The 67,132-nt window shown below is 39.3% G+C and overlaps 2 protein-coding genes across 3 annotated transcripts; one reads left to right on the top strand and one right to left on the bottom strand.

Annotated features, from left to right (window-relative positions):
- Positions 1-4,633: 4,633 nt before the first annotated feature.
- Positions 4,634-7,175, top strand: LOC147614390 (uncharacterized). 2 transcript variants are annotated; one of them, XM_086780942.1, is made up of 2 exons: positions 4,634-5,368; positions 6,529-7,175. In XM_086780942.1, the coding sequence occupies exon 1, from the start codon at positions 4,854-4,856 to the stop codon at positions 5,355-5,357; it is 504 nt and encodes a 167-aa protein (XP_086637068.1). In that variant the 5' UTR covers positions 4,634-4,853; the 3' UTR covers positions 5,358-5,368; positions 6,529-7,175. The 2 variants fall into 2 exon arrangements, with proteins under 2 accessions (XP_086637068.1, XP_086637067.1); XM_086780941.1 differs by lacking the exon at positions 6,529-7,175 and adding an exon at positions 5,441-5,586.
- Positions 7,176-22,824: 15,649 nt separating this feature from the next.
- On the bottom strand, positions 22,825-28,689 carry LOC147614389 (uncharacterized). The gene is made up of 5 exons (XM_086780940.1): positions 28,424-28,689; positions 28,083-28,203; positions 27,794-27,971; positions 23,642-23,729; positions 22,825-23,333 (listed from the first exon to the last, which is right to left on the bottom strand). Exons 1-5 carry the CDS (start codon positions 28,539-28,541, stop codon positions 23,119-23,121), a joined length of 720 nt encoding a protein of 239 aa, XP_086637066.1. The 5' UTR covers positions 28,542-28,689; the 3' UTR covers positions 22,825-23,118.
- Between the last annotated feature and the right edge of the window lie 38,443 nt (positions 28,690-67,132).

Here is a 67,132-nt window from a genome sequence, read left to right as displayed (position 1 = left end):
GCTTTACATCTTGGACAGATATAAGAGATTGGCATATAATCCTTGTTCAATTACTATCACATGTGCTATGAATGATGTGGACCTTTGGAATGTTCACTTTGGCAGTTTGTTGCACCTTAAAAGGTAAGAGATGGTATCGAAATTGTAAAAGCTTGAGGCCCTTATCAAAACACGTACGTGGGGTGCATTTTGGGAAAGATGTAATAAGCATCATTCTTAAAAGATGGATCAGTTAGGGCTGTCTGAAAATTACAGCTTATACGTAGTGATATACGTGGTCCTATGAGGACACCATCGATTAGGGGATATCTCTACTTTGTGAATGTTATTGATGACTACTCTAGGTACACCTGGTTGTATCTATTGAAAACAAAATGAGAGGTTTTCACATGCTTTAGACACTTTGTTTCTATGATTGAAAATGTTTCTACATGTGTAAAACTGGCACCCTTCATATAGATCAAGGGGTTGAGTATATGTCAAAAGAGTTTCATGTCGATTGGCTGAAAGAGGCATAAACATCAATGCTCACTGCCTTATACACCTCAGCAAAATGGTGTGGCTGAGAGGAAGAAAAGATCTCTCATGGAGATGCACTTTGCATGGATAAAGGGTAGGATTTGCCTCATGTTTTTTGGTTGGAGGCTGTTATGTGTGCCACTTATGTGCTAAACAAGTGCCCCACCAAGGCCATACAGATAATTATCCCTTATGAAGCTTGGAATGGTAGGAAGTTCTCTATGGCTCATTTGCATGTTTTTGGTTGTCATTTTTATGCTCTTGTGCCTCAGCAAACAATGCAATAATCTGGATGATAAGGTGGTAAAATATATTTTTATGGGATATAACTCAGAAAGGGTATATACCTACCATTGACCACAAAGCAAATTTTGGTAAGTAGCAATGTCTGTTGAGAACTCAATTCAACCCATGCTTTTATGCAAAAACCAGCAAAATGCATGCTCACATGACATCTTCGATACACTCCTACCTTTGTATAATGGTGTGAGCAGCCATATGTAGAGCAAATGAGTGCTTAGAAAGGTGCTGCAAATCAGCACATTTATGAAAAATGGTAGTGTAGAGTATGAAAATGTTACTTAGTAAAAATGTAGAAATTAGTGATAATGTTGAGGATGGTATTAAAGCTGTTGATGAGGGGCTTGAAGATGCAATGTTGAAGATGATGATGGCCCTGTCTGCACACCAAATGTTGTTGCCTTGTAGTGTAGAAAATCCAAAATCGAACAAAAGTAGTTTAAAAATTGACACTTCCCTGGGATGCTTGAGGAAACATTATATAGCATGTGAACGAGTCTCAAAAAGTGCTTGAAATGCTTTGAAACGTGAAAACACTCTATTAAAGTATACCTTCTCCACCTAACAGAGTAGCTTAATTTGAGTAATTAAAAGAGTAGCTCAAGGAGAAGATGACTAGGAGGTGAGAGCTAAGAGAATCTGCTCTAGGAAGACCTTGCAACCATGAGAGAAACATACAAAGCACTCCAGGGAAGTCCATTGGCTACAGCTTAAAACCCAACTACAACTTACAACCCAAGCGGCCTTCTTGCAAACAGGAAAGCAACCCACCAATGCTCTCTTTTTCACTATGTTGCTAAGTGGATTTGAATACATGAGAGAAACCTATAAAGCACTCCAAGTAGTTCCATTGGCTATAACTTATAACATAAGTAGTGGGGTAATTCTTTACTGGCCCAAATCAAAGATAAAAAAGTAGCCAATGCTCTCTTTTTTCACTACAGTGCAAGTGACCTACCCAAATTTTCGACAAGATGGAGGCCCTTGACTTTATTGATACAGTTTTAGCATGATCACGATATTATGATGTTGAATGTACATACAGAGGCTACTAACACGGTTTGGTCACTGTAAGCTTGTTGGCTACACCAGTAGAGATAGGTACTAGGCTTAGCCTCCAGGATGCAGGTGAACCATTTGATGCATCACTTTATTAGGTGTTGGGTACCTCATCTATATATGTAATATGAGGCCAACCATTCAATTTGGGGTCTCCTAATTGAGTAGGTTTATGCTTAGTCCCAAAGATAAGCATTGGTAGGTTGCCATGTGAGTATTCAGATACTTACAGGGCATTCAGTCTCTTGGCCTCTTCTATACTAAGGGGGGGTGATATTCAACTGCATGATTTCAGTGATTTTGATTTGACTAGATGTTATAATACGTGAGTGTCCATTGGTGGATTTTTCTTTCACCTTGATGATTCATGTATATATCATGGCTCAGTAAGAAGTATATAGCGGCCACTTCAAGCTCTGAAGCTGAGTAAGGCCTTCCGAGGATCATGGTGTATGACCCTCTTCTTTGAAAATCCATCACCATGAATGTGTGGTGGAAGCTTAGCCCGAAGGCCTTAATGTTTGCATCTTGAAGGGCACTTTAGCGGTATTTCCATCAGCAAGCTTGACCATGAGGCTCATGCTTACTAGTGGTGGGCTTTCCTAGGCCTCCCAATAATTCTTGGTGATTAGGCTGACAATAGCACCACCATCCAAGATTGCGGAGACCTTCATTCCTCTATAAACAATAGGTAACACATCAGTAATTTCATCACTTTTAAAGTAGTTTCCTAGTTTGTTCATAGGAACTTTTGACTGTCCTTTTGTCTTGGGTAAGGAAGGAGAGTGCTCAGTGTGGTGGTTCAATTGTGTGGGCTCTGAAGTTCCCAATTATCCACAGTCAGATAAATCTCTCCAAAGTTGAGAATTTTCTTATAAAAGAGAACTTATCAGGACACGGACTTCCAAGGATAAAATACTTGTTGGGCCTGCTATGTCCCTCGTGCAATGTTCGTGCTCACTTAGCTCGTACTCACTTGGAGGTGAGCTTGGACCTACTAATGTGTAGGGGATGTGCACTGATCCTTCCCTAGGAGGTGGTGCCTTTGATGGGGTCATCACCTATCACATTGGAGAAAATATTGTGGTGCCTTTGATTGGGTCATCACTTATTACATCCACCTAGCAGATTGGAGAAAATATTATGATGACCCATGGAAGGCCAACTTTCACCTTTGCATACTCTTCACTTTTTTCTGTAACTCAGTGCTTTGTATTTATAATTTCACCCACACACCCTTCTTTAGATATAGAAAAGAAACCTTTATTTACTACACTCATACCCCCTTATTTTGTGATATATTTTTATGATATAACTCTTGTGACATCTCTCTTATAGACATAAATTACAAGACATAAGTTACAACGTAGGAAAACCATAGTCGAGATGTCTATGTCCAATTACAATATATAAAATCACACAAAGAGGAAGAGGAAAAATATTTTTGACCAACGAATGCTTTGGGAGGGAGTAGACGTACTGGGAGTGATTAGAGAGAGAGTGGGTAAGCCTCTACTACAATGAGGGAATAATTCGGAAAGTATAGAGAGGGAGAGGAGTCACCTTCTTCATGCTTGCAGAGAATAAGAATAAGAGCTACTAATTCTTGTTCTTTTTCTATATGGAGAAGGTGAGGTGAAAGAGGGAAGGGTGAGGCTAAGGGAGGGAGAGATTAGCTAAAGTAATAGTAATTTAAACTTTAATTTGTACATAATAATTGTTTTCTTCACTAAGTTTTTATCTTTATGGATTTCAACTTTTGATTTCAGGGAAATGTCAATTGATTGTTACTTTAAAGCAATAGTTCAATATGTGATAGCAATAAAAGCTAGTTCTCAAGGAGAACCCTTTTACATTTTTCAACTTGTTAAAGTTTTTCCCAAAAAGGTTATTGTTTAACATCAAAAATCTAACTCTTAAGGAGAAATCTTTTGCATTTGTCAACCTATTTTACATATTGAAGATAATAGTTCTTCAAGGATTACCAAATCATATTAATATTAAATAATCATGAGTGTATATGCTGATCAGCTCCTGTAGTAGGAAAGAGAATGTTTGGCACATGAACTGTAGGGAACCTTTTGTCGCTTTACCTGCATGAAGAAGCATGCATTATTGGAGTGGAGTACAACACACACAGAGATGCAACAATTACTCTTGGAGGCCCAAATGTAAATCTACTTTGTTGTGAGTGGGGAAGGTTTTTCCTTCAACTATTACAAAAAGAGAACAATTTTCCTTGGAGACTTAGACATGTTTCCTTCAATAATTACAAAATCACATGAACATTTAAACCCCGAGGCTTAGACATACGGCTACTTTGGAGAATTGGATTTGGAATAATTATTTCATGTTCACATGGTAGTTAAAGTAAAACTATAGATGGGTGGATCCAAACTGGTGCTCGAAAAAAAAATGATTTTTTAGTATAATGTACCGGCTAAAATTAAGAAAAATCGACTGAGATTTTAAATCAACTTTATTTTAAGGGATGATTTTTCGTATATTTTAGTTATAAAGCCGGTATATTGAAGAGATTTTGAAAATAGATTTAAGAGTTATCCTTATTTTTATTTTTATTTTTGAGAACGTGTATGAAAATGCGACCAAAATCTTGTTGGGATTTGATTAAATAAAAACACAGCACAAGATGCTCTTAATTCTAAGGTTTTTTTTTGTGAAGAAACTTTTAAAAAAAATAGAGAACGTGTAATTAATAATTCACTGATATGAGCGATCATGAATTAAAGCCATGTGAAGAACGAACGAGGAGCTTATCGTCTACAGAAGGAATCGAGGGTGGGAGATGCGCTCTTGGCGTACACGCAGAAAGAATCCAGGGTGGGAGATGCGCTAGCGGCGGCTTCTCCAATGTCAGCCCATTACAGAAACGCGTGGTGCTCAACGCAGACCTTTCCTGCCATTCTTCTCTCCTTCTGACTGCACAAGAAGGAGAGCTTTTTTTTTCAGCAGCTATGGCGGCTGCCGCAGAGGAAGCTGTTTGGAGGTATGGCTTCGAATGGACAATAGCGGCTCCTCTCGCCGACGTATGGGCACTCACCCACGATTTCAACGGTATGGAGAAATGGGGACCTTCGATAGCGTTGAAATGCAGCCTCGTGGAGGGGCGCCCACAGGAGCCTGGCTGTGTGCGCTGTGTGGAAGGACACCCCGATGCAAGCCCAGAAGGGGCGCCCTATGCGTGTGAAAAGCTTCTGGAATTGGACGCCGCCCACCACATGATGAAGTATGTGGTGGTGAAGTCCTCCTTCCCCCCCTTCGTGGGGGTCTCGCCGACCCTCCAATTTGTTGAGGTCCCTGCTGCTTCTGCTGCTTCTGCCCCCTCCACTCGCATCCTCTGGAGCTACGAAAGAAGCCCATTCGAAGGCCTTGATGAAGAAGGCTTCAAGCACATCATGGAGTCTCTTTACAACACAATCATCGCAGATTTGCAGAAAATCCTCGGCCTTTCACCATAGAATTTTGCAAGGTACCCCCCCCCTCCCCCCCTTTTGCTTCAATTACATGTACCTGTGATCTCTATGACATAATTCTCTTGCAGTGGAATTTGCAAGGTCTTGATTCCATTACATGTATCTGTGATCTATGACATAATTGTGCCCCTGCCCAGTTGGTGATGGGATCAAGTGCACTATCAAACATGATAATTATGATTTCGTCTTTTCAATTATAAATCTTAATTTTGGATGTTGCAATTCTGAATAGTAGGGGATGGGGTTGCATCCAATGGTTTGTGAAGGCACCGTGTTGAATTTATCATTTTTGCTTTCATCACCTGAATCCAAAGCAAGTTGAGCAAGAGAAGAGGATTTGGGCATTCAAGTGGTGGCAATAGCTTCAAGCCCTCCACTACCTTTTGCCTTTTCTCTTGATCTTTCCCAGTGGTCCTTTAACCCTTACCATTATATCTAAAGAATCATGGTATTATGCAATTTAATTGCATGACAAGTCTCGTGAGTCACGAGGAGGAGAGGATTTGGGCTTTTAAGTGGTGGAACTAGCTTCAAGCCCTCCACTACCTTTTGCCTTTTCTCTTGACCTTTCCCAGGGAAGAAATCATTTTGTCCTCCCCCTCCCCCCCTTTTAGCCATAGAGTACCAGGCCTCGTAGCAGTCCGTTTTGTTGGCCTTGCCTTATAGGATTATGTGAGGAGTGGGGTTTTCGGTTCAGTCAAAGCACACAGTGGTCAATCATCAACAGCGGAAGAAATTCTAAGTATTTTTTTGTATTTATATTTTTGAAAAATTTCAGATTTGGTACAGATATATTGTGATTGGCATTTATTATTTGTGTAAGTTTATAGTTATAGTTCGTGTAAGTATAATTATTCTTCGCAATAAGAAGTCAATCATCAAGCAAAGCAAGGGGGAAGTTTTGTATTTCTTGTTTTTAAATTTGGATATGTTTTGATTAACATTTATTGTTTTGTTAAGTTTAGGTTAAGAACACTAAGTAGTGGTAGGACATCCTTTTGATACAAATGGGTACTTGTAACTTGTTTATTTGAGCGTGTTTTTAATTGGTCCTTTGACCATACACTTGAGGCCTCCTTGAACCACTAGTCTACTAGCGCCTTAGAAGCACGATCTGACAAAGAGCTTCATGACAAACAACTGGTAATCTTTTCAGGCCTCACATGAAACCGAGATAGAAGCCATGAAAGCACAATCTGACAAAGAGCTTGGAGATTGTATATCACTATCCAGGAAATCAGAAGTTCCTCCAATACCGAAGAAGAAAGAAGAAGAATTCCTCTAACCAACACCTGACAACGACTTAGAGCAGCTGAGAAAGGTCAATGAAGCATCGATGAAGCTCGCCAAGCAGCTAAATCAGAACTCGCTGATTAACAGTCATGCAGTGAGGGCGTGAGGTGGCATGCTTGTTTCGGCCTCACATGCATAGGGTACTCAACGTGGTCAAATGAGACAAGGAGGCCTGTTTCATGCAGATGTGTTTAGCCAGGCCTGACTTTAGGATGTTCTATATTGCAGCATGCTACTTTCCACCTCAGACATCCTCCTATGTACGAGATTTGATTCTAGATGGAGAGTCTCCAGATGCCCCTTCGTTTGAAGACATTGTGAAGTTCTTTCAACAAGGGGAGGGGATATGCTCCCCCAGGCTTCAATGCATGGATAGTTTGAATGCAGGTCTAGATGTATAAATTCCATGCAGACTTGCTTTCTGAGATGGATCCAGGAGAGATGGGACTGCAGTGGACATCCCAAGATGCATGGCATGTTACTATATATGGGAGACATTTTTTGGACATAGGAGCCATGCATGAGCTGATCATATATAACAGGATGTCCCATTGGCCTACATCTAATAGCCTCACATGCTTTCTGTGTGTAGGTGGCTTCACGATTTGATAAGGTCTCTTGCTTTTATGTCACATATCCAAGATTTTACCATCCCAACCCTACACATAGGAGCCTATCATCCTTATCTCATATTCACCATCTCTTTCCCCCCTTTACCACCCACTTCAGACCACGACCCCGCCGCCCCCCCCCCCCCCCCAAAAAAAATAAAATAAAATAAAAATAAAAATAAAAATCCACTTCACTCACATTCATTTCCATACGATCTTGAGTCCATTTATGGAAATTTGGATCTTAAATTGCCCATCTCCTCCATCATGCATGACATTGCTCATGTCAGGTCATGTCATGTTTCCTTATACCACTTGCCCCTCTGCCAAACCCCCCACAAGATCATTGCCACAAAATGGGTGGTATGACAACAAATGCAAGCACATGACTTCAGCTCTTGCAGGAAAGAGAACGTAGAGTCATCTCGGCACATGAACTGTAGAGAATCTTTTGTCGCTTGACTTGCATGAAGAAGCTTGCATTGTTGGAGTGGAGCAGCAACACATACAAAGATGCAGCAAGTAAGCAGAGATAGAGAGAAGCACAACACTCAAAGTAGATTAATGAGAATGAGTGAAGTACAAGTGAAATGACATGATAAGGTCACTTACACACTCACTCATAAGAGTGTGTACACACCTCTGGAGCATTAGCTCTATAAGAACCCGTCACACTAGATAGTTGGGGCCTGACAGTTTGTCTTGTTGTGGAGTGAGATTAGCTCTGAGGTTGGCTCCGGGATTTGCACCAGGAGTAGCAATCCGGACACTCTTTCATCATGGCCTCTTCAAGAAACCCGCCGCTCAAGCTGTTCAAACACGGAGAACTAAGCAAAGACAACATATAGGCTAACCTGCATATAAAGAGAGAGGCTAACTTGCACATAAAGAATTTATGCACAGAGACACAGATAGGCTTAATTTGTATTAGCAGAGTGTGTATCTTTATACAAGAGTAGCCTCAACGGATTAATGTCATGCGGCAGGTTGTTATTGAAACAAGAGTAAAACCTTTGTTTTATTTACACTAAGGTTTATTAACCTTTGATAGCTCCTACATTCAAAAGTTTAGAGCTACATATACAAATCATGTCACATAGACGACTGTTTTCAATTGAAAATAAATTTAAATTTGTATGTTGTGATGGGTCTTCCCCTTAAATTATTGTCGCTGAATTCCACAGTAGTTTTGATTGGATACGCTTTAATTCGAGTCACATTGACAATTATTTTAGTGTAAGAGGGAGTTCTTGCATAACAATAAAAAACGATTCTCTACTTTGATAGAATTCATGATGCTTCTTACCATTTTCGGGATGATGAGGATCTTGCATTAAATGAGCCTAGCTTGGTTATAAATGACTAGTGGCGAGACCCCTCTCCGACGGGTTGAGCTAATCACACCATTAAAAAAGACAACTTTGTAGGGAAATAACCCATCCTCCTGACATGAGAGGTTTGGATACCATAGAGTAGACCTTAACTTTGAAGACAATCATGGACATCTCTCTCTCTCTCTCTCTCTCTCTCTCTCCCTCTCTCTCTCTTTCTCACGTTATACACGCACACAAAATCTCTTTGTATATACATACACACATACATACATACTTTAGGAATTGGCACACATAAACATATATAACATATATACATATACACATACATCTACAATGTCTATCCATATATATTTACGTACACACACATATATGCCTACATACAGATACACATATTTATGTTTCTATAAATATATATGTTCACATATATATATACACATTATGGACATCTCTCTCTCCCTCTCTCTCTCTTTCTCATGTTTATACACGCACACAAAATCTCTTTGCATATACATACACATACATGCATACTTTAGGAACTGGCACACATATAAACATATATAACATATATACATATACACATACATCTACAATGTCTATCCACATATATTTATGTACACACATATATGCTTACATACAGATACACATATTTATGTTTTTGTAAATATATATGTTCACATACATATATACATTATGGATATCTCTCTCTCTCTCTCTCTGTCTTTCTCATGTTTATACACACACACAAAATCTATTTGCATATATATACCATACATGCATACTTTAGGAACTAGCACACATATAAACATATATAACATATATACATATACATATATACATTATATATTCGTATTCATACCTGTACATCCATATGTATCCATGCATAGAAGCAATCAATTATAAATCACAATATCTTAATAGTATCAAAATGTGGGTGGAGAAGCAACTACTTGTAGCTCAAGGCTACTACGAAGGTGCCAATCAAATTTGGGTGCCTCGACAGTCAAAACCTCTTCCTCAACACAGCACTCAAAAGCCAAGAAAGAAGAAAAGTACTCCACAACAACGTCCACAAAAGCCTATGCGAGTTCCTCAAAGAACTCCACCAATGCAACAAGTGTGGGTACCAAAAACACTGCTTTCTGCAAGCACAAGGGTACTAATACCAAAGCTTGGGTCCCCAAGCGGTCAAAGATGGGTGCCTGTGCATGTACATCAACAACAAGGATACTATGATGGTAATTCCTCTTTAGGGTTGATGTGGAAGGTTTGGGGCTTCCTTGACTTTGGCTGATATGCTGGTGCTGAGGCTGTGGGTTTGAGACTCATGGGCATTGTTGATGATGATGAGGTTAGAGTCTCTTGTGGAGTGGCCGTCGATGATGAGGCCTTTGAGCATGTGGTTGCCTCCTTTTTGTTGAGGTTTGTCGATGAAAATGCATAGGCTCTGGGGTCTTTCCTTTGAGTTCTCTATTAGTGATAGATGGTTGGGGCTCTGGGAACTTCTTCAAGAATGCTGATTGCAAGGTTTTGGCATTGAACTTCATAGGTGAGGATGGGGTTTGTCGGTCGTTGATGCTTTATCGGAGTCGGTCGTTGATGCAGATGATGGTAGGTCCTTCTGTAGAGGGACTTTTGTGGAAGAGGTTTGTATCCTTTTGCGTTTAACATCATAGATATCCATTAAAGTTGGATCCTCTTCTTGGTAGTATGGTATTGTCAACTTTTTATCGTTGACCCCCATGATGATGACTCTATCACTCGCAAAAAAGCACAGTGGTGCTTGGGTAGCAACAATCCATTTATGTCCCAAGATTAAATCTGCTTCCAACACATACTCAACCACAAAAACTTGCAAGTGAGGGGGTTAGTTTCAATATACATTGTATGTTCAAAGTACCCTATACATGGCATGTTCAAGTCTTGTGTGAAGGCAATCCTTTCAGGATGTGCCGTGAGTGTTGGTTGACCTAACAAATCCCATAGCTCGAGGGTCATGAGATTGTGTTCTCATGTTAGATAGAGCTGTGCTTGAGCTGTGGTGATTTTATTTGCAATTTTCAATCCAACCAAAATCCTAGGGATCTTTTTAGTAAGATATGTTGGAAGTTCTAACTCCTATAAGGTTTCTTCCTCTTGTAATAGCAATTGTACATTGCTTGCAGGAGTATTCAAGGTAACTGTTTGCATGGATTCATCTAGTGAATACAACAATTCACTTATCCAAAGTCCACCAAAGAACTAAGCTAAGCATGCTCTCTTGCTTGAGAAGCAATTCCATCGTGTCTCCCACGACGAGTGTTGTCACACCGTCGCGTTGCACTACGGGTCCTCGTCCCTCCTCTCACCTCACTTCACTCACACACACTCACTCGCATGTAATAAGGAGAGATTACCAATAGGATTAGCAAGAGCAAGACTTAATTACACAATGGGAGAGTTTGTTGTATTATAAGATAAATTCACTTATATACATGGCTATAAGTATTCACACTCACTTAAACTATGGTCGGCCAAGGCACTTTAGGCTCATAGAGGCCTAATGCTATTACAATGACTACTCTCATAATATATCCATAAAGTACATCACTTAGGACTTCATCCTAGCTTACTACCACACGCTCTTGAAGCGAGAATCGCCATAAATACTCCATCACACCATTACGGGCGCCTGTACAAGTTGTAGCTTTGGACACTATTGCTTTATATCTTGAATGTATGACCCTTTGGTGTATCTACCATGATTCCTTGATGTAAGATAATGGTGGTAGCTCTTGTTAATCCTAGAATTGGATTAACATCCATCTGTCCAAAAAATATATTTAAGATAATAACATTGGCTATTGCCAGATTTAATTTATGTAAAGAAAAAGAAAAAAGATAAAACCTTATAAAACTCATTTGGTGGATCAACATTTGAGAGACAAATGGCATTTCAATAGGCTTGTAGATAGCAAGCATAATATTCTGCAATGTCCAATGCCTATGTACCGAAAATCTAACTTATTAGGCATATTCCATAGTCTACAAACATTACATGTGCATAAATCTGATCTGCAATCTTTTGCAATCTTAGCTAGTAAATTCCAAGGAGCCTAAAACTATTGTTGTAAGTATCTCGACTATACAAACCTAGCAATAATCTAAGTTCCAAAAAATAAAGATATTTCTTGTTGTAAAAAATAATAATAATAATTTTTATTGGCATAAAACATAAAATCTACATAAAAAGCTAGTTTTCATATCGTGATACACATGTGCTCTCTAATAGTTTGATTATTAGAGATGCTGTTGCTTGTCCTTCCCAAAACGGTGAGTCAAAAATGATTGATGAAAATTAAATAGATAATGGTAAACAATGATGACTATATTATAGCGAACATCAAGAAGAATACCTTCAATATCTTGTCCATCACCATAAATAAATATAAATGATTTCATTTTCACATCTATGCTAAGCAATATACCTATGATATCAAATCAAGATTTTGAGGTCACTCTCTCTCTCTCTCTCTCTCTCTCTCTCTCTCTCTCTCTCTCTCTCTCTCTCTCTCTCTCGGACGTTCAATATTTCAAGTAAACCAAGAAAAATAAATAAAGCCACTGTAAATGAAAGCAAGTCAAAAGTAAAACATTTGTTTATCCAAATGTTAAAAAAATAAACATGAACTCACCGAGTCCCTACAATCATATCAACAATTTGAACCATCCCTTGAACAATAGATGGGTCACTCCATATTGTTGTGGATTTATATGGTGGCTTTACCTCAATGTCAACCATTTAATTCACACAATGTAAGTAGATTTATATATATCAATTCAATATTACTGGCAAGGGTAGCACCATTGTGAGATAAATTGAAGAAAATTTACCATCCCACTGTCATTAAACTTCATGTCTTTGCATCACAATAAAATAGTTATCATTCTAAAAGAAACATCAATCAACTTAAAAACATGCACACTTACAGAAAGACAATATAGATAGCACATGCCACATCTTTGTAAGCATTCTCCTTTCAAATGCTTACTTCATTGATACAGAGATATATAGGAATGTAGTCTCTACATTTGTAGGTTGTTGTATCAATAGCTCACTCTATCTTTTGGACATAGATTACATTTACATTTTTCTGCATGCCATTTGCAATACCTCTTTAGACAACATTGGTTGTGTAGACTTCATTTATGAATCTTCTATGTTGCTTTCATGTTCCATAGTATCCTTTACACACACTTTCACTACATTAGATGATCTAACACGTGACATAGCAACATACAACTATCCATGTGTGAATACTTGTATGGCTAAATAAAGTCCCAACACACTTAACGTTTTTCCTTGGGACTTATTTATTGACATACTAAAAGCTAGTCTCACAAGAAACAGTCTCCTTCTCATGTCAAAAGGCAATTTAAGCATAGTTGGTATGAATGTTATCCTGGGAATAAAGACCCTGTCTCCAATGTTTGTACCTGTAATAATTTCTGCACCTTTGAGTGAAATTTCTCATTAGGACATTTTTCTCTAGAACTCTTTCTACAATCTCAAAGGCAGTGAGTGGTCTAATGAAGAAAAACTTTATTGCTTAGAGAACCAAGCATATTAATATTATAAATTGCACTTATGTACACACACTAAAGTATTAGACGTGGCAAAGATCGTAATTACATAAACAAATCATCAATATTAAAACACTCGTAAGATAGAAAGTATTTTAATGTGTAGTCTCTTCTCTCTCTCTCTCTCTCTCTCTCTCTCTCTCTCTCTCTCTCTCTCTCTCTCTCTCTCTGCTAACCAAGCATATCAACATTAAAAAAAACTCTTTATCTATGCATCACATATTAACTCCAAACACACAAATAGATAAAGACAAAAAATCGTGACAATAAAACTAACCTCAAGTTGAAGAGAGAATGGTATTCGAAACCACCAACTTTGATGCTAGCGTCCTTGTGCTTACCTCTACACAATCACACACAAACACCAAAACAATTAACACTTATAGTCTCTCAATTTTTTTCACCCTGTCCTAGCTACGTTCCACACCAAATACACAGAAAAAAGGCAAGAGTAAATGTATACTACATGTGTGGAGTGTGTGTGTGTGTGTGTGTGTGTGTGTGTGTGTGTGTGTGAGAGAGAGAGAGAGAGAGAGAGAGAGAAGAGAAGAGAGAAGAGAGAGAGAGAGAGAGAGAGAGAGAGAGTATAGAGAGAGAAGAGATATCAATTAATAATCTTAAATATTATTACATTATCTTTACTAAATTCCTTAACGGGATGTACTTTAGTATTTTCCTAAAAATGATGCGCTTTTTCCCAAAGCTTCTACATCTGCTACCCACAATGTAAAAGCCATCTACTAATCCCAATGCCTCTTTGATTAAGAGGAGCTTGAGATTATCATCTAGCCTAGGGGTCGCAGACTATATAAATATAGCGTGGATTGGGATCATCCCATCCATCAAATCCAAGAACTTCCCATTTTGGGCTAGGTTGGTATCCAAAAAAACCTAATTGTGGCATCTCCTCAAAGAAGATTGAATCTGACAATTTATTATTGTCATAGGTCAACTTTAAAATATCTAATGCCGTGTTTTGCATAAAAAATAATCAAACAATACATAATAACAATCATGATCTTTTTATAGCTTACGCTTTTGGGATACATTTAATTAATTGATCAAATACTTATCGTACTTGATCTCTATCACCAGGGACATTATAGTCTATTTTATAAAGATCAATCAAGCCTAGGCTTTCTTTAATATTCATTATCACAATATTTTCATTTAAGTTTTATAAATCTAAACATATAATAATTTTAAAAACATCGTTCCATCCAACATCATGAACCGCCCATGGTCCAAACCAGTTTGGACCATCAAAATAGCGATGCTCAAATTCTTTAGCCGAATTCACCCTTTCCTAAAAGGAAAGAGTACTCCTCATGTGCTAAAAAAACATGCAAGTCATCTCCTTCATCTCTGTCAAACACACATACATACATATAAGTAAGTTGATGCGCATGACTACTATGTGCATGCATGACATGGATGTAAGAATCATGATTGTAACTACTATATGCGTGCACATGGGTGTAAAAATCATAATTGTAACTACTATGTGTGTGTACATGTGTGTTTCAATTTCGACATTCGGGTGCTTTCCGTTTTGTGTGTGTACATGTGTTTTTGAATAAATACATGTAAGTCCTTATATTTTTGAATAAATACATGTAAGTCCTTATATTTTTCTCAACAATGGATGCACGTGTGTGTGTGTGTGTGAGAGAGAGAGAGAGAGAGAGAGAGAGAGAGAGAGAGAGAGAGAGAGAGAGAGAGAGAAGAAGAAGAAGAAGAAGAAGAAGAAGCCCTTTTAACGTCGTAGTAGGAACAATCCCAAGAGACCAAATATGATCTATCCGACGGGAGTGAGATTCGAACACAAGACGTGTTGAATAACAACTCCATGAGCTAACCAATCTACCACACATTGGAGAGAGAGAGAGAGAGAGAGAGAGAGAGAGAGAGAGAGAGAGAGAGAGAGAGAGAGAGAGCACTTCTTCATTATTTACAAAATGTGAGTCCTTATCCTTTTCTTGGTGGATGTTGGGGTGTGAGAGAGAGAGAGAGAGAGAGAGAGAGAGAGAGAGAGAGAGAGAGAGAGAGAGAGGCAACACTTGTTCATTATTTACAACATCATAATTCATCGAATAAGATAGTAAAATGTGTCTCACTCCCCCTAGGTGTAAGTGCAACTTGGTTTCTTATAAACCTACTATACAAATGTATACTACAAAGTTAACGCACATACAACATACATGCCAGTCAAATCACAAAAAACATTTCAAATAACCATGTCACTAAGCATCTGCATCCATGTGTCATCTATGTGCTCTACATGTTTCAACATATGTGAATCAAATGTGCCTGTGTGTGGGCAAACATATAAATATGTTTCAACATATGTGAGTCAAATATGCCTATATATTTCTCTCTCTCTCTCTCTCTCTCAAACAAACACAAAGTCAATGCATGACAATAATGGCAAAGTATATTCAATCATTTATCACACTTTAAAGGCAACAAACATGCAGAGGGCACACACAAACATGCAAAGGGCACACACAAACACACACACATATCTCTCTCTCTCTCTCTCTCTCTCTCTCTCTCTCTCTCTCAAGCAAACACGTCAATAATGCCAAAGTATATTACCAATGGTAGCCACCATCGTTGTTATTATAGGTAAGATACCTTCACCTACTATGCATCATTGTCCAAGAGAGAAACAAAATCCACATGTCTACCATATAACTCAACAATCAACAAATCATTACATGCTCTTGGATGATGGCACAATCATTTTTTCTCTAGTGAAAAGTATAGTTAAGTCACCACATGCTCTTTCATCTTCAAAAAGAAGACTTTTGACACCCACTCAAGCAAAATGTTTTCATAATTACAAATTAGGTCGTAAAGACATAAATTGATGGGTAATATGATTATTAGGTCATAAAGATGAAAATTGAATGGATAATATGAACATTAATTATTACAAAAGTTGAAATATCGATGTATTTACAGAAAATGATTTTTTGTATTATATGTGCCTAATCAATCTTACTATAGTCAACATGTTGAAGAGTTAGATAAAATATTTGATATTATTAATTGTGCGAATCGATTGCTCTTTAATATTTTATTAAGGCATAAATGGTTTGTCCACTTACATTTTATACATCACGTATTTTCACATTTGTGCATGCTAAATGAGATTATTTAATTTTTAATCATTAATCTCAATAATATACATAATAAATTTCATAACATAAGGTATTCTCTCTCTCTCTCTCTCTCTCTCTCTCTCTCTCTCTCTCTCTCTCTCTCTCTCTCTCTCTCTCTCTCTCTCTCTCACACACACACACACACACACACACACACATGCACGTGCACGTGCGATGATACTCTAATCACTCATTCACTTCTTGGAATTATGCATGGCTTCTTTTGTGAACTATAATCATATCCCTATCTTCTATTCAAACAAAACCACACAATATATGTGCAGACTACACCTCCGACTCCATCGAAGATCGATACTCAGCTTCAGGTCTGAGGAGGAGAGGCCGAATACGGGTGGTCACCAAACTAATGTGTTAGCATGTACGGGGCCAAACTATAGTATTAGCATACAGGGGTGATCGCCCAAGTTGTGCAGGTGTGGTTACCTTTTGCACAACAATAAAAGAGAAAGAAAGAACACCATGCAACCACCTTGCGCGCGGGAAGAAACAGAACTGACCCCCGTGTGCTCACCACCTTGTGCAAAAAGAAGATGGGCGTCTGGCCATTAATTTCCAAGGTCTTTTTAATTTCTCTTAATCTTTTTTGTTTATAATTAAAAAGAAAAACATTTGTCAAATTTATACAAATGTGCCTAGCGAGTGCGGTTACTTGAGAATCATGCATGTTGTTGTTGATAATGCTCATTAGAATTGGCTTTTGTTTCTCTATTAATTGTAATGCTTTTTTTCCTCAAAGAAAGCAACATAAAAGGGATGGAATTACCTTAGAGAAAGCGACATGGTTGACAGAAAGCGAACAACCTGCAAAAACAAAAAGAGAGAGTGAGTGAGAGAGAGAGAGAGAGAGAGAGAGAGAGAGAGAGAGAGAGAGAGAGAGAGAGAGAGAGAGAGAGAGAGATGGGCTAGAGCAATTAGTACCAAACTATAAGAGGGCCAACTGGAAGCAGACCGAGGAGGGGAGGTGAGGGAAGCCGAAAGCAAATTGAGGAGGGGAGGCCTATAAGGGAGCACGTCTACAAACGTGCTCAAAAAATAAACCAAACAAACCATCATGAGAATAGTCACATGAGAAGAGAGAGAGAGAGAGAGAGAGAGAGAGAGAGAGAGAGAGAGAGAGAGAGAGAGAGAGAGAGAGAGAGAGAGAGATGGATGGCTCACTAGCCGAACACGACACACAATTCTCAAGATGAATAGAAATGAAGTGCAATAGGAATGAAGAAGGAAAGGTCGCTCAAAGAGGAAAGCTTGCTCAAATTCAAATTTAGTTGCCCACATTTAAGGAAGCGGCTCTGTAACCTGTGAGATGAAAGAGGAGAGATTGAAGGGAGGCGGCTCTGCATGGAGTGGTGGTGGCCCTACATCCTGCGAGAGATGATAGAGGAGAGATTGAAGGAGGAGGTGGCTCTCAGCTCAAGTGGCCTGCAAAATGAACAAAGGGAGGCGACGTGGTGCAGTGCAGTGCAGAGGTGGCCACGCAACGTGGAAGGGGGGTCGATGCCAAATAGAAATTAAAAAATGCCGCGTGGAGGGGAGATCGACGCCGCCCGGTTAGATATAGGTAAGACAAGTGTGTGAACCCGCTTCTGCATAAATGATTCTAATAGGTCCTTTAAGTTGGAATAATAAACCAAAACGTTTTGTCCTTAGTGCCAAGTGGTACTCTCACTCCCCGCATAGTTCGAAAAAAAAGTATTTTCCTAAAAAGTGAAAAACCTTTATCTAAAAATTATGAAATTATTTATTAAGGAAAATCTTGAAATCTAAAGGTTTTTGTTTTATAACTTCTTAAAATCTGGAGGTATTTGTACCTTCAAGTTTTAAATTTGAAGGTATTTTTTCAAAATACACTAAACCCGGGGTTTTTTTTTGAACAGTGACTCCACGGCATCACACTACCCGTTTTGTCAAGTCTAAGCCAGAAGAACATTTTTATCAACCAATCAAAATAAAGGAGGCTCTCTAAGACAACCGGTAATTCCAACCGAGACTTAAAGAGAGATTTATTTTTCAGCTAGTCTTTTAAAAGCACCCAGTCTCATTAAACCTTTTATAAAAGGAGAGGATTGATTTTCAATTGACCTTTTAAAGCATACACTCCCATGAAACTTTTTCCAAATCTATTAGAAGACTTGAGTAACATGTAACCCTCCACACTTTAACCTCCACATTACAAAGGCCATTGTCTACTTTTTGGTTGGGAACGAGAAGAAAATCATTTTTGAATTAGCTCCCAAAATTATTTTTTAAACTCATGAAACACTTTCACATGTAAAGTTCCTTTGCTAAACACCCATGTAATCTTCTTCTTTCAAATTCTTGAAACGTTTTGATCTAAGTGAGACTAACCAGTATGATCTAAAAATATTTTAATATTATAATAACCAAGAAAATTACATATCTGTTTTAACATTGCTTAATAATAAGCTATTTTAAGAACTATGCTTGCCAAAAACTAAATCTGCTAAAAAGTACAAGCAACATTGCTATGCCACTTGAACATTATTTTCAAAACATTACAATTGTTATTGCCTTACAGAATAGGTTTTTACCTTTCTCTATTTGGCTCTCTTGAGTGAAGCCACCTTCTTTTACTGCTGCAACCTGCCACCCCTACCTACCTACAAATCTAGTGGCCAGCCCTTTGTGTTTTGCCACTTGGACAACTCAGATGTACCTACCCAGCAATGTAACATTAAGTTAGCTTCTTGCTTTGCCTCTGATTGCTTGCAAATCTAATGCCTAGTCCTTGGATGTAGCTACCTAGAAATGGCACAGCCTTGAGAGTTATGTTTTTTGTCAATGTTGATTTGAGGGGACTCGGTCCATGCATACAAGACAATGCAAACATAAGTTGTGATAGATGAAATTATCAAATTGCTTATAATAATAGTTCTTAAAGATTAGATAAGTTATAAAATAAAATACCCATGTTTTCTTGTTAGGCGCACACTTTAGCTTACCTGCCTGCCCATGGTGTGTACATTTGGCAATGTCCCATGGTATGCCCCTACTATACTACACCAACACAAAAAGCTCATTTCTCATGGGCACCCCAAAGACATTTGGCACACAAATATATAACCTTGAGTTTAAATTTTGTAAGATTATCCTTTGACTCTAGCATATAGCTTATGACCTTGAATTTAAATTTAAGATAAGAGATAGGTCTTGCTTTCAAAGTGTTACGGTAATTAATTTATTAATTGTTGGGTCACCCAACAAGTGAAAAGAATATCTTGGGTTGAGTTGATTGTGAGTGAATCTGATCAACGATAATATCTTGGGTTAAGTTGATTGTGAGTGAATCCGATCAACGATAACATATGAGATGTGTGGTGTGAGTTTGATCGTCATGAGTGAATCCGATCAACTTTGTGAATATGTGCGACGCGTGCAAAGGCATTATGAGTGAATCTAATTAATTATACAAAGGCATTATGAGTGAATCCAATTAATTATGTGAAGACATTGTAAGTGAATCTAATGTGGGAGTGAATCCGATTAGTTATGTGTGATGCATGGTTTAAGTATGAAGCATGGTAGTGAATTTAGATAATGATTTTCACTTGTCAGTATTATTTTTGTGAGTGATTCCAAATTACGATCTAACATTGTGGACTATTTTTGGGTATAGACCATAGGTTTTGCACAACAAAGGTGGACATTGGATGAAATTACTTAGCCGTGGACATTGGATGAAATTACTTAGCCGTGCACTGTGTGCAAAATAATTAATTTTGTATGATTTGGCCCATTGTACATATCTTGGACAAGGTTTATTTTTTATGAGATACTTTAAAAGCATTGGACTATGGTTCAATTTTATAAAAGCTTAATTTTAAAAAACTATGCTATTTATAGCTCAAATGGCCAAATTTATGAAATATTATTTAAATACCGCGTGTGGGAGTGGAGTCACACACGTCGAGAGGAGAGGATTACACCCAATCTTGTTTTTATGCTCTTAAGTTATGCTATGGTGTTTATAGTTTATTTCTTTTATTATTCAATTTATGAAATATTCAAATCTCCATGTACCTTGGTCATGTAAGAGTGGTATCAGAGCACGACAAATTCAAGTATTGAATTTGGGTCATGGAGACTTGAAGAAAAATCAAGAAATTGATTTTAATTTTTGAAAGGTTATTGACTTGGAGTAAATTTGAAGACTTTTTTAGATATTCAAAATACTTGCAGGAGAAAGGGAGAAGTTGTAAAAAGCGTGCTAAGTGGAGAATTTGTAAAAAGTGTGCTGAGACACAAGGGCTTTGGAGAAGAAAGTTTGTCACGATAACAAGCCTTCGGTGTGGTCAGCACCGATCGTGTTTGGGCCACGAAGCTTACACTCATTCACATTGGTTCATCAGGCGAAGCGATCACCTTTCACTAGGTCATGGTCACGTCACTAGGTTACCATTCTATTTACTCAATCCCTTGTGGGAAAGCACTGGGAGAGCACGACAATGAGACAAGGTGGCCAACTTTATCTTTCAAAACCATTCCTAGTTTTCCAACAACCATATAAAAAGCCAAAACGGCTTTCTTCTTCCCTCTTTCTCATCAAAATCAAAAACCACAGATTAGATACCCTAAGCTTGGAGATTATGAAACCAATTTTCATGATAATCTCTATTTCAACTTCATCTCTATCCTTCAAATAGACGGCGGGCGCAATTCTTAACCTCAGCTCACAAACGCGCTGCGCCGACTTCAAGAGAGGGAGAATTTAATTAAAGATTCAAATTTTGGATATTTTTTAACGCTTAAAAATATTTTCCTGCCGGCAGGCGCATATTTATTTTTCTTCTCCTTCGCGGAGCGATCGTGGCCGTCTGCTTTGTTTCCCGCCGTTTTCAGACGTGAAGAAACAAATTGTTTAATATTTTAAAGCTTTAAGCTTTATGCGTTGACATCTTCAAGGGTTCTCTCTCTAAGCTTTTAAAAGCTTAAAACTATTGTAAATTTTTCAACAAAATCTTATATCTCTCACAAGCTAAATTTATATTTATTTTAACTTCAAAAAGCTTTCAGAAAGTCACAAGAAAAGATAGAGAACCTTCTAAGATTCTATTTCTTCTGCAAAATAAAATTTAGCAAGTGGTCAACGGGGTTTTCTTCTTCAATAATTTTTTTTAAAACTCTATCAATGAGTTATTAGTTGGGTTTATTATCAACATCAAGGCGTTATTGGATTATAATTCTTATAGTTCATTGGACGTCATCGACTCCGAGCGCTTTAACAAGCCTTCTTTCGAATACACGGAGTCAGATAAGCTTGTTAAATCAGATAATGGATCGACTCACATCTCATCAAGACTAAAAACCATTGCATGAATAGCATAAACATAAAAATAGACTTATATAACACCTCGAGAACTAATTGAGATATCCATGCACATACACAAATAGAATCGTATATTATTATTGGAATTTAAACATCATGAACAAATATATTAAGAGCATACATCAAGCCTTAGAGAAGATGTCATACAATAAGAGATAAATGTACAGAAAGAGTATTGAAAGCTGATAGAAATATCCATGCTTATACATTGATAGAATGGTATATTATTTGCAATTTAAGCATCATGAACAAGTTTTCCAAAGTATTAAGAGCATACATCAAGCTAGCCTTTACAGAAGATTTCATAGAAAAAGAGAGATCCATGCACAAAAAGTGTATTAAAAACTAACTGAAATATCATTGATAGCATGGTATATTATTTGCAAATTAAATTACATCATCTCCCACACTTACAACACTCATGGTGTACATCCACAAAGCCCAATTACACTTGTACACATTATAGCTATAGCATTCATGCATCTTTACATATTCCCTTGTAAAAACCATTTGGAGAGGGGGAATGTTAGATTATGGTTTACACATACATCATCCACACCATGCATATGCACATAGGCCATCAACGAAACATTGTCTGTTAAAAAACTACTTTGTGACTACCAACACTCCTATATTAAGAAGGCTTCTCTCTTCCTCCTCTCTTGTAATCAAAAATCTCGTACATACAGTAAATATAAGCTACTTGGCAATAACGCCACCACCTCTGCATGTATTCACTGTAGCTTGCGCCTAACAAGGTAATGGCCTTTTGTCAGCTTTTCTTACAAGCTACCATATCTTTATAGCTACTCTTGCAGTTGTGCAATCCATGTTGGTAACTATTGTGTCTTAATCAAGCTTTATTGTTTAATTACTTGTGTATAGGCCCATTCAAACGACATTTAATGCATAAGTATATACCTAAATGAATCCAAGAATATGCTCAAATTCACCTTATACAAAAGTGCAATTTATAACCTCATGGTAGTCACCATCAACTCCAACATGCATAGTATGGACTAGATACTACGACATCCCCACTAACGTCATCAGTGCCGATGGTCAGTTTTCAAGTATCAAATAGGGGTATCAGCTACCTTATCAAGCTGTCTAATAATATGGATAGCTAAAAACAAGATCACTCAATTCCCGCTTCAAATTGGAAATCTACATCTAGCATAAACAGACAAACTGGGTTTCTTCAAATGAGGTTTGATCTCCAGAAGGGGCAAGAATGTCTATATTAAATTGTGGCAATCAAGCGTGCATTTGGAGCAGTGGTGAAAGGAGGTCTACGTCTAGCAACAGAGATGATGAAACGATTAATGGCAGCTCTAATTAAGGATGAAATAGCGATTAAGGTTGAGAAACGAGGGGCTGTCGAAAGGACTGAGCTTCCAGGAGGACAGAGGTGGGGGGACCCTCGATGCGGGACAGCATGTAGGAATCCACGACGGCCAGAACGTAAGCTCCTAGCCATATAACCAAAGTCACCACGAAGTATGCTACGCCGAACGGGCAAGCCAACGCAAAGATGAAGAGAATGACTCCAAACACCATCAGCACCATCCCTGCACAACACCACACAGGTACCATACGTAAAGCTTGCCCAATTTTCTCCTTCTAGTGCATGCAATGGGTGTTAACCATAAAAATCACTCCTAATCGTTCGTTAAACGTATCATTAATGTGGAAATTGGCTTTATCTTAGCCCTTAACCTTACTGCTCAAAGTTCTCATTCTAATTCATACGATAACCGCCCTTACTAAATCATGCACGCTCTCATTCAAAAGACGATAGCTTGGGTCGCTACGTTTAGCTTTGGCATCTTTATAATACATGATTTGTTGCAAAAATTAAGTAAAACATGGCTTTTACCAGCGCGTTCGTGGGTTCTCTTCCAGAGCTCCTTCTCGGACACGGGGAAAAAAACAGGGACGCCTATCGACGAGTTGGGCTCCACGTACTACTGACAAAATACACCCACATCAGCACTTGAGAGAGAGAGAGAGAAAGAGAGAGCAACAGCCACATCGCATAAAGAAACGCACTCCACTTTGCAGCCTTCACACAAACTTCATTCGAAGCCTACCTTTAAAATTAAGTTTTTCAAGATGGCCATTCCAAGTGAATTTTCCTAAGTAATGGGCTTCAAATGAAGGCCAAGGTACCTTTAAGGCCTTTAATTTCGTAAATTTTGAAGTCCAAGGTAGGGTCGCAAATTTCAAGCCTAATGAAAATCTGAAATTGTGGACTCCGACTGTGGGTGAAATTTGAAGCCTTTAAATCGGAGGGTATCAAAGCCTCGCAACCTTCCAAAGAACGGCCTCTCGGAAAAAAGGGTAAATAGGGTTGCAAAAGAGAGCCACAATTCTAAAACTTTACACATAAAAAGGGAAGAGTCAATTGGAACCCAATATCCACCTTGGTGGAGTACAGGCAGCACGACAAGCGTGAACAACACAAGAGGGGAATCACTCCATGCAACCCTCTTTCAACACTTTTTTAGCTTCCAAAATGTAGTTCCAATTCGACAACAATGAAATTTAGTTCCAATTGCATGATAACCTCTTTGGGCATTTTTTAACTACAAAAATTTAATTCCAATTTGAGGAGAAAAAATCAATGTGGAGTAGAAAAAAGATTTGTCTAAATAACACATAGAGAATCCTCCGTAATTTTTAAGGTCAAGCTAGTTTATGGCTTTCAAATTGAAGGTTAGGGTCAAATAACAACCCTGGTCTCAATTTCACACTAATCCGGCAGATTATCAATAAAAGAAAACAAATGATGGATGATTGTTTTAACAAATGAGGGATAACTATTCATTAACAAGTTTCGATCAATGCTGAAATTTGAAGCTTTTAGAGAGCATTAAAGCCTTTGAAACCTTTCAAAGAAGGATTTTTCATTACCCATATTTTAAGGATTCATCAATTACATATTTTGGTTATAAAATCGGCAAGTAGTATACATTTTGGGAACTAAAAATGGGTAGATTAAAGATGTGTTTTGTTTTGATTGGTTGAAAAAAAAAATAATTTATCAAGCTAGGTGGTAGGCCTTCAAATTTCAACCCGATGGAGATATTCAAAATTTCATTGAAGCAAACGTGTATTGATTACAAATTTCCCAAAACGGATCAAACTGAAAGTCCAACAGTGCTGAAGTTCGAAGCCTATCAAAGCCATTAAAACCTCTAGAGAAGGCCTCTAAGAAAATAGGGTTGCAAAAAGAACAAAAGGCCATTATTTGGGAAATTTCTCCAAATTTAACACACACACACACACACATATATATTGAAGGTCAACCTAGTTTATTGCTTTCAAATTGAAGGTTAAGATAGGCCTTCAAATTTCAGCTCTAGAGTCAGCCTCTAAGAAAATAGGGTTGCAAAAAGAACAAAAGGCCATTATTTAGGAAATTTCTTCAAATTTATCACACACACACACACACACACACACACACACACACACATATATATATATAGAAGGTCAACTTAGTTTATTGCCTTCAAATTGAAGGTTAAGATAGGCCTTCAAATTTTAGCTCTAGAGTCCATGATCCCCTATCTGGTTCTAGCTTCCAATAAATTCTATGTTCTTGGTGTGCACCATTCCAAAGTCAGAAGCTTTAATGATGCACAAAATATGTTTTTCACAAGTTCAAGGAGCTTCAAACTTGTGAACCGACCACTTTCTATGACAATGACGCAGCGCACACTTGACATTTACGCCCTTGCGCCCACATAGTTGTAGGTGACTACCCACCATGGACCTCTAGTACCTCATCAAAACACCTGTTGTCACTATTGAAAAAGACACCTCACACATTCTGAACTCTTTTGAAGGGCTTCACTCTTGTTATTAAGCATTTTGATTGTATTATACTTGCAAAATTTTAAAGTACCTACACTAAAAACAATAAAAACTTGTTATATTTCACCAAACCTATAAATTTTATTGTCAAAAATTATATTAAAAAATAAAAAGACATGCTATATTTCACCAAACCCGTAAATTTTGTAAGGCAAGGGTTTTTTTTTCTGCCAAACAACTAGGGGGATGGTCCACGAAGCAAGATGGAGGAAACCTGGGATATCCTGGAAAACTTTGTAATGGTTCTCCAAGTCTTAGTGAGCCAATGCAAGTTCTTGGTCGCTGTCATTCTCTTGGATGTGGCATTCCCCTTCATTCCATCAAGAAATCAAGCCAACAAGTTACAAAAGGAAGGGTTTGTTCACTTTTAACTTTCAAGGTTCTTTACATATCGAATGGACAGTTAAGAAAAAGGGAAGATCTCCCTGCCCATCCTCATTAATACCCATCTCTTCTCTATATTATCTTAAGGAATGTTTCACAAAGCTACCATGTGGCAAGGATTTAGAGGTTGGGGAAGGGGAGGAGCAGATTTGAGGAGGTTTGAGTAGAATTTAAATTTGGAATCTCAAAAGATATGTGAAGCGCGGGTTGCCCACTAGTACTTATCAAGGGGAATCTCCCCATCCATCCAAGAAAAGGGAGGCTAATGCATAAGACTCCCCTTTCATCCAACAAGAAAGTCTTAATTTCTAAGGTGCTCTGCACATTGAGTGGAAAGTCTAGAAAAGGGGGAGATCTCCCTTGCCCATACTCATTGATGCCCAGTATACTTATCAAGGGGAGTCTGCCCGTCCAAGAGAAGGGTGGCTACGACTACCTGTTCATCCAAGAAAAGGGATGCTATGTGTAAACACCCTATGAGAAGGAAAGAAATTCTCGAAATGAAATTACTTATTTATAAAAGAAGAAGCTAGAACCTCGATGAGGCTCCACCTCATGCACATGTAGGTTATTACTATATTGGTTACAAATTTTACAAAATCTATAATTAAAACCTCTAAAACCTTCAAGATGGGAAATTTCACCATGGATTTCAGAGAAAAGTATGTGTAAGGTTTCAGAACTAATCTCTCTCTCTCTCTCTCTCTCTCTCTCATACGTTACTATGTGAGTGACAACCATTCGATCGGTACTACCATATTCGGGCTCAATGATACTATATTAATTAGAGCCCTTACTGACGCTAATTAATATATTATGGCCCTAAGGTTTTAACCTTAGGGCTTGAGGTTAAAACAGAGCGCAACGCAACCGAGCTAAAGGCAACCCAAAGAAAAAAAAAGAAACGAAACGCGGCCCGACTAAACGCAACCCAACAAAAAAAGAAATAAGCGGAACATAGCACAATAATTTTTTTGGATCGCTCTCTCTCTCTCTCTCTCTCTCTCTCTCTCTCTCTCTCTCTCTCTCTCTCTCTCTCTCTCTCTCTCTCTCTCTCTCTCTCTCGCATTCGTTCAATCTCTTTGACTCTCTCTCTCGCACTGGAGGCCATAGCCTCAAAATGGCCACCATAGCCCATTTGCTTTTATTCCCAACTTAAACAGTTAAAAAAAGATCTAAAGAAAGCTTGAGAATTCTAAATTTTTTTTACATCCTATCTCCTAAGGTTGTAGCATCTAAAGTTATACCACCTCACTCCTAAGGTTATACCACCTCAACTAATTAATTAATAGCAAAGATTATTTTGGTCCCACATTATGTAAGTGAGTATTTTAACACTTTTAATAAATAAATATGACTGCCTTGTAGTCATAGTTTCCGGTTGCCTTTGATACCAAAAATACATGTACATCAATGTAAACAAATCTAAAAAGTAACCTTGTTTAAAAAGTAACCTTGTCTACACCAAGGTTACTAGCCCAACATAAATAAAAACTTCGGCGCTTAACGTGAGTATAAACAATAATGTTTTCCATGATTGAAACTACATTTGCATAAATTTTATGTCTTGGATATACAAGTGCGAAGCATGAACTTTACACAACCATTCAAAGCATGATTACCTTGATTTAATAAGGAAAAAAATGAGGACTAAAACTACGATTTTCGAAGTATATGCAAGAAGGAGAACTTAGACGTAAAAACAATTAAATTCTAATTAATTGTTGGTAAGTGGCAAAAACAATGATTAAATGGTGAAAGAGAACACCTGCAGGTTGTAGCCGAGCCAGAAGAGGGCCCAGACGGCAATGTTGGAGGTGAAAATTCTAGGAAGGAAATCATGGCTGTCGCTCAGTGCAGCTTGCAAGTACACCAGAATGAACACCACGAACAGCAACACAGATGGCAATGCAATTATGTTCGCTACTGCGTACGCCGACTCCCCACTGCAGTGCTCCACAGTACACACACACACACACAAGCTTCTTATGCTCTGAAGTAATCGAGATTTAGCGTTAATCATTAGCCAAATGACGAGATTATAACTGAATGCTCACCTTTGCCCATCCAATTTCTCATCGCGACACGCAACTTGGTACATGATGTAGGGTATCACAAGCTGCAACAATGGGAAGATCAGAAGCCCAAACCAGCGAGGAACCCATAGAACTGGATGAGCTGCAAAATCCGAGAGGGAAAACCATCAAAGAGGCTATATATCTGCAATTTGCGACGCATCCAAACTAGACTGTTCAGAGAAATGTCAATCGCACACAAAGCTTCTCTGCACACAGGGGTTCTCTACATAAAATATAGGTCATGCAAAGGCCTATAAGTTTATAGAAAACACACACACACACACACCCCATTAGAGTGAGGAGAAAGGCAAAACACAAACCATAAACACTCCACCACAAGGGCAAGCTTTCTGCAGTGCTATCCCAGCTATAGCCAGTGACAACCAAGCTAGTTACAGTCAACAAGAGAGGCAAAGCAACAGGGTTGTTGCCCGCCATGGGCTACTGTGAAGGGCAGACACAGAGATGGAAGGAAACCCTCTCGCAGACAGAGAGTGGGGGGGGGGAGGCAGAGTTGCAAGGGAACGTGAAGGTGCTCGTCGATAAGATCGTGAGCTGCACCCAGCACTTTGCCAGCCAATCTTAGCCCTTAGTCTCCCTCAAGGCTCAGATTAAGCGTTTGTTTTTTACGTTCCTAGCTCGCTAATCATTTAATGCGCCCACATGCCTCTCTTGGAACGTTGCAGGATGCCTTGAAATTGAAGCTCAAGATCTCGTGTAAAAGGGGCCGCCCGCCGCAACCCTTTACTCAAAGAGTCTTCCGCGGGCGGCCCCTTTACTCAAAGAGTCTTTGGCGTGTTGCAACACCCTGGCATGCCTAATCACTCGTGTGAATAAGTTGTAAGTTGAGTTGTAATAATAACAACCTTCCCATGTTGGCATGCCTACTCAGTGGTCAATATATTTGTTCCTTCCACCAGTGCTCTAAAACAACCTAGGTAAAGTGTAATTGCACCTTTACATTTTTGATACTCTAGGTTTGAAAATTGACGATTTTTGAGAGGTTTTAGTAATAATACCTTTACGATTCATAAAATATTCAAATTTTACCTCCAAGTTTGTGAGGTGAAAGTTTTTCATGTATAAATTTAAATCTTTGTTCGAGCATTGGTTCCTGCTGCCTGATGGAGAACATACTTGCCTGATGGAGAACATACTAAGGACTTGGTGGGATTGGTTCAGTCAAAGGTTTTCTAATATGTCAACCATCAACAGCTGAGATTGTTTGATCTTGTGTGATGATTTGATGAATTTGCTTCAATGTATTAAAAGCATCATGACTATAGATTGGCACCTAGCAAGTGCCACTTGTTTGTTGGTGGGATTGATTCAGTCAAAGGTTTTCTTTGTCAAATATGTCATCCATCAACAATTGAGATTGTTTGATCTTGTGTGATGATTTGATGAATTTGCTTCAATGTATTAAAAGCATCATGACTATAGATTGGCACCTAGCAAGTACCACTTGTTTGTTGGTGGGATTGATTCAGTCAAAGGTTTTCTTTGTCAAATATGTCATCCATCAACAATTGAGAATGTTTGATCTTGTGTGATTATTATAGTTAAGATTGTTCGATCTTGTGTGATTATTTGATAAATTTGCTTCAATGTATAAAAGCATCATGACTATAAATTGGCACCTAGCAAGTGCCACTTATCACTTGGAGCATCCCATGAGCTCTTCAAGCAAAGGTGGATGAAAAAATTGATTGTGATGCTCATGGAATTCATAGCCGCATCCACCCCACGTGCAGTGGGAGGCAAAGGGGCAAGGATGATGAAAAGATCCCCTATGAGGATCTGGCGAGACGAGTAATTGTTTTGGCTACCATAATCAGTGAGACTAAATTATTCCTTGTAATGGATGACCACTTATTACTATTTGGTTCTATAGCAATGCTTTAGAAGTAGCTAGCGATAACACCATACCACTATAGCACTAAGTAGCAGGAGTTTATCATCACTATATAGCATTATACCACTATATAACACTGTATATAGTAACGTAAACGACACTATAACACTATATAGTACTTCATACCACTATATAACAATATTTATTAGCAGTGGTAGTACTATATAGCACTATACATACAATATATATACTATCTCTATATAGCATTGTATAGTACTATATATATGTAGTATTATACATCACATATATATAATATAATATATATAGTGCATTATATAGTTATATAATAATATTGCTATATAACAGGTCTATACCACTATACATTGCTATATAGCACTGTATAGTGGCACTATACCACTATATAACACTATTTATTAGCATTGATAGCACTTTGTGGTAATATATAGCACTATACATACAATATATGCTATTACTCTATAGTACTATATAGTGTTATAGTTATATAACACTATTGCTATACATTACTATAACATATACCGCAATATATATGGCACTATAGTACTATATATTAAATGTAGCACTATATAACACACATATATTACTCAATATATATAGCACATTATATAGTTTTATATGTTGGAATTAGGGTTAGGGTTGCAACAATGCACACACACAAGATAGAGAAGCTTAAGAGCACACAAACTCACTAGATAAGAATGAACAAATGTGTTTTAGATACAAAAGATAAGTACACACCCCAAAATAAGTAGATAAGAGGATGTACATATGCATGGGAAAAAAAAACCTTCCTAGTGAGGGAAAAAGTACCCCGGCAGTCCTAAGTGTGTTCACACACATCACTACCATATAATGCTACAAATCCCCCCAGGAGTGATGATGTGAACATGTACCAGGTATGGCCGATCAATCCTGAAAAGGTAGTAAGCCCAAAGCTTTACAAAAAACTTCGAACTTTTCACGAGGAAGAGCCTTCGTGAATAAATCTGCCATGTTGTCATGTGTAGGCACATGGACCAAGCTGATGTCTCCTGTGCAGTGCAGAGAGTCTTTTCCTGACATAGTGGTAATGCACCTCAATGTGCTTAGTGCGAGCATGAAACACTGGGTTCCTAGCAACTACTAATGCGCTATGGCTGTTAGTGAAAATCGTAGTGCTAGACGACTGTCCAACACCCAAATTAGCCATAAGACGTCTTGTGGTTGGAATTAGGGTTAGGGTTGCAACAATGCACACACACAAGATAGAGAAGCTTGAGAGCACACAAACTCACTAGATAAGAATGAAAAAATGTGTGCCGGTGGATACAAAAGATAAGTACACACCCCAAAATGAGTAGATAAGAGGGTGTACATACGCACGGGGGAAAAAACCTCCTAGTGAGGGAAAAAGTACCCCGACGGTCCTAAGTGTATTCACACACATCACTACCATATAATGCTACAATGTAATACTTTTATTATATGGGTGAAAGCAAGAAGGGGTGGACAATAAATTGTCAAAGACAATGCTTTGGGCATGGCTTTAAAGTTGGGATTTTTGAGACATATGCATATATATATTTTTTGATACATATGTTGGCATATTTAGTCCTTTGTGAAGTGGAAATTTTGGTGTATATGTTTATTTTGCAATTTTGGTGATGTGGGTGTTTAAAGAAGTAGTTGTAGGTTTTTAAATAATTTCTATAATTGTGCCACCCAAAGATTGATAAAATTCGTGGTGCTTATGCTAGATCAAAATGTGTCGATGAGAGAGAGAGACCCAAAATACAAGAAAAGATCTTGTGTATTAAGTTGCTCAAAATACAACTAAGCTTCATGCTCATAAAATGCCTTCTAGCTCCACCTTTAAATAGGTGAGCTAGTGGACCTTAAGTCCATTCACACACACACCCTTCTCCTCCCCTTTTACATAACCTTAGTCTTTTAATGCCCCCCCTCAATACCAACTATGAAAAAATTTGGAATAGGTGGTATTGGACATAGGTTGCCTTTATAGCATTAGACATACAAGGTTAGGAACATAGGTGTGGTTACATTGAGATTTAAACAATTTCTCAGTGGAGTTAGAGGCTGATATAAAGTTAGCCTTTGACTCTTTGTTAGGACATTTAGAAGTGATATGTCCCGTTTGTTTACACTTGTTACATTTCATTTTGTTGGGATATTTGATCCAACAACTATTTGCCAAATGACCCACCTTTTTGCAATGGACACACCTTACTTTGATCACTTGATGTGACAAAGCTTGTTCGATATTCGATGAAGTTGTTGCACTTGAAGATTCAGCTCCTCCCTTTGGTCTCTTTTCTTCATTAAGACAAGATTGAATGACTCCTTCAAGGGTGCGATTAGGTATGTTCTTCAGGGTGGTGACTAAGGTGGGGTACAAAGGTGGGGTACACCTTCTTGACTGCTTTTAGCAAAACAGCCACTGCATCATCTTCATCCATTCTCGCATTCACTGATGCAAGTTGAGCCATAAGGCCCTTCAAGTGAGAGATAAAAGCTCCAATGCCATCTCCCTCTTTGAGTTCCAAGCTGAAAATTTCAATTTTAAGTGAGATCTTGGAATTCTTACCACGAGCTCCATAGAGCTTGTCAAGCTCATCCCATTTATCATTTGCAGTCGAAAGCTGGTCCACATGGTGAATGAGAGCCTCATCGAGCATGATGATGGCTTGTCTATCTTCAGCCTTAGTTTGATCAATAACCTTAGTGCCGGGGATGAATGGCCAAAAACCTTTGGACATCATCTTGTACTTGACAAGTGTGGAAGCCCTCTCTTGAGAACTTCTTAATTTGGGTATTTTCCTTTGACATTGGGTATTAAAGGGAGATTACAAGAGAGTAATGGGCTGATTTATGAAGAAGGAAACCAGAAAGTTTGTGATGTTTTGGCTTTAAGTAGAAGGTATACAAGCAAGATGCAGCATGGGCACATGCACTAGCCCCCCCCCCTCCACTTGCACACATGCACACAATGCCAATTCAAGGCAAGAAGCTGTTGACAAAAGACATGGTTAATTTGGCCCGAAGAGGAAAATGGTTGCTTTCCTTTGCAAGGTAGTGATAGGGCAAGTGTGCCAATGTAAATGTGTTAAAGAGAATATTATGTATTTGGGGGGCTTTGAGATTTCTTTAGCCAATCAACCACTTAAAACTAAACAAAGATTTCGAGTCTTTAATAATGCAGTAAAAGTGGGCCTCCGTTTGTGGGCTAGTAGGTAATGCTTGTTGTTCAATTTTGTGTTGGTTTTAATTGATAAAGTGAACCATGTATTGGCCAAGCAACAATAGAATGAACTTTAGTTTTAGAGTCCCATAATTGGTGATACTGGAAATTCACGTGTAATAGGCAAGGAGACATTGACACTTCATGTGGTGGTTTATTGAGAGTTTTGGGAGTCTTTATTGTTCACTTCCATATCTTAGATCTTGCGGCTGCTCTCACATGTCCATTGATGAATATCCTGCATGGACCCCTCCCCTCCATTGGCACTTGAAAGAGCGGTGATGTGTATTACTCCATGATTGCACATTCTCCCATGTACCTTTGACTCGACTATCTCAGTTACTTGGTGCAGTTTTGCTCAGGACTCAGCTATCTTAGTCACTAGGATCCCAGTGTCACTTTCAATTTTCTTTCTATTCAGTATCACGATGAGAATACTTCATGAATGTTGCAATCATATTTTGTCTTTGAGGCCTATTGGGACTTTTGCAAGGCGTATAATATAACTCTCTCTCTCTCTCTCTCTCTCTCTCTCTCTCTCTCTCTCTCTCTCTCTCTCTCTCTCTCTATATATATATATATATATATATATATATATATATATATATATATATATATATCTCGTGACACACACACACACACACACGTATGCATGCACACGCACACACCCACCCTTTGCACTATCTACCACGGGGTCTTAAAGATCCTTGTCAAGTGAGATAATGGATGGCATTGATCAAAACCGCGATGCCTTTTTTGTAGCAATTGTCCTAGGATCCCAATGTTTGTAATGTGTTTTGGCCATTTGCCATGCTTCAAGTTTCAAGTCAGTGTATGCCTATGGTTTGAACCATTTCTTGAAGCCATTTCCTTCAACAACACTTAGGGTTCCCCCAACAAGACTTAACACCCAACTTTCAAGTTGATATTGGCTACTTGTATGCTTTTTCTACTTAGCAATTACATGTTTCTTAGCTTTAAATATACAGCCATGCATCTTCATGTAGTTTTCCTTTGTAAGTCCTTTGTTTGCCCTCCTTCAATTCACATTTCTATTGCCGATGTGGGATTACCTCTTTGAGCCTCCATAAATCGTCATGCCTATTTCCATGTTTTCATACTACTCCCTTCCCTCCCCCCTTTCGTGTAACTATACTTGAGGTAGGGCCAATCATCCTCCTTGAGTTGCTATTTGGTTAGATCTTGTTTACTGGTACCCATTGAAGGTCAAATTGTCATGGCATATGTTTAATCACATGGCAATTGCAGAGTACCTTAAAGGGACTCTTTTGCTGCACCACATCAATGATTGTGTTACTTGTCGCAATGCCTATGAAGAGTGGTGATCTTAGACTTGATCAAACAACCTTATTCCACATGGCCACCAACACACACATGCATGCACACAAATTTTATTTTATTTTTGGTGAAACCGCTGTTTCATTAGTAACTTAAAAGGAAAAGTACATTCATAACTGTCCTAGAGTGGGACATCTATGACTCAGATCAGGAAAACAACTCAAGCTATGGAAAAGAGAGCTCTCGAAGATCAAAAGAATCTTGGATAGATTGGTAAAGTGATCTATGGAAGAAGGAGAAGGGTCGGCATGAACATAAAAAAAAAAGCAGCAGATTTTGGAACCGACAAACACACACACACACACACACACACAATTATTTTATAGTAATTCTGATATTACTAGCGGGAAACTTTGCGAGGTGAAAACCTACAAACAAAACATCATGATACAATTGAGGCCCCTATATAAGGGCGAGGAATGTGACTACCTAGAAGCAGTCACATCAAAGAAGTCCATGTATTACTGGTCATCTATTTGTTGCAAGTTTCGGCAGTCATGTAGAGATCATCACAAAACAAGCATCGAAAGTAGGCTTATTGATCAAGTGGAATGTGTCCATAATGCATCTGATTTCATATTGTCCACAGTGCCCAAAAAGTAGTCCATGTGAAGAATACACTAAAGTTGGTATAACGTTGTGGAATCCAAGCGGTCTTACCAAATTGAGTTCCCGAGAATTGCGTGCGAAGATGCCTTGACAGTTTGTCCAGGTGGGCATGAGAGAAATCACAATACCATAGCAAATGGGGCATTGTCTTGTCGTGTCTGATATCTTGCCATAGTGATGTGCCTCTTTTCCAAGACTACACGGACAAGAAAGAACTCCCACAATGCATCTCCAAAGGAACAATCTTTCTTTTAGTGGCAAACCATTTTTCCATATGCTTCTCAAACAACCACCCCACCATCTATCTATTCTGTGCATTGTCTAAAGTGCATTAGTATGATCCGCGATCCAAGGAGGAGCAAGCAATTTGATATGGACTCTTTTAGTTGTTAGTTGATGTAACCTTGTAGCTGTGATTGTGCGACCCGCTAGTTCTTCAAATGCTCCTCATGATTCAATGAAGGCACTGGATAAAGAGACTATAAGAGGGTGTGTATGAGATGCCATAGAGGCGTGTAGTGCATGCCTAACCCATACCTTCAATGAGCTACTGGGAAGGAGATAACATAGCCTTCATCATTGACCAAGTCCGCCATGAAACACACCCCCCTTTTTGATAGGAAGAAAGGCCTTCTTGAGCCACGGAAAGCTAATGGAGCACAAAAAATGTATGCTTTTCAGCCGCATGGTGTTTTCAAGCCCCAAGTGGTCTTCCATGCCATTCTAGTTTCTCTGTCAGTAATTTCTAGCCCATGAGTAGCCTAGAGCAGTAGGGGTAGCTTGGAATTTTTCCTCTAAAGTGCCCAAAAACCACCTTCCAGTAATCTGTGGTCCATGCAGACATGTACTCATCCAAGTGATTCTTTGGCCAAGCAAGCAGTGACAATAAGAATTGTATGTATGCAATGAGAATGGACTGCATAATACAGAGTCTAACATGTAAAGACCATGTGCCAACTTCCAGTATTGCAATTTAGCATTTGTTCTTTGTGGAACCCAATCAGCTTGGAGTTTGAACAACGTGTGCCATGCAAGTGGGTAACCCAAATGTCTAACCAATTGATTGGAGGGAACAAAAGCCCCTAGCCACAAGACACTGCGCTAAGCTTGTGGCTTGAGAGGGATAAGCTTGGATTTATGGAAATTAATTCACAGTCCTACAGCTGTACCAAACATATCCAAGGCATCCATTATAACATGGAGATCATGAGGATCATCTTGTGGCATGAAGAAGGAATCATCTACATAAGCCTATGCCAAAAAATGCTTGCCAAATGGCAATTAAAGACCGTGAAGTGCACCTTGCTGAGTAAGATGATCCATGTATAGAAGCAGAGGATGAGTTGTTATGGCATATAATAAGGCACTCAAAGGGTAGCCTTGATGCACGGACTTACCCAAAGACCACGAGTCAGAGAGTTCACCATTAAGAATACATGATGCCTCACTGCCTTGATATAACCAAAACACAAGATTGGACATCTTAATTCTGAACCCCATCTTGCACATGGTCTCCCCAATAAAATCCCATTGCATTGTGTTGCCTTCTCTATGTCCACTTGCAAAATAAGCACATGTTGTTGTGTATATTTTGCATATTCAACCCCAATGTAGGCATTTGAAATGTTATCTGTTGTATGTCTGCATGGGACAAAACCATATTGTGCCTTGTGTAAGCCTACATAAAGTACCAATTTTACCCTATTGACCAACATTTTGGTGACCAATTTGTATAATACGATGGACATCAGGTTTATTGGCCGCCAATCAATGAAGGTCTCACATAGGCTCTTTTCTGGGAGAAGTTTTACAAGCCCTTCTTTCCATGATTTGGGCATTTTCCAAGTACGCCAAACATCATTAATCATGAAGCATGTTTGAGGTCATCCCAGAAGTGCAAGAAGAATTCCACAATTAAACCATCCCAACCTATAGATTTCCAAGTGCCCAATTGTTTTATTTTCACTTGCAATTCTTCCTCCATGAAGCATTGTTCCATAGAGAGTGCCTCTTCTTGTGATACTATGCGTGAAACATGAGAGAGAAAATGATCCCTAGCTATCCGAACTTGTGCATTTGTAGGACTTGTAGTAGCAAAGACATGCACATAGTGGGACACACATTCATTAGCAATTGTTATTTGGAACATGTCCAAGTTTGTGTCAAGGTCTTGACGCACTTAATGGTATCTTTTTGCCATTCAAAGTGTAATCTTTTGAAGAAATCCTTGGAAGAGCATCTCGTATCCTTGAATGGCCGTTGCCTTGCTTTGACTTGCCATTTCTCTAGCTTACGTCTGTCGTTTTCAGTAAGAACATGTTTTGCATTGTATAAATATTCCTCTTCAGACACCGAAAGATTCCTGATGTAAGCAGCCTCCTCCATAGCCTGACAAGTTACTTTTGCATTATGGACCCTTTGTTTTTCTTCAGGCATGTACTAGTGACCATATTCTCTAATGATGAGTTGGATCCTCTGAACAAAATGATACCACGCCACATCCATACTTTCCAGCATTTGCAACTTTAGTGGTGTAATCACCTCTTTAACCAAGTTTTGGAAAATGTCATGCGAGAGGTAACAATTATTGATTAGAAGTGGACGATAGCAGTATAGAGGATGATCATCTAATTACAGTCCGAAGCATAACCCCATCCACAATGGTACATGATTAGATAACACTTGTGAGTGATCCACCCAAATTTTCCATATAAAATCATCATACTGATTCGCATGTAATAAGTACCATCTATCCAAGCGGGCTCTATATCGAGAAAAAGCCCTGTTTGGTGGAAAGTGCAGCCAGACACCCCAAGGCACATGTGAGTCCACGAATCAACAGCTTGCAAAGCGTTTATCATTGCATTCCAATGGAGCCTCTCATAAGCTAGCATATGCAAATGTCCAGACGAGTTATCCCCTTGCCGAGGGGCATTATTAAAATCCCCACACAACTAAGCATTATACAACCAAGGGTAGTTACAAATCTCCGCCCATAATGTTGCTCTCTTGGCCGAAGCGGCTGGCTCATAAAGAGCTACAAACTCATCCATCTCAACGTTTATCAGACATTGAACCACCAACTAGCAACCATTTGGGTCATTCTATGATAAGACCGATTGTAACTCATGTCTGACCAACAAGGCAACTCCTGAATAAGCACACAGGCCTGCATAAAAGATGCCATAACTAGCAAAGTGACCTACTTGCCATACAAACTCATTCTAATTATGTTCTTTTGCAAGTAAACTATATCTAGTTTTGTCATATTTACATAGCACTAGAAACACCTCCATTTATTTACATCACAGAGGCTATTGACATTTTACATAAAGTATTTATAAGGGACCATCATGAAAAATATGCACAGGAAAATAGATGACACGGCCTGCCTAGGCATCTACCATTTGGATGTGTTCCCCATTATCGTTATGTAACATATTTTCTTGCATTGCATCTTCATGTGCCTGCATTAGCAATTGCATTTCCATAAGAGTTTGCGTTCTATGTAGTTCCACCATTTGTTCGCACTTCTTGCCCACAATATTATTTTTGCTGATTTAATGTAGCTATGTGCCAGGAGGAATCATCCAATGACTAGTTTCATTTCTTTCTAGCAATGGTTGCCTCTGCTAGGATACTGGTCTTTTAGGTGTTTGCCAACCATCATTTGTTGCTGACTTTTCTTTCCCCTTTTTAAATGATACTGGTATGATGTCCCTAAGCCTCCTAATCAAGTAGAAATGGAAGATGACGAGAACTTGTCGAGGTCAGTGGTCTTTGTAGAAAGGAGAAACGAAATCTTGGAGATAACGAGAAAGCTTATGCTAGCCGTATCACAAACGATACACCAATCCCAAAGAAGTGCCAATAATAAAAGCCTCCAGCTTCTAGGTGAGATGATGGAAAAATGTAGCACTATGCTATACCATCCCTAGGAAAGAATTTATTAGCTTTGTGAAAGGACACAAATAGTTTGCAAGCGGTGTTGTTGGCCCCACATTGCCCTTGTCAAATTATCTAAAGATCAAGCTTGAAACTTGTTCCACTCAATTACAGCAGGAGATTCTTGACTAACAAGACAAAGTATCAATGCGCACCTTTGAACATGCAAGCCAAGAGTCCAATGCTCATATGTGCTCTTCCAAGGCCATACCCTCTCGCCATGCTTTACAAATATCCTCACTAGTCTTCACACATTGTTTTATGTTCATGTTGGTATTCTGGCCCAATGTATTTTGTTTTTGTATGTTCATTCAAGCTCTGCTTCCAATGGAAGAGGCAAGTTCTTTCTCGACCTTCGAGTGGAGTCTTCATATCCCCATTATTAAATATTGATTTGATTGCTAGCCAATTTGCTTGAGCTTCATCAGCCCATGAAGCCATAAAAATTAGCCCTTTGGAATCTGTGTCTCTACATGGTGGTGCTAACTGTTTCCCCAAAAAGAATCTAACTTTCGGTGTTCTCTTCCTTCATCTCACACATGGCAATTGTCATCATCATCCTAGCACTTTGCAGTCGAAAAAAGGCCATGGAGGATTAGAACAACACATGAATCCACAACGATAAAAAACGTTCATAGTAGTATTACAGTACGTACCTTGGAACATAGACATGAGCTGCCATGGTATTCCATTCTAGGACTCTGTGGGTATGATCAAACATCATGCAAGCATATTTCAAGTCACCATTACCATCTCGATGCATTCTATTTACCAAGCCTACACCACAAGTAAAGCCTATTGTTGACATCTTGAATAAAAAACATAAGTCATCATTTTGCCCATGCCCAATAAATATACTACCATGGATAAAAGGATAAGCTATCCATCTTTAAGGACCATTATTCCATCAAATCCACAATCCACTTTCAGCAGGATGCCTTTTTTTTCTTGGTGTGAATACTATTCTTCTAAACTTATAATTATACACAGAGAAAAACAAATTTACCAAGAAATATCTCTATTGATAGATGGGAACCTTAAAGCTAATGAGAGCATACCTTTGGTATTGGACCACTAGCACCATTGTATCAAAAAATTTAGCCAACTCTTTTTCCCCAACCATTTTTGATTCCTTAACATCCTCATCCCTAATGAATGCTAACAGCACGCGCTCTTTTGCAATGGTCATCTGGATTTTCCTAGGTCTTGGCTTTCTTGTCCATCTTGACCACATCATTGACCCATTGCTCTATATCATCTAAAGAAGACTTAGAAGACTAGGTTGAACAGAATGCCTATGCTCCAGCAACATGCACCATCAACCTTGTGAAGGATTTATCCTTTGGCATCACATAATACACAAAACACTTATACACGTGTCTAGATAGTGCATGGTCTCTCTGCAATGGGTACGTACAACCTTATTTTTCCCTTCCTCTATCCTTGTACCTCTTGCTACTTTTTTTAGTGAGAAATCCTTTGAAGTAAGCTTTGTTGAAATACCTGCGGTTTAAGTAATATGAGGAGACCACTCTTTGACATTTCAAGTGACCAACACAATGACTTATCCTAACATGGATATCTATCAAGGTCATGTTGGTAGTATCTAGTTTTGTCTAGACATGTCCACCATCTTGTGTTCCATCACGTCCACCTCTCTCTAGTAGGGAAGTTTATTATGTATTGACTTAGCAAGCAAGATGGCTTCTGCTCTCTGCTGCAGTAATGAAGAGAACCTGTGAGCTGTGTGATGAGCAAGTGGAGGAGAACAAGGTGGAGATGATATGCATTTATGATTATGCAAAGTATGATCATTATTGTTGAGATAGGCTTAATCACACTATAGGTACATTCAAATGATTCAAGTTTATGTGATAAAGGTTGTGCTTGTTTGAGAATATGCTAAAAAAGAAGCCTTTGGAATGGTTTATCACAATGGTTTCTCTTGGGAATAACTTTTGATTTGGAGGCTTTTTGGGAAAATGATGTGTTCTCTGATTTAAAAAAAACCTCACTTTTGTAAACCAAGTAAGTTGCTTAAATGCTTTATTTTGGCAATATCTTGATTTATAAAACTAATGTCTGCATTTCAGAAATGACTTGATTGTGTTTGAATTTTTGTAATATCTTGATTTATGAAACTAATGTCTACATTTCGAAAATGACTTGGTTGTGTTTGAATTTTGTTTTCAGAATCTGTTGTTAATTATGCATTGCGATTGGGCAATACGGTCCATAGATGGGAGGCTCATGATTCTATCGGCTCCTCTAATGAGGGAAAGAGGAGGAGGAGGAGGTAGATCAAATCTCCATCAATAATCCGAGTGGGGATGAAGAAGTGGAGGAAGAAATGGAGAAAGAAGTGGAAAAGGGGGTTAGCCCCACAAGAAGGAAGTGGACATGGGGGTCAACCACCAATGAGAAGGGGGTTGGTAGTTATGCTGGTTCAATGGTGGTTGAGAATAGCACAATTCAAGTTGATTGTTCTGCCAACCATCGAATTGTTTTTGGAAAAGAAATTTTGGCTAGAATACTCGAAGAAATCATTAAGATTTTTATTGTGAAGAGAGGGGTCGACCCTCCTGGTACCCAATGAGGCCATAAGGGCTATGGGTGGTGGTACAGAGGGCTTGGAAGCAAAGTTTCACAAAATGGGCTATAGTGTCTTGTCTCCCCATTTCCTTCTATTGTTAACAAAAGTGGTAGAGGATGAACACATGGTTACATAGGATGACTTAGTGGAGTGGGATCCACTACGGAGAGACATCAATGAAGAGTTTGAAGCCAACTTGCCACTGGAGTGGGAGGATTTGTGGGGGAAAAGGTTTCTTATGTGGGATGGCAACCATAGGTTAAAGACATTTTGGTAGCTGATGATTCAAGGAGGTATGTTCCATTGCTTATTACTTTTGTGCACTATGGAGAGTCCACCAACACTCTCTTGAGTTTAGAGTTCTCTATTGGTGAGGTGGAGACATTATAGTTTAAAGTGGTAATTTTTCAAGGTGCATCACAAAATGAGTAAGTTGTCTTGTGATTGATTGCTTTGGATAGATGAAAGAAAAGGTTCTTAAATAATCTATATGATTTCTCAAGAGTGTTGTGATGCTTGTAGCATTGCCCACACAAATGCTGCTGTAAACTTTTTACAAGAAGTGTTTATTTTCCAAAAGTTTGGATTGGAAAATAAAGACTCACTTCTTACTAGGCTATTGGTAGCGGATAGGCATTGGATTGAGGTGCAATTGACTTGTGAGAGGAAGGGTGGTGGGACAAAAGGGTAGTACAATGCAGCCACCTTATCTCAAATAGTTTGGAAGGCACTTATGTTGATCTCTTTCCATAGCTTTTTCTAATTTGAAATGTTGTTCACTTTGTAATTCTTATGTATGGCATTTTGGGTAGGGATAATTTGATGCTGCTATGATGGAGGAAGAAAAGAGTAATATAAGACATTACTTGACTGTGGAAAAGGTTGACGCTGTATACACCCAAAAGGCCTACAAGGTAGCTCTTGCTTGAAGAGTACTTATAAAACTATGTGTGTAGACTTACTATTACTTCAATGGGTGTAGATGTTGGCCATTGCCAACATCTACACCCATTGATGTTGGCCATTTATTGTTACTTCAATGGGTGTAGATGTTGGCCATTGCCAATCCCAAAAACATATCAGAAATTCCAATAAGCACAGCCGCTAAAGTACCTCAACAAACACCTCCTCCTAGCCCAGCTCAGATGGTCTTCATCACTGCTTCGATATTCAATTATATCAGATCAGGATGCATCAGTAAAGATTGGTGCAGAGAAAGCCCTGGGGAAAGACGTGTTGCAAGAAGGTGTGTACCAAAGGAATGAAGAAGCAACTTCAGCAAATCCGGAGGTCCAAGAAGAAAGCCAGGAAGTGGACAAAAGAAAAAGAGATGAAGAAGCAACAAGCCCAAGCAAGAGACATCGAATGGATGATGAAGACCAGATCCCCATTGATTCTTTCTGGCATAATTTGGATACAGACCGCTTCCTACAAGAAACTATGGAGGGCTTGGACAGTTTAATGCAATTTCCAATTATGAGATTTAGAAGGCCCCGCATCAACTATTGTTTCAATCTGGGAACATGAACAAAGAGTATGGCGCTGCCATCTATTGACTACACACATGCTCCGGGATCGAAATGCTACTCTCTAGAAGCAAGACCATGAAGCCAGCGACCAAGTAGTACAAATGTCATAGGACAAATGGCAACAACAACTGCAACACATAAGGATGTTATCCTCAAGGGTTTAAAGGCTACAGAAGAGCAAGAGACCAGGTATAAGGTTTTAGAAAGCAACAATCAAGTCCTAAGCCAAAAAAATTATGCAGAGGATTAAGGTGAATACAAAACTAAAGGCTCAAGGTCAGCAAGCCAAGGAACAACTTCAAAGAGAAAACGCACACACAAAGGAAAAAGCACAACAACATGCTTAACAGCTTCAAGAGACTAACAAAAAGGAAGAGGAATTCACAGAGACCATAGCTACAATCAATGAAACCCTCGCATTTGCTAACCAAAAGGTACTTCATCTTTAGGTTGAAAGGGAACAGGCAAACAAAGAACATGCAGAAAAAGTTAAAACATTAAATGAGATGCTTAAGGCCAAGTCCGTGGAGATGGAATAGATGTCGAAAATCCATAAACAAGAAATGGACAAATCACCCACAGCAACTTAAGGACAACCAAGGATTGTCATAGTAAAAAGGGTTTAGAGGATTAGAGACGCTCAAGGTTTGGAAGCATCAGTGAGAGAAGAGCACATGAAGCTGCCACACGCAAGTTTGAGGACTTGGATGCGGCTAAAATGGTTCGAGAAATGGCAATATCAACTCTTCTGTCAGACAAAGACTCAAGAAACAGGAATTGGAGCGCCAACTTGCTGCAAGAGACAAGAGCTACCGGACGAATTGAGACTACTGATTGAACGAGCCTCAGAGATAGGCTTGTTGCCAGTGATTCCTTGGGCCCCTCCTCAAACTCTAACTTTGTCTTTATCTACACTAACTCTCTCATTACTTCAATACGAAATTAACTTATTTGAAGACCTCAGCTTAGGTGATCTAATACTAATTAAGCAAAATACAAAACGAGATGCAGACCCAAGTATAATAATGGGTATTCTTTGGGAGGATTTAGTACTAACAAATCCTAGTGATGTATTCTTTTATCCCTTGCATCCCATTGTGCTAAACCTACGTAGTTGGTGTTAGGTGTTGAAAAATTCAAACATCTTGAAAAACATTGTCGACAAACTTGACCTATTTGTACTAGATGATATTCCGAATACACCGGCCAACTACGAGGTTGTAGCATGGAGTTATCAATGGATAATTAGTCATGGGTGGCTAGAGGTCTATAACACACATCAACACTTAAATATAATTGCATCCACACTTTATCACCCATATGGCATCCACGCTTTATCACCCATATGACATTATCACCCATATGGCATTCTTAAGCTTTATCGATATATACATAAACATTTGGAAGCCATGATGACTAATGTCATATATAATTTTGATAAAGTACATATCGAATATCCTAATATAATTCCTGAAGAAATCATAGAACTCCAGGAGTTTATGAAAGTTAACAAGCCCACCCAACCACCCCATAGCTTTAGAGAGATTCAAGAGGAAACACCAAGTTCTTTAAAGCTTACCACTTATCCTGTGTTTTCCTCTATAGCAAGTAGACTACTACATCCATACCCTAGTGTTACTCCTACTAACAAGTCTAAGGCGGATTGTATATTCTCTCGTATTCCTTCTATCCCTTTAGAATTTCCCGGTGACACTCTCGCCCCCGAGGAGTTGCCAGCACCCCACCTGTCTCCACCAAGGCCAATTCAAGAGGTATGTCCAATTCCACCTAAAGATGATATACAATTGTTTACTGACGACTTTGTTCTTGAGTCTTTATTTGGTGTAGAGTATGAAGGATTAATTAGAGCTAGAAATCCATTGCTAAAGCTGAAGTTGATGTTCAAGGTGTTGATGCAAATCACACCATTTAAACCCACCAGATGCATAATGTCGGAAGATTACTCTGAAGTCACATCTACATGGTAGCCGTATGTACCGTATCCTCTCCGTGCACCAATGCTAGAATTGGAGAAATTATTGCCAATAGCGGGAGGAAGGAACTTTATGGGCGAATGTGGCAAAGCATAGAGATCAGAATTGTTACGTTTATGAGATCAACTACGGTGGCGGAAAGCACATCCTGTACATACATAAGGGGGCTATATACCAATTGTCACAGATGACACAAATCCAAGGATAGAAGATTTTGGTGTACACCCAGCATGGCAGAGGGAGTACTTAACCATTCCAGAATATAGTAAGCAATACGAGTGTGCATCGCCCACACTAAGAGTGGATCCACTGTATATGCCCATCAAAAGAAGGATGATGCCACTAGACTTCCATGATGCAAAGCAGCGGGATTCACATGTTTGCTACAACTTTCCATTATTTGTCCTTGCAATTTTTCAGATATAGCGCAACAAAGACAACACATGCTGACATGGATACGTGCTTGGCACTGTATCCCAGATCTAGCTATCGTGGGCGAGTGTTAGATTATTGAAGCTCATCATGGTGCTCATTGACCAACCAAAAGAAAGATATGATGGCTTTGAAGCAGCTCAACTCCTCTTCGACATGAACCAAGGACCTAATGAGTGAGGCATGATGCTGTATTACGATCACCTCAAACTGATAAAACTATATTGTTGCTATATATATAGGCAGTGATGTGTGTGAACACACTTAGGACCGCCGGGGCACTTTTTCCCTCTTTAGGAGGTTTTTCCCCCCGGCTTGTATATACGCCCATCGTTCTAGGGCTAACTTATATTTTGTACATTGATACAATCTAATACATTGTGTGTTGTGTACATTCTTGCTTCTTCTTCTCCAAGCTTTGTGTGCTTTCCTGCAACCCTAATTCCAACATTTGGTATCAGAGCAGGCATCGGCTCCTAGGGCTACACCGCCACCACCGTCCGACTGACGTTCTCCGATTGAGGTGAGCTTTCACGAGCGCTTTCAGTTAGTGGCCATGGCTGATAACAACAATGATGTATTTCGCATGTTGTCTGCTGATGACAAATTGGATGGAGACAGCAACTACCCACTTTGGGCATACATGATGCAGCATGTTTTGGTTGCAAAAGGAGTGTGGAACATTGTGCAGGGTATGGATGTATGTCCAGGTTCTGTGGATGTAGGATCTGTTGAGGATGTTGCAGGTTCTAGCAGCTCTACTATTGCTGATATTTTACCCACCACTGCTGAACAAGCTCATTGGGATGGTAAAGATGCGCAGGCTCATGCCTTGATTGCACTTTCTGTTAAACGTAACATCACTCCACATATTCGGTCAGCTAAAACAGCAAAACAGGTTTGGGATATTCTAGCTAGTTTGTATGCAGGTCGTAACGAGGCAAAAATCTCTTACCTACGTAAAGAGCTAGAATCGAAGATTATGCAGGAAGATGATGACATGAATGTTTTTCTTGCTGAGATTAAAGATCTCAAGGAACAGTTGATTTCTGCAGGTGAGATTATTCTTGATCATTCTCTTGTGCAAACTGTTCTTGATGCTTTACCTGAGTCATATCAGACTTTTGCTTCCACGTGGAGACTTGTTACTGAGAACAGACCTGATGTTGTCAAGTATGATACTTTAGTCAACAAGCTCTTGCAAGAAGTGCAATCCAGGCAAAACAAGGCTAGGCAGCATGCAGTTAATCGGGCATTTGTTGCCAGATGATCCAACACAATGGCATGGATAGCATCCAGCAACAAATATGGAATTGCAAGTGAATTCCATCCTGGCTACTTGACCGGGACACATCAGAACGTCTTCGTTGATGTTATCATCAGAAGATTCTCTATCTAGTGGATGAGAAGCGATCCATATCTCGGCCCCTGCATAAACACAAAAGTTTAGTTTTAACCGAGTCAATTCCAACAAAGTTTTAGGGAATTTCACACTCTCATGCAAAGGAAGGTTTGCCTGCCTTTTCTTGTTTAGCATGTCCTGATGAACAGCTTTTTCCACACAATCGTTGATTGAAGAATTGCCCAGTCATGAACTGTTCCTTCACATATTGCACAATCTTAAGCTTTGTTCCTTCAAAAACTATATCCATGGTTGTCTCTGATATACACACAGAAAAAAAGGAATCTCTGCGTTACAAACTAAAAACCTAAGACGTTTTCTGAAACTCTCAGCATTTACAAACTAAAAACCTGAGATGTTTAAACTAACCTGGGTCCTACACACATAAAAAAGTTACGACAGAACACACAGAAAAGCCTCGAGAGAAATACTTAAAGCTAGATGCACACGTAGAAAAGCTATAAGAGAACACATAGAAAAGCTTCAAGAGTTATACCCGTATGCAGTGGGAAGTGGCTAGTGGTGATGAAAAAACTGTGGAGAAGAAAAGATTTTGGGATTCTAGGCAAGCTATTTCGTGTGGAAAAGAAAAGATTTTGGGATTCTACAATGAGTATTAGGAGTAAGAGATAATGTCACGAGCACCCATGCACTGCGGTACACGGTGACAAATCGGCTCATCAACAGTGCAAGAATCATGTGCAAAAGAAGTCCTTTAAAAGATATTTTTTGGTATGTCGTGACCCCTTTGTGAGCCCCAATTTGAAACATGTCAAGTACGAGCTACCTAGGTCAGTCTCCCAACCTTATAGGTCTATCAAGTCAGTGCCAAGTCAGTCCTCTTACCCACTTGGAGAATTCAGTGAGCGAGTCTTCATGTAGATGTCAACTCTAGGATTAGTTGCATTAGTTGCATAGTAGATGTAGGGACCAACCCCAAGGTAGTAGTCCAAGGAGGAGTTTGCATAGGCCTACATGCATCACTATGTACAAGTTGCAATTTGCGAGTGGCCTGCACAATACCATCCTTTAGAAACGCAGAATGCTGCATTTTGCCCAAAATACAGCCTTCACAAACATGTTTTAATGGTGCCTCTAGAGGGGGCAATGAAGCAACCATATCAAATTTCTGCAAACGCAGCAAGTTAGCAAAGTTCAGATGACCAAAACGAGCATGCCATAGTTTTGCATCTGAAACTGCCTTTTCATCAGAAACTGCATTTGCTGAATCTTCCACACACTTGCCATAAGAATTGAGCCTATACAGCCCACGTAACAAGGTGCCAGATGCAATAATCGTATCACCAGAAGTCAAATCATGAACAGTACATCTGTCATCCATAAATTTGACTACAAATCCAAGTCTAGCAAGCGCAGAGACAGACAATAGATTCTTCTTTATCCCTGACACATACAAAGCATCTGAAAGTGTGAAAGCACTGCCATTTGCAGCACTAAGCATAATTTTACCAACGCCCTTCACTGGGTAAGAAGCATTATTGGCATATGTGACAGTATTCCCATTAGAGACAGCCTCAAGACAAGTGAACATATCACGATGCGAGGTAATGTGCTTTGTAGTACCATCATGTACAGATGGGTCATACTGGCAATACACGCTAAACGCCCATTCTGTATCCTGCACAACAATCTGCATTTATAGAAGCATCCGCTATTGTGGCTGCATTTGACTCTTTCTTCTTTGCCTCTTTAGCCTTTAGCTTAGGGCAATTCTTAATGACATGATCAGTTGCCTTACAATAGTTGCACCTGATCTTTTTCTTGCTTTTATCAAGAGCCTTCTCAGACTTATTGTTGTTACCTATGGAAGGAGAAGAAGTTGCAGACCTACTAATAGGAGAAGAAACAGTGGAAGGGGCTGCCTTACTACTTCTTCTCTGCTGGGGCCACTATTAGAACAATAATGTGCAGCCTAGAAACATCATACCAATGAATATCCTGACACAAGCCCGAGCCCAACTAGGGGACAAAGGGAAGAACCTAACATATGCCACCACTTCTAGAACTGGAAGGAGAAGGAGGGTGAAAAAAGTGGGTAAAGGTGACACTAGGGTCACAATTTAGGATAGATCTAAAGAAGATATTAACAACACCGGATCCACTCAATCAAGAGAAGAGAGTGATCAAGCGCTAAAATCAGATAAGCCTAACTAGGAGGCAAAAGGAGAAAAACCAGCAACCCCTAAGGGAATTGGTGAATACACCCAAATGCTAAAGAAGAGATAAGAAAGCTTGAAGAAGCTAGGGCCCTAGTAGAAGAGTGTCAACGACTTCACGAAGCCAAATTACAAGCTAATCGGGCCAAGGATACAATGTATCCAAGAAATGAACCGACAAGGGAAAGAGCATTGGACGTACCTACTCCAATTCCATAAGAGTCAGAAGAGGGATCTCAAGGAAACCTTATGTCAAGAATATTTAAGGAGGTTGAGTAGGATGTGTCCATTCATTCATTCCCTAGGGATGGATATGAGACACACACATGGAAGGAACCCTCACTTGCCAGAGAGCCCAGAGACATAGGCAGTCTCGCAGCTATACTGTTCACTTCCGTACAAATGCCATTGGGACAACTGCTAGGCAGTTCAACATTGTGGACAGACATAAAAGAATGGGTAGAGGGGGGGCTAAAGCCAGTAGAGTAGCCATTGTAGAGGAGATTTAGTCACCTCTAGCAGAAAGAAACTTAAAACATGCAAGGGAAAGAACGCCTAGATTCATCAAAATGCCAATTAATGAATTGTAGCATTATTACGAAAGTGACAACACTAATGCTACAATTCCAATTCATCATAAGGATACCGGCAATTTTGGTTGTCCTTTGGTTTTGGTTATGGAGAAACGATGCTTAATGGGACATGGCTGATCCTCCTCCTCCTCCTCGATTCAGGTTCAATTATGTGGGATCTTAAATTCTCATTCATCTAGTCAGATAAGTCTCTCCAAAGTTGTGAATTTCCTCCTCCTCCAGTTATATATGGGATCTTAAATTCTCATTCATCTAGTCGGATAAGTCTCTCCCAAAGCTGTGAATTTCCTTGGCAAAATAGAAATTATTGACACTCGGACCTTCAATGAAAAGAAGGTTGTAAGGCCTACTATGTCTTGTACGTGCAGTTATATGCACTCCATCTCTTTTGTATGCTGTCGTGGAGGTCCTGTCGGCCTGTTTCTACAGTCGACCTGGTTCACACACAAGTATATAAGAGTTGCTCTCTTTTATTCATTGTATCATCCAATATTGCCCTATTTGGTGGCTCTTGTACTTTATAACCTCAAGCTAATAAAGATATTGTTCTTTCTTGCAATATTTCTCTCTCTCATGTTTATTTGCTTCCGCTTGTGCACACTTTGTGGGAAGGGTCATAAATCTCCCCAATGTCACAAGAAGAAGCATGATGAAGCAAAAAAGAACTCTTCCTCTACAGCGGTGTCCCAAACCAAGAAGGTGGATGGCATTCTTCTTTTAGTAGGTACTCGTCTTATGGATGCTCTTGTGACTTCTCAGTCACACGGTCGTGGATTGTGGATAGCGGTGCTACTGCTTACATGACACCCCATCGAGATTGGTTCGAGGACTTCACTGCCAGGTCAGGCGAGATCACTTTGGGTGATTCTTCTTCTGTGCCAGTGCATGGACATGGCACTATCCCCATCTTTTGCTCTTCCGAGAGGACAAGAGGTACTTCTCTGACGTTCTGTATATTCCAGATTTGGCTTTTAACCTTTTGTCAGTGAGTGCTCTTACAGCTTAGGGTGCGGAGGTGATCTTTTCTTGTTTTTGTGAGATTACCATTCGTGTGGATAAGGCGACTGGTAGCATCTTAGCTCAGGGAGTCCAAGATAGTGGTCTGTACAAGTTGACGGCTCTGCTTTCTTATGGTGCGTCTTTTGCTCTTTGGCATGCTCGGTTGGCCATTTGAGCTATCAGCTTCTTCTGCCAGCGAGCTTCAAAGGATGGGTTGGTTGTGAGGGTTTATCGACCATCAAGGCTCCATCTTCTGCTTGTTCCTCTTGTTTACAGGGGAAGCAACACCGAGCCGCCTTTTCGAAGGAGGCGACACACAGATCTTCGACATCACTTGCTCCCATTCATGCAGACTTATGTGGTCCTATGAGTATCGCATCTTTGAATAAAGCATTGTACATGCTCGTGATGGTGGATGATTTTACCAGATATACTTGGGTTTTCTTTCTGAAGACCAAGGATGAGGCTTTTCAACACTTCTGTGATTGGAGAGCTGGTGGAAAAAGAGACCGGTCACTCGGTCATCAAGGCTCTCAATCGACGGAGGGGGTGAGTTCACATCCCAAGAGTTTAAGCAATATTGCAAGACACATGGCATTCGGAGACAGCTTATCATATACTCCATCACAAAATGGAGTTGCAGAGAGGAAGAATAGGACCATTATGGAGATGGCCCGTGCTATGCTTGAGCATTCTTCCCTACCTCGATGTTTTTAGGCGGCTGAGGCGGCTTCCACTACTGTTTACATTCAGAACAGGTCTCCTACTACTGCCCTTCTAGATAAAACTCCATATGAGGCTTTCCATGGTGAGAAGCCTTTCGTTGTTCATTTTCGGATATTTGGATGTACGACGGTGTATGTTCATGTGCCTAAGGAGCATCGCTCCAAGTTGGACTCAAAGTCTCAGCGTATGAATTTTCTCGAATCCAACACTGTGTCCAAGGCATATCGTCTTTATGATCCTCAGGCTGGCAAAGTTGTTGTGAGCTGTGATGTGGTGTTCGATGAGACTCCTACATCTTCAGGAGAGGGGGGTGGTGAGCTTCTTCTTCCTCCACGTCCTTCTCCACCACCTCCTGCTCTCCCACTGCCTACTATTACACCTCCAACTGAGGATTCTTAGTTAGAGGATGATGATGACCGTGCTCCTCCTCCGGCGAGTTTGAGCAGATTTGTACCTGGATGGTACTATATTAGACAGTTCATGATTTTGGGTTACATGAGCTTCCTTCTGCTCCTCCGTCTGGTTCTCTCCGTTCTTCCAAAGTTACAGGGAAACAAGTTCATGAGGGCAACATGTTTGTTAATTATGCTCTTATGTCTACTATCATTAATGGTCCTTCTGATCCCACTTCTATAGATGAGGCTCTTTCACATGAGCCCTGGCGTCATGCTATGCAGGCAAAGCTGCATGCTATCGAACGGAATGGCACTTGGATTTTGGTGTCTTGGCCACTGCAGCGTAAGGTGATTGGTGTGCGTTGGATCTTCAAATCGAAGTTTCGAGCTGATGGTGGCAACTTGGACAACCACAAGGTGAGATGTTGAGATATCAAGCTCATCTGGTGAGGCGGTGGTGGACACTGATGACCCCCCCTGGGGGATAGGCCCCACACATACACCACTGGCATGGTTGGTGAGATCATGGGTGATATGCAGCTAGTGGGATGATAAGCTCTGTGACATCTATTCTAGAGACTGGTATAGTTATAGCGCCAGCTCATTTAGTTGGGTTCACACTATAGAGAAACCTAGTATGTATTTGGTTGAGTACCTTTTCATATAGTGTGTACTCTTATCTTAATATATGGTGTGTTGAGTGTTGAGTGAAGAAGAAGAAGATATTCAGCCTCTCACCTTGTGTGTTCTCTATTAGTGTGTGTGTGTGTGCTTGCAAGAGCTCAAGATCTCTTCTCCCCTACATCTTTTCATGGTATCAGAGCCTGGTTCATGCTAAGGATTGAGCTACAAGCAAGAGAAGCACAGGAAGTGGTACGAGGGTAAGAGCTTCAACTACTCTTCCCTATTTGTGTTGGCGACTACACCCTTGTCAGGAGCTCTACGGGAGACACCGGCAAACAATCTCTGATTGAGGAGCTTTCTTCGCGGGAGTAAAGCTACTAGGCAACTATATTGTCCTAATCAAATAACATTTTTTGGGCCGAAAATGCGTTTCGGGCACGTCCAACCTCTGTTTTTCAGAAAGCAGGCGATTTCGAGCACTGCGTGGGTAAGTCATCGATTCTCTGCAGAACTCTATTTTAAGAAGTGTAGGAAGACAGATTGGCTATGCAGACATTGTGTGTACTGCAAGGAGCTCAACAGTTGCCATTGGGTGTATGTATGCACATTGAGGTTACTGGTTGTGATATTTGAGTGTACTACAGTACCGCTGCAGAAAATACAGCAGTTTGTGCAGGACAAACAGAGTGCTGTTTTAGGTAAATTTGTGTGTTCTGGCAAGATGTCAAATGATGGCATAAACCAGATTGTTGCTGAGAAGCTTGATAAGAACAACTTCCATGCTTGGAGGTTCAGGCTCACAAATTTCCTGATGAGAAAGGGCTACTGGGACTATATATAGAAGGTGAGCATGAAGAGGCATCGGAGATACCGGACATCAATTCGACTATTGTAGATGTGAAAGAGTTCAAGGATTGGAACCAAGGAGCCAGAAAAGTTATGTATTGGCTCTCTATCAGTATACTAGACACCATGATTGGGCACATACAGGATGCCAAGTCCCCCAAGGTGGCGTGGGACACCTTGGTAAAACTCTATGAAACGAATACCAAGGCACAAAAGATACAGTTGAAGAATGAACATACTGTGGAAAAAAAGAGTATGTATATGTGAATGACTATGCATTGAAGATAAAGGGTATTGTGGAATCCCTTGCATCTATTGGTGTTTCAGTAGATGATGATGATAAGGTGAAAGTTTGTCTACGTGGTCTCGGGCCACAATACAAGGCATTCAAGACGTCTATTCAGACTTGGAAAAACATTCCCAATTTTACAGATTTGGTGTCTGTGTTGATAATAGAAGAGAAGAGCTTGGGTGAAGACCAACAGTCTTCACAAAACAAAAACAGTTTTGAGCAATAGGCCTTCTACACAAGTTCAGGAAGAGGACGAGGTAGAGGAGGCCGTGGACATGGTCAAGGAGGTGGCCAAACAGGTAATCAGAATTATGGCCAATAGCAGCAACAACAACAGTCCCAGAACTCACAACACAACAACAACAACAACAACACGCAGGTGGAAGAGGCCAGTTTAGAGGCAGGGGGAGTTAAAGAGGTCGTGGAAATTGACAAAGGCAGTATAATGATACACATGGATGCTTTTATTGTGGTAAGCCTGGACATGTGTAGGCAGATTGTTATAAGAAGCGGGCTGACATGCAGAATGGGAAATTGCAGCAAAACAACTATGCATCCTCAAGCAGAAACAATGAGGATAATGAAAGGTTATTTGTTATGCAGCATGTCGTTAATGCCATGTCTGAAAATGTTGAAGCAGCACATAAAGATGATGTATGGTACATTGATTCAGGTGCTTCGAACCACATGACAAGTCATGGGGAGTGGTTCAAGGAGATGAAAAACCTTGAAAGACCAGGTTTTGTGGAAACAGGGGATGACACTACTCATCCAATTGCCCATGTTGGAGATGTGCCATTGTCTATGCAGGATGGCAAAGTGAAGTACCTTGTATATGTACTTCATGTTTAGAACATAACAAAGAATCTGGTTTCAGTTGGCCAAATGATTGAGCAGGGTTTGCAAGTTCGGTTTAACCCTGATAGTTGTTATGTTGAAGACTTTAAGGACAAGTGCAGGTTGGTTGCAAAAGGCAACAGAGTGGGCTGAATGTTTACGTTGAATGTAAACATGCCTGAAGTGAGTGTTGCGATGTTTGAAATGGTTCAGGAATTGTTACAGACACAAACATTTGGCATAAAAGAATTGGACATGTAAATGTGCAGAGAATGAAGTCTATGCAGACAAAAGGAATTGTGACAGGACTGCCAAAGTTTAAAGTTGAAGGTATGCATGCAGAGAATGAAGTCTATGCAGACAAAAGGAATTGTGACAGGGCTACCAAAGTTTAAAGTTGAAGGTATGTAGAAAATATGTGAAGCATGCCAATTTGGAAAGCAAACAAAGCATGTATTTCCACGTAACAAAAATGTGAGCAGAAATGCACTAGATGTTGTGCATTCAGATGTATGGGGTCCTACGAAGACCATGTCTATGGGAGGCTGCAGGTACTATGCTACAGGTATTAAGTGACATTTATTGATGACCACACAAGGAATGTGTGGGTATATTTCATGAAGGAGAAGGGTGAGGTGCACTCATTTTTAAAATTTCAGAGTTATGATTGAAAAGCAAACAGGGAAATATGTAAAGTGCCTAAGGTTAGATGCAGGGGGGAGTTCTCCAATGAGTTCTCTGAATTTTGGAAGAAGAATGGTATTTGGAGACAATTTACATGCAGATACACTCCGCAGCAAAATGGAGTTGCTAAGCCAAAAAACAGGCACATTGCCGAGATTGCACGAGCATTGATGGAAGAGAAGAATATGCCGCATAGGTATTGGGCTGAGGCTATTTCTATAGCAGTTTACATCATGAACAGAACTCCTACTGCAGCCATACATGATGTAACTCGAGAGGAGAGGTTTACTGGTAGAAAATGTGATTTGTCTCATCTGAAAGTCAGCAATCACAGTCTTTGTTGAGTGGACCAGGAGAGTCCTCATCTAGTGGTTCAGTTGATAGACCATGGAGTGGCAGGCTGCGTCATAATACCAATCTTACAAATGTGATTAGTTCATCACATAAAGGCAAAGAGAAAGTGGTTGAGCCCCTTAGTATGCCTGACATTTCTGCAGGGCATTCTTATGTTGATGGAGAGTCTAGTGGTTCAGAGATGAGCCTTGATGAGGAGCTTGGGATATGAGAACACTTGGTGTAAAGAAGGCTATGGAAGCCATGAATGCAAAGCTACGAAGATCTGGGAGTGTGAAGAATCCTGTGCAGAGGTTTACCTATGATGGTTATGTGGCACATCACAATGCATACCTGGCAAAGGTTGTGCAAGTTGTAGAGCCCACATGCATTGATGAGGCTGTTGGAAATGTGTGTTGGGATAAAGCTATAGATGAGGAGATGGATGCACTATATGGAAATGAGACTTGGGATTTAGTGCAATTGCCTGAAGGCAAGAAAGCCATTGGATGCAAGTGGGTGTACAAAGTAAAACATAACAATGATGGATGCATAAATAGGTATAAGGCTAGATTGGTAGCCAAAGGATATGTGCAGACATATGGCATTGATTATGAGGAAACTTTCAGCCCAGTTGCCAAGATGGCAACAATGAGAGTTGTGATAGCAGTGGCTGCGTCAAAGAAATGGTCTTTACATCAAATGGATGTAAAGAATGCATTCTTGTATGGGGATTTGCAGGAAGAGGTGTATATGTTGCAGCCACCTGGTTATGAGGATGTGAGTCACCCCGAGCATGTTTGCAGGTTGAAGAAAGCCTTGTATGGCTTAAAACAAGCACCAAGAGCATGGTATGACAAGATTTTTGAATATCTTGTCACTATTGGCTTTCATGTAGCCAATGCAGATTTCAAACTATATGTGAGACATAGACAGAGGGGTTGTGCTTGTTGTCATCTATGTAGATGACTTGATCATTACGGGGGACCATGATGTAGAGATCTTTGATGTAAAGATCTTGCTTAGAAGTTTGAGATGAAGGATCTGGGGGAGCTCAGATATTTCTTGGGCATTGAGGTGATTAGGTCACCACATGGTATTGGATTACTGCAGAGACAGTATGGCTTGAACATGTTGTCCAAGTATGGTATGACAGGCTGTAAGCCTATCTCAGTGCCATTGGATCAGAATGGCAAGTTAAGTGCAGATTCAGGAGAGATTTTGGAGGATCCTACTATGTATAGGTGCATAGTAGGAAGCTTGATCTACATGACGATCACCAGGCCAGATTTGAGCTATGTTGTTGGGTTGGTGAGTCAGTTTATGCAGGTTCCTCGGAAGTCGCATTTGGATGCATTGAGACGCATACTGAGGTATGTGAGGTCTACTCTGCATTGAGATGCATACTGAGGTATGTGAGGTCTACTCTGCATTGTGGACTATTTTATGAAACTGGGACAGAGATATGTGTTCATGGGTAGACAGATGCTGATTGGGTTGGTAGTATCTCAGATAGAAGATCTACTAGTGGCTTCATGTTTTCTTTGGGGAGTGCTGCTATGACTTGGAGCAGCAACAAGAAGCAGCCTACGATTGCTCTATCCAGTACAGAAGCCGAGTACAAAGGAGCTGCTATGAAGGAGTTGCTATGGCAGCATGTGAGGTAGCTTGGTTGAGAAAGCTACTTGGCAGATTTGGGTCTATCAGTGGATAGACAAGTCATTTTCTATGACAACATTAGCAGTATACAGTTGGCCAGGAACCCAGTTTTTCATGCTCGCATGAAGTATATAGAGGTCCACTACCATTTTGTCAGAGAGAAGGTTTTGGTAGGAGATGTTGACCTTGTTTATGTCAGCACACAAGATCAGGTAGCTGACATCTTCACCAAAGCATTGGGTACAGAGAAGCTCCACAGATTCAAGGCTTCGCTTGGTGTACATGAGATGGAGTTGAGCTCGAGGGGGAGTGTTGAGATATCAAGCTCATCTGGTGAGGCGATGGACACTGATGACCCGCCTAGGGGATAGGCCCCACACTTACACCACTGGCATGGTTGGTGAGATCATGGGTGATATACAGCCAGTGGGATGACAGGCTGTGTGACAGCCATTCTAGAGACTGGCATAGTTATAGCGCCAGCTCATTTAGTTGGGTTCACATTATAGAGAACCCTAGTATGTATTTGGTTGAGTACCTTTTCATATAGTGTAAACTCTTATCTTAGTATATGGATGGTGTGTTGAGTGTTGAGTGAAGAAGAAGAAGATTTTTAGCCTCTCACCTTGTGTGTTCTCTATTAGGGTTTTGTGGCTATGTGTGTGTGCTTGCAAGAGCTCAAGCTCTCTTCTCCCATGCATCTTTTCACGAGATTGGTTGCCAAGGGTTATGCTCAGCGCCCTGGAGTCGACTTTGATGGGACCTTTGCTCCGAACGCCTTGGATGACTACCATTCGCACCGTTCTTGCACTTGCAGGACATCATAGATGGCCCGTTTTCCAGATGGACGTCAAGTCGACTTTCCTAAATGGAGAGCTTACACAAAATGAGGTTTATATTGATCAACTGCCAAGATTTGTTATTCCAGGCAAACAGGATCATGTGTACCGGGGCTGAAGAAGACTTTATATGGTCTTAAGCAGGCTCTGTGGGCTTGGTACCAGCGGATTGATGAGTTCTTCCAGAAGCTCGGCCTGCACCGTTCTTATGCAGATTCAAACATCTATATCCTCCTTGAGAGGGGATTGATTGTTATCATTGTGGTCTATGTTGATGACCTCATCTTTATAGGTTCTTATTCTGTGCGGATCCATTCTATTATGGATGCTTTGGAGACAGAGTTTGAGATGACGGATCTTGGCCTCTTGCATTATTTTCTTGGCTTTGAGATTTGGCAGACCTTGAAGGGCATTTTCTCCTCTTAGCAGAAGTACACACAAGAAATTCTTGATAGATTTTAGATGACTGGGTAGTATCTTCTCCTATGGATATTGGTCCAGAAGCTTTCTTTGCTTGATGCTTCTCCAGGGAGGACTGATCAAGGGATAGTATCGGGTTCTCGTCGGTTGTTTGGTGTGATTAACCTACTCCCGATTGGACATATCCTTCGCAGCCATTTTATTGAGTTCTAAGCAGCATTGGCAGTGTGCTCTCAGAGTTCTTTGGTACTTGCGTGGCACCACTCTGGACTTTAGCATCTTCTATGGCCACCAAGGGTGCACTCTTGTTGGATGGTCTGATTTAGACTGGGCTGGAGATCCAAATACTCGGTGTTCGACCACTGGTTGTGTTTTTACACTCGGGTCTGGAGCCATTTCATGGAGCAGTAAAAAGCAGCCTACTCTGACGCTTTCCTCTACTACAGAGGCGGAGTACCGTGCGGTTTGTTATGCTGCATCTAAGGTGATATGGTTGCGGAGATTATTGGAGGAGCTCGGCTGTTCTCCTACCAGATCTACTCTTCTTTGGTGTGACAATCAGAGTTACATCGCCATCGCCATCGCCAAGAAACCTGTGTTTCATGCTCATACGAAACACATTGAGATACAGTATCACTATGTTCATGAACAGGTTCTTGCTACTGGAGATTTACGTTTGGAGTATTGTCCTTCAGCCGAGAATGCTGCAGATTTGTTCACCAAGCCGGTTTCTCAGGTTTCCTTGGCTCCTCATCTTCGGCTCCCTTGGAGTTTGTTCAGCATCTGGTGCTGAGAGGGGGTGTTAGCACATTCATCCCTAGTTTTCTGTCCATTTTTGGTGCCCATTTGGTCCCTTTTGTATGGCCCTTGATTGTGGGCTTTGATTGTGGGCTGGCCACCCCTTTTTTTCATATTTTTTGGGATTTTTCCCAGCTCTTTTTGTATTTTACCAGTCGACCAGCATATTCTATCCCAATCGGCCAGCATTCCTCACCTATAAATAGGTGGTGCTAGCCTCTCACTTTTCATTCAGTCTTGTACATATTTTACTCCCTCACTTATGAGACTTCTAGTGTCTCTTGCTTGGGACTGTTTTGCTTCAGTATATTGAGCATAGTTGCTCCATATCTCTCTCTCTCTCTCTTGCACTCTCTATTCAGCACACTCTAGTTGCTCCATATCTCTCTCTCTCTTGCACTCTCTATTCAGCACACTCTAGTGCCACTTTGCTTCCGCTCTATGCTTTCTCTCTCTCTCTCTCTCTCTCTCTCTCTCTCTCTCTCTCTCTCTCTCTCTCTCTCTCTCTCTCTCTCTCGTTGAGAACAAGAATGTCAGCACCACCAATCTCTGTAGATTTACTCCACGTACTCTGCCCTTTGTAACCCCCATAGCCACGCATAGTATGTTTTCCAAATGTCCCTCCAATTCTGGTCAACCATGCACCCCCAATTTCACTAATGGTGCTTTGTATTACAAGGCTTTCTTTTACATTTAGTTAGGGATTATTTATTCATAGCACTCTTTTGAAATAAACACCTTAGACCAAGTATATTTTGCTAAAATCAAGGTTTGACTTGTAATCAGTATATAAGCCAGATTGTTTTGCACAAAACATATTTCAATGGTTTAATTATATTTTACTTCAAATTTTGTTCTTCATTACAATTTATCATTCTTGGTCCTTTTAATAGGTTGATCTATTTTTTTAAAGTGGTTGTGCCTTACTCTATCATGAGGCTCAATTAAGCACTTCTTGCCTCGATCTATGAAGAAGTTTGAACCTCTTGAGCATTTGGTACCTTATTGTATCTTAATTATTTAGTTCATTGCACTATCAAGAGGCTCTTGAGCATTTGGACCCTTGATCTGTCTTCAAACTTCGGCTCCCTGCTCTACCTAGAGGCTCAAACTTAAATTTAAGCCCCTTAATAGACCAAGGTACCAAATAATAAATATAGAGCAAGGCACCAAAGGCTTAAGTTTGAGCATTTGGTGCCTTGATCTATCAAGAGGCTTAAACTTAAGTTTGAGCCTCAAACTTAAGCATTTGGTATCTTGATCTGTCAAGAGGCTCAAACTTAAGCATTTGGTACCTTGATCTGTCTCAAGAGGCTCAAACTTAAGTTTGAGCCTAAGCTCTCGAGCTTTTAGTCTTTCTTGCTTTTCTTCTTTATTGATTCTTAAACATAAATTTGAGCCTTTTCTTTAGAATGCTAGCATGAGGCTAAGAATTTAGTTTGATCCTCTTACACGATGAGGCTTAAACTCAAGTAATCTCAAAGAGTACCTCTCTCTCTCTCTCTCTCTCTCTCTCTCTCTCTCTCTCTCTCTCTCTCTCTCTCTCTCTCTCTCTCTCTCTCTCTCTCTCTCTCTCTCGTTGAGAACAAGAATGTCAGCACCACCAATCTCTGTAGATTTACTCCACGTACTCTGCCCTTTGTAACCCCCATAGCCACGCATAGTATGTTTTCCAAATGTCCCTCCAATTCTGGTCAACCATGCACCCCCAATTTCACTAATGGTGCTTTGTATTACAAGGCTTTCTTTTACATTTAGTTAGGGATTATTTATTCATAGCACTCTTTTGAAATAAACACCTTAGACCAAGTATATTTTGCTAAAATCAAGGTTTGACTTGTAATCAGTATATAAGCCAGATTGTTTTGCACAAAACATATTTCAATGGTTTAATTATATTTTACTTCAAATTTTGTTCTTCATTACAATTTATCATTCTTGGTCCTTTTAATAGGTTGATCTATTTTTTTAAAGTGGTTGTGCCTTACTCTATCATGAGGCTCAATTAAGCACTTCTTGCCTCGATCTATGAAGAAGTTTGAACCTCTTGAGCATTTGGTACCTTATTGTATCTTAATTATTTAGTTCATTGCACTATCAAGAGGCTCTTGAGCATTTGGACCCTTGATCTGTCTTCAAACTTCGGCTCCCTGCTCTACCTAGAGGCTCAAACTTAAATTTAAGCCCCTTAATAGACCAAGGTACCAAATAATAAATATAGAGCGAGGCACCAAAGGCTTAAGTTTGAGCATTTGGTGCCTTGATCTATCAAGAGGCTTAAACTTAAGTTTGAGCCTCAAACTTAAGCATTTGGTATCTTGATCTGTCAAGAGGCTCAAACTTAAGCATTTGGTACCTTGATCTGTCAAGAGGCTCAAACTTAAGTTTGAGCCTAAGCTCTCGAGCTTTTAGTCTTTCTTGCTTTTCTTCTTTATTGATTCTTAAACATAAATTTGAGCCTTTTCTTTAGAATGCTAGCATGAGGCTAAGAATTTAGTTTGATCCTCTTACACGATGAGGCTTAAACTCAAGTAATCTCAAAGAGTACCTCTCTCTCTCTCTCTCTCTCTCTCTCTCTCTCTCTCTCTCTCTCTCTCTCTCTCTCTCTCTCTCTCTCTCTCTCTCTCTCTCTCTCTCTCTCTCTCTCTCTCTCTCTCTCTCTCTCTCTCGATTTATGCATAGTATCAAAATGCATTTATATTTAGACCTTGGTTTGTGCAATGTTTCACAAAAAAAAAACCAAACATAAGATCGATGGGCATCTTTATATGCACTTTTTTGACATATAAATGTCCCTTTCTTCAATTAAATTCACAAAATTCACAAAAGTACTTCACAAAAAAGTGCTTCAAAAGTGTCATGTAATATCCTAAAGGAGGAAAAGGAAATAGACAAGTTCTTCACAAATTCCTTTTAAAAATGATAGTTTACATGCATTTTTTAAAAAATGGCACTTGAATAAGTGCCAAAATTCTTAAATTGATGTTACAATGCTTTTCATCAAAATCACAAACCGTGACCGATTTATATTTAGGAGAATCCTTAAGTGTCAACACTTGAATAGCATGCATTGTTCTTCCTTTAGGTTTATCATTTACCATTCCTAGTAAGTTCTTGTCCTTGGGACTTAGGACAATTCTTTGTATCATGTCTCGGCTCAAGACAAGAGAAACAAATTTTTCCTTTAACCACTCTCTCAAAATCTTACTTTTTTTAGAAACTTACTAGGATTGGATTTTTGCTTTTTTTAAGGTTATTCCTTTTTAAAGCAAAAACCCTTTTTTTAGAGATAAAATTTTCTCCTTGAGGTTTATATGAAAAAAAATCTTTTTCTTTACGATTACCATTACCCATGGTATCGTCAAAAATTTCTATAAATTCTATATCCTCATCTAAGTTTTTTGACTCTTTGAGCGAACTACTCCCTTTTGAGGACTCTAATGAAGCCTCTTACTTTTTGAAAATTGTCTATGCCTTTAAGCTTTAAGATAATTTCTCTATAGCAAGATGAGATTTAAATTCTTTTGTTTCATAGAATAATTATCCTACTCCTTCCAATTTCGATCTTCTTCATTTTCAGGAAGATATTCCTTTAAGAAAAATTTCTTGAATGAATCCCAAGAATTGGGTACTTGCCTAGCTTCCGCTAAACTCATCCACCACTTATAAGCTTTACCTTGTAAGGATAGACTAGCTTCAATGGGGCGGTTATGTTCAGGCACATTTCTTAAAAGATGCAAATTCTTGCCAATTTTGTAGAAAAATATGGACCGCATCTTTATTTCTCTCCTTCTCTTCTTCAATAAAAGTGGGTACCTTTAAATCTTTGAATACCATACCCTGGTCTCTGGTTTTGGGACCCTCTTCAATTATAGTTTCATTCAACCTTTTTCTAGAGTTTTTTCCCTTCCCTCACCAATGTTACTTTTAGATATTTCTTTTACTCCTTATCATTTCCCTCCTATCAAGGAGTTAAGAAAACCCATCATTTTCCCAAGTTTGTTTTCTATATTAGAGATTTTTTCTTTCATCTCCTTCATTTCCATATCCTCATAATCATTAAAGTCTAAATCTTGCATATCTATTTCATTTGGTTTTGTAATATCCTCTTCCATGTGGAAATAGGACATTACATTTTTCCCCTTCCCACCTTGAGAAACACTAAGAAAATAGAAAATTTCTTACAAAGTTAAAAAAAAATGCATCACAATGACCTTACTTAGTTGGGTAATTATGAATTATCCCTAATGATGTAAAGATCAATTCCATTGATTCCTCCTTGTTGATATTTGCTTTAATGATCCTTCAAGGTTGTCTTGTACTCCATTTACTCCATGTAGAACTCCAAAGTATGCGAAATTTATTAGGCAAGAGGTATTTTGTATGGAGAAGATTTGAAAAATATAGGGATTAGTTTATGGAAATGAATAAAAAAGAGATTAAGGTATAGAGATTAATGGGTATAAGTATAATTACAGTTAGCAATGAGTGGATCAATGGAAACATGAAAGAAAAAGAACTTGGCTTTAATGCTAATGTAATGCTCCTTGCATTATAAGCTTGAGGATTTGTAAGACTAGTACTTTGATTCTCAACCCAACAATACCCCAAATAGACCCTAAACTCATGGTTATATAGACCTAAGTGGTGCATGACCTTCCAACTTCAGCCCCTTGAACTTTCATTGGCTAACATTGCCTTTTCATTAGCCAATGTCTCTTTCGCTACCCCTAAAAGGGGGTGCCCTCTTATATGTACCTTAGGCTTCCATTGTGCACCTTTTACTTCCCCTTTTACTTTAACTTCTATCCCTATCAACCATTTCTTAGGTATTTCCTATTTGAAATCCCCTAAATCTTATTTATATGCAAACATTTTACATATGAATAATCTTTTCTAGTCTTACCTTTTAGTGTTTCATGTCAATCTCATAACACCCCTGGACCTCGACTATACTACTTAGTACACCTCCTAGGTGCTAGCATCCTCTAGACATGTTTGTCTAGACCATAGAGAACAATAGGTTCTGGATGTGTGGACACATAAGATGAGACTGATATGTGTTACAAAAAAACTCCCATCATGCTAGCCATCCCCTTGCAATCATAAGGCATTTATGTCTAAAAGAGGGCTTCAATCATTATCTGTTCACTCTTGTAAAATGAAGCTAGCTAGATAGATCCATGAGTTGATAGCTCTCGTTCTTAAAGACTTCTTGAATAATAAAAGGGCCTTCCCATCACTGTAGAAATTTGGTAAAATAGGGCTTCAATCATTATCTATTCACTCTTGTAAAATGAAATTAGCTAGATAGATCCATGAGTTGATAGCTCTCATTCTTAAAGACTTCTTGAATAATAAAAGGGCCTTCCCATCACTGTAAAAATTTAGTGTTGTATGTATATCAATTATCTAGTATGTTGTTGTATGAAGCACAGATATCCCCTCCTTTAGGTATTTGTCTTTAACAAGCTCATCAAATCTTTTCGACTTTTGACTTTGTGTGATGAAATGATCCAAAGACATTTGTCTCTTAATCTCTAATTCTCCAAGAACAAGTAACTTCATCAAAAATGGATATAGCATCTCTCTTTACTTTTTCAAAAAGATTAAAACTAGGTATATCCACTTCGAGACACTTAAGGCTTCTTGACCATAAACCAAAAAAAATGGAGTGAAATTGAGGGTCACCTTAAAGGCAGTGATGTAAACTCATAAGACTCGACAGCTCCATCAAGATATTGATCCCAAGTTTTTCTCTCATTCTCAACACACTTTGCAATGATGTGACACAAAGTACCATTAACCTTCTCCACTAGCCCATTCATAAGAAGTAGAATAACGATGCTTGGTGTTCAATTGAACCAATAAATCTTGAAGTGAATCCTAAAAAACTAGGACCATCATTAGTTACCAATTGTATAAGAGTCCCAAATCTATAGTAAATATGAGTAAAAACAAATTTTCTAATGGCTTGATTCTACTTGCACTAGCAACTTTCACCCATCTTATCATTTAATCCACTACTGGTTTAGGGCTTGTGGAGATCATTTTTCTCATGCATTAATTCCAAGTGTAGCCACCTTATAGAATTTTTAAAGTCATTAATGCATGAGAAAAATGATCTCCACAAGCATCTCCATGAAGACTTTCTAAAATAAGAGGAATTTCATTTAAATTTGGAACCCTTTGAAGTACCAAATCTATACCTTTTCTAAAAAGAGATCCTTCACAAATGAGAAAAGAGAGAGGTTTCTTCAAAACCCGATGCTTTGGCTTTGTGTCAAACCCTTTGGTACTTTATTTGTGTGTAAAATCTTCAAGACATGGTGTAAAGATTATTCTCCTTGAAACTTTGGATCTTTCAATGCTATCTTTCAAAGCGATAGCATTAATGGCTACCTCCATTGATGCTTTAGATAACTGTTTGGCTTCTTGCTTGAGTTCTCTAGAACTGTGTTAAAGTTGAACTTCTTCAAGGCTTTGCATGAGGGCCTTGACATACATAAGCCTTTCCTTCAATCTTTCATTCTTTAAAAGACCAAATACCTAAACCTAGTTTGACCCAATAGAAGATCAGTTACTTTGATGATGAGCCTACAGATCTTCAATTCTAAATCTTTTTGTAACCCAACTTCAAGCATGGCATATTTGGCTTCATTATTAACAATAGTGTCTGCCCTCAACGTCTTTCATAATGAATTTACCACTTGCCCTATAACTTTCCCTCTTATATGCACCATCAAATAAAAGAATATATGCATTATGCGATTTAGATGGACGTGGAAGAACTAAAGAATATATGCATTATGAGATTTAGATGGAGGTGGAAGAACTTTATGCTCTTTGGGTATGATCTTTTTCTCATGTACTTTATAGGTAGGAACATCAGCTAAGCTAGCTCTATTGCTATCTTCTACTTTGAAGGTGTAGTCAAGCTCTTAAAATTCTAAAACTCACTTTGCAATTCTAGATGATAATGGCGTGTTTTGATAAAAAAAAGTGGGTAAATTTTTTTCATGGTAAGCACAATGAATTTTTTACCAATGAGATATTATCTAAATCTTCTAATGGTAAATGTAAGTGACAACATCATTTGTTCACTCTCAATGTACTCCTCAGATGTGACTTTGCTAGAGAAAAATAAAAAAGGCTCATCAATGTATAGCTAGGAACTTTTTGAAGTAAGATAGTGCCTATGGCATCAATCCCAACACTAAAAGTTATATAAAATAGTTCTCCCCAACAAGGTGGCATGATAACATATATTGAATTTGAAATTCCTTTACTAAAATCAAACTCACTACCCCATGCAAACTCAATTTGATTTGAAAGTTTTTGAAGACTCGGATAGAGAATATGAATAAATCTAGCCACATACCTCAGTTTTTGAGACCAATTTCTTTGTGGTTGGTGTGGTGAAGATAACTTTAGCAAAGATTTACCTTTGTTTGAATCAACTACAACGACAGCCTTTTTTTAGATGAAGTGCCCCAAGAGCACAAATTCATTTTGAGCATTATGAAATTTCTCTAGATTCACTTGACCACCCATTTGGTCTAGCCTTCTTAGACCTTCTTCAACTTTCAAACAATAAAGAATCCTTTAACTATAATGTAAAAATCATCAATGTGTACTCTAATTGATTTACCAAATAAAGTTTAGAAGACAAAATTAATAAACCTTTGAAATGTTGAAGGTGCATTCATGAGACCAAAGGGCATGATTTGATGTGAAAGCATCCCCACAGTGTGATGAAAGTTTTCTTCACTTGATCTTCTTCTACTATCTTGATTAAAAAGTAGCCTAAAT

This window comes from Cibotium barometz, chromosome 42, assembly GCF_041138505.1.
Source record: "Cibotium barometz isolate CiBa-2024 chromosome 42, ASM4113850v1, whole genome shotgun sequence".
NCBI lineage: Eukaryota > Viridiplantae > Streptophyta > Polypodiopsida > Cyatheales > Cibotiaceae > Cibotium > Cibotium barometz.
Note: the sequence above shows the minus strand (reverse complement) of the source record. Positions and strands in the feature narration are given on the sequence as shown.

What these genes read in the sequence shown, in the direction of transcription:
- LOC147614390 (XM_086780942.1), top strand. Translation starts at nt 4,854, where the DNA reads ATGGCGGCTGCCGCAGAGGAAGCTGTTTGGAGGTATGGCTTCGAATGG.
- LOC147614389 (XM_086780940.1), bottom strand. Translation starts at nt 28,541, where the DNA reads ATGGCGGGCAACAACCCTGTTGCTTTGCCTCTCTTGTTGACTGTAACT. An exon ending in CTTGTGGTGGAGTGTTTATG is followed by an intron (nt 28,204 to 28,423) that starts GTTTGTGTTTTG and finishes CGGATTTTGCAG; the next exon opens with CTCATCCAGTTCTATGGGTT. An exon ending in GAGAACCCACGAACGCGCTG is followed by an intron (nt 23,334 to 23,641) that starts GTAAAAGCCATG and finishes GGTGTTGTGCAG; the next exon opens with GGATGGTGCTGATGGTGTTT.